The sequence below is a fragment of the Pinus tabuliformis genome, chromosome 9 (genome assembly GCF_031772625.1).
Source record: "Pinus tabuliformis cultivar Carrire ecotype Pingquan chromosome 9, CPIR1, whole genome shotgun sequence".
Taxonomy (NCBI): Eukaryota; Viridiplantae; Streptophyta; class Pinopsida; order Pinales; family Pinaceae; genus Pinus; species Pinus tabuliformis.
The window spans coordinates 34,992,684-35,063,242 of record NC_142307.1 but is presented as its reverse complement, the minus strand read 5'-3'; the positions used below and the strand labels follow the sequence as shown (position 1 = coordinate 35,063,242).

Sequence of the window (70,559 nt, the reverse complement as noted above, 5' to 3'; positions counted from 1 at the left end):
CAGGCCAGGTTAACTCCAAACTTGGCAGAAGGAAACTGATTGATTTATTTCATTAGGTAACTATTGCTTATATACAGGAATGTGACTGAACAGTTCATCTACTTGATGACTGTTCACATTCCAGGTACACCCAACCGCTGAGGATTAGGTGTCAACAATTCCCCCCCTTAATCTGAAGGGATGTTGGTGAGACCAAGCATCGTTCTGAATCTTTCAAGCTTTTCTCTTCCAAGGGCTTTGGTGAAGATGTCTGCAATTTGCTCATTTGTGGAACAATGACGGAGATGGATTGTTTTGGCCTCAACATGATGTCGGATCAGATGATATTTAGTATTGATGTGCTTAGTACGATCATGGAACTTTGGGTTCTTGGCCAACTTTATTGCAGAGGTGTTGTCAATCATGAGTGGAGTTGATTGTACTTGTTTTACCTGCAATTCTTCAAGAATTTTCCTGAGCCACACAATTTCTTTCGTTGCTTCAGCTGCTGCCATGTATTCTGCTTCTGTTGTGGAATCTGCTAGAACTGATTGTTTGCGTGATCTCCAAGAGACAGCTCCTGATCCAAGACTCATAGCATATCTTGAAGTAGATACTCCAGTTTCTTTGTCTCCATCGAAGTCTGAATCAGAGTATCCAATCAAGCTGAAGTTGTCCACCTGTGTATACTTGATTCCAAGGTCTTGAGTTCCCTTCAAGTACCTTAGAACTCTTTTTGCAGCAGACCAATGTCCCTCACAAGGCTTTTGCATAAACCTGGAGAGGATTCCAACAGCGAATGAAATGTCTGGTCTGGTATTAGTGAGGTAGATGAGACTTCCTATAAGCTGTCTATACTTTATTGCATCCTCAAATTCCTTTCCTTCAATAGATGTGAGCTTTAAGTTTTGTTCCATTGGAGTAGAAAGAGGATTGCACTCTATCATGCCAAATCTGTTTAACAAATCTCCAATGTATTTCTTTTGAGAAAGAAATATGGATTTTGGATGTTGGGTTACTTCAATGCCAAGATAATAATGAACATAGCCCAAATCAGTCATTTCAAAACTTTTTCCTAATTCTTTCTTTATGGATGCAATATAGCTTTCATTGTTCCCTGTCATTAAAAGATCATCTACATATACCACAAGATATACAACTGTTTTTCCAACTTTCTTGATAAATAAAGTTGCATCATCAAGATCAAAATGATTGAAGTTGAGTTTCAGAAGATGCTCTGTTATTTTTTCATACCAGGCTCATGGTGCTTGTTTGAGGCCATACAGGGACTTCACAAGTTTGCATACTTTATGTTCATGTCCTTTTACAGAAAATCCTTCAGGCTGGGACATAAAAACATTCTCTTTTAGATCTCCATTCAAGAATGCAGTTTTTACATCCATTTGATGGACTTTCAACTGTTCTGAGCAGCTAGTGCAAAGAGTGTCCGGATGGTGGCCCATTTTGCTGTGGGGCAAAAGTTTCCTCATAATCGACCCCTTCCTTCTGTGCAAAACCTTTGCCACAAGCCTATCTTTGTGCTTGTCAAGTGAGCCATCAGCTTTGTATTTGTTCTTATAGACCCACTTGCAGCCAATTACTTTGGTTCCAAATGGAGGATCAACCAGCTTCCAAGTGCCATTATTTATGAGGGCATCATACTCCTTTTGCATCGCTTCTTTCCATTCATCATGAGAAGCAGCTTCTTTGAAGGAAGTTGGTTCAAAATCTGTAGACAAGTTCAATTCACAATCATAAGTAACATCCATATCAACAGGTGAATTAGAGTCATCTACATCACCTCCATCTTGTCGGTTTGTATTTCTGGTTCCTGTTTTTCCAATTTCATCAGGATGAACACTTTCAAGTGTCTTTGTCAACCACTTTGGGGACATTTCTGAGATGGTCCAGGCTGCTCTGTTGATTGAGATGGGACTGAATCAAGATTGAGTCTCCCAATTCTATCAATTACATCACTTAAAGCATCATCCGTTGTTGGAGTTTCATGCAGAGGAGATTGTTCTTCAGAAGAAGATTCCACATGTTGTTCTAGTATAGGAATCCCCCCTTCAAGATGTGGAATCTGATTATCAAATTCTTGAAATGATTTTTTTTCTGCGAATCTATCCAAGCGATCAAGTTGCTGCTCAACAACATTGTCAGATTTGGATGATTCGAGAAAAATGACATCTCTAGATAAAACAAACTTTTTATTTACTTCATCATAGAGGTGGTATGCTTTAGATGTGTTTGAATACCCAGGAAGATACACTTACGACTTCTAGCACCAAGTTTTTTTCTATGTACCTTTGGTATTAAAGCATAACAGGTGGAACCAAAGATCCTGAGATGTTTTACCGAAGGAACATGTCCATACCACAATTCATAAGGAGTCTTGTTTCTTATAGCACTAGATGGACATCTATTCTTTATATATGTAGCACTTAGAACAACATCAGCCCAAAACATTATCTTTACATTTTTGAAGAAAAGCATGGATCGTACCAGATATTCAGATTGCTCTGTCATTCTTTCAGCTACACCATTCTGTTGAGGATTATAAGGCACAGTTGTTTGATGTTTAATCCCATGTTGGCGAAGATAGTGTTCAAATTCATTTGATGTATATTCTTTTCCATTATCAGTGCGAATAGACCCAATATGAGATTGTGCATCATTTTCAATCCATTTATGAAAATTCTTGAATGTTTGAAAAGCATCAGATTTGTTCTTCAATAAATAAACCCAACACATTCTAGTGTAATCATCAATAAATGTCATGATATATTTATTTCCATTTGCAGAAGGAACAGGCATTGGACCACATAAATCTGAATGAATGAGTTCAAGCTTCCTATGTGCTCTTGAATGTGAATCATGAAAAGACTGTTTGCTATGCTTTCCTAGAATGCAAGCATCACATTGCTTATGTTTTCTAGGAATTGTAGGCAAACCAGCAACACCATTTTTCTTCAACAAGCGGAGACTGACATAGTTTAAATGTCCAAATCTAGCATGCCATAATAAACTTGATGGAAGTGTACCTTCTTCATGATGAGAAATATATGAGAAATGTTGTGCATGAGCAGAGGTTCCTTGCAGTTTGAGAAGCCTTTCTTCTTCTATTCCCCTCATGACAAGTGAGTGGTCAGAAGCTTTTCTTACCTCAAGCTTGCCATCAAACATATGAATGGAGTGACCTTGTTGGCGGATGTGGACCAAGGACAGCAAGTTTCTCTTGAGTTGTGGGAGATATAGAACATGATCCAGAAGAAAGTCTGGAAGACCAGGCAGTTTAAGCCTGATTGTGCCAAGCCCTGATGGCTTGATTTTTTATTGATCTGCAAAGTATACTGCTCCATCCATATTGTCAGTGAAATCTTCAAAAAAATCTTTCCTATGAGTCATGTGATAGGTTGCTCTTGAATCAAGCAACCAATCATTTTTCGAAGAAGCAAGTGAAGCATTAAACAAATCTTCATTTACTCCAATGTTACATTGTGCCTCAATATAGTGAGCGGATTCAAGTGCTTTACCTTTGTCTGTATCATCAGTTTTACCTTTCTGCTGGTTTCTTTTCTGCTCAATTTTGTCCCATGGTAGCTTGCATGTAGAAGCATCATGTGATCCATTTCGTTTGCAGCGAATGCAATGCAGATCTGCCTTTTCTGCTTGAGAGTGTCTGCCCCCCCCCCTGCTGAAGTATTCTTCCTCTTCCTCTTCGTCCACCTCTTCCTCTTGTAGAATCATGAGCAGGATGCTTTTCTTTATGAGCAAGGCAGACAGTCTCTTCAGAAGATTCAGGGACTGTCTTCTTTCCAAAGGCTTTTTCTCTTTCAGCAAACTTTTTTCACAAAACAAAGGTTTATCTTTAAGATTTGATTGTAAAGAAAGAAGAAATAATTGGAGTGTAAGTAGGATAGAGTGCCTTGTGAAAAAGCAAAAGAAGGGATATAAGCTCAATAGTGGATTTGATATCAAAGGGTTATAAAACTTCAAAAAGAGAGAGGGATATTAATTTTTTGATTTCAGTTTGAAGAGTGAAGATCATGTTATTTTATTTCAAGTTCAAGTTTGAAGAGATTAAGTGTGGTTATCATTTTGTGTTAGAGTTATGTTAGTGAAGGTTGTATTGGTTTGTAGAGCTTTAAAGGATTGAATATTGGTGAAATTTGATATTTGGGTTTTACATTTACTTCTTATTTACAGATGCATAATTTTGCTGTTTTTTCTTTTATCCCAATGACGAGCTCTTTGTCTGATGTTTTATACTGGGTCATTGTCTCCTTCTCCAAACACACTCCCTTCCACAACTAATTGAAGATGAGGGTGTTTATCATCCGGGACCATTCAGGATAGTTCTCCTTGATAGTGAGAACTATCCCTACCATAGAGATGATTGAATGCAACTTGTAAAAATTCTTCTGCTGAAAAAAAAAATCCTTATGCCACAGCCTTATGCACTTTATTTTCTTCTAACGTTTGATAGAAGCATGAGCATTTCTTATATCACTGCAATACTACTATGTTTTGAAAAAAACACGCTCAAGGGATCACTTCAATATATCACTTCAATATATATCAATATATCACTTCAATATATATGCAATACTATTTTGAAAGCAGCGCAGTATATGACTATATCATTTCACTGTATTAATATATCACTATTTTGAAAGCAGCGCAATATATAAATACTTTAAACGTTTTGACTTCACTGGTGTAGAGAACCAGCAGGACGGCCTTGAATCCGGCAAGGGGCTCGTGGAGGGAGTGTATGCCCGATACAAGACGGGAGAAATAGATTCCGACAACGAGCGTTTAAGCAGGGTTTCGTCCTGGTCTCAGTTCGGTGATTTTTAAGTGAAGTAATCGTGCTGAGGGCCGATTAGCACTTCTGGGTTTTGCATGTTGAAGGGGCACAATGGCTTTTGTAAGTAGACTTGGAAGCCTGCTTAGGCAATCTATAACAAAACATATTGGATTAAATACCTCGGCATCCCCGCTTTCTCTCTACAATGTTGTTCGCAACATGTCATCTTCTTCCAAACAATGATTCAAAAAAAATGCTTCAACGTGCTCTCTCAATACTCCAACAGTGATTCAAGAAATGCTCCAACGTGCTCTTTCAATACAGCTCCAAAGTTGGTATCAAGTCTCCGCAACAAGTCAGCTCCAACAACGCCAAGAGTGCATGCAAAAAGATGGTTTCAAAGATCTCCAAACTGAAGACTAAGTGCATCCAAAAGTTGCTTCAACATATCGGTTCAGAAACATGACGACCCAGCAAGTGAACCCTGCAGCAATTGTCGCTGTCCCTCCCGACTCAGCGGTTGGAAACACCTTTGTGAATCAATATTACCATGTTCTCCACCAGTCGCCCCAAATGGTATTCAGGTTTTATCAGGATTCGAGCAAGCTTGGCCGCCTAGAACCAAATGGAGAGATGAGTTGTACAACAACCATGGCGGCGATAAATGATAAGATTATCTCACTAGACTATAGTGACTATACAGCAGAGATAAAGACTGTGGAATCTCGGGCGTATTGAATGGAAAAGATGGTCTAAACCGGAATTTCACACAGTCTTTCTTCCTTGCTCCTCAGGACAAGGACTACTTTGTTTTAAACGATGTATTCAAGTACTTGGACGAGCCTCCACAGCTAGAGACAGCTAAGGACCAGTGAGGAAAATACAGTCCGGCCTCGGCCTCAGGGAAAATGACAGAGGCCTTTTTTTTTGGTAGTGGGTTTCTTCGGACAACAAGAAAGACTTGCTTGGAAACGTTTACCCCGCAAATGCGCAGGACAATCAATGAGAGGCAGCGGTGGAGAGGCAGCGAAACAGAAGCTGGGATCTGAGCCTTTGTCAGGGGTGGAGAGGCAGCGAAACCGATGCGCAGAGAATCAATGAGAGGAGTTACGACTATTCTTAGGACTGGCTCTGATACCATGTCATGCCAAGCCTGGAGTTAACCTGGCCTGACAATATTCATTTCACATTACCCAATGTACCCTCACATTTACTAAGGACAATACATGGTCCTCTCCATGTAATTACATCTCACATTCCCCAATGTACCCTCACATTTACTAAGGAGAATACATGGTCCTCTCCGTGTAATTACATCTCATATTCCCCAATGTACCCTCACATTTACTTGGGAGAAGACATAGTCCTCTCCATCTTATTATCAATATATATATATTCATTTCACATTCCCCAATGTACCCTCACATTTACTAAGGAGAAGACATGGTCCTCTCCATGTAATTACACCTCACATTCCCAAATGTACTTTTCAGATTTACTTGGGAGAAGACATGATCCTTTCCCATTAAATTCTCAATTTTATATTCATGTCACATTTCCAAATGTACTCCTAGCTTACTTGGGAGAAGAGAAGTCAACTGTAAGGATGGATGAGAAGTTAATGACATTAATGAGAGGTGGTTGAGATGGAGAAGGGTAGGAGGGTATAAAAAGGGAAGGGGGAAGGAAGAAAGGGGGGTTGGGGGTCTTGCTTATGATTGTGGAGGTTGGTGGTGATTGTTTGGACTTGTTATGATTTTGGGAGACCTTGGAAATCTATGGAGGTTTCTTGGGTTTGAGAGGAGGAAAGTATTGTTATCTGGTTTTGAACATTCTTCTTGAGGACACACTATGTCTGGTTGGACTTGGGCACGGAGGGCTAGGGAACATGTGGAGGTTTCCTGGGATAGGAATTTGTTTCCTAGTTGGCTGGGAGGTAAATCCGGTTGGGTCGGTAAGAAGGAGCGTTCAGCTGGAGCTATAGGACAAGGGTATCATCATCAACCGCCGGAACATGTATTTTTCCATGGACTACTCTTGTTAAGTTGATATCAATGGAATGCTCACCTTAATTTATGTTGCTTATGATAAAATGATAGGATGTTAAATGTTTGAAGCTTTGTGAGAGGTCAGCAAGCTCCTTTTATTACTTTTAAATCAACATGAGAATAGATCTTTTAGTGTATAATAGATTGAGGCTCTAATAATTGGAATCAGGATCTTACACTCTAGCACCTTTGGCCTCCATTTCCCAAGTTTCAGATGATTGGAGTGATATGTTTATTCATTGGAAACATAAATTCCCTTGTTCTCCAAATTCTTTGTTAACGCGATGTTGGATGGCAATCCCTAAATGTATGTGTTGGTCGATATGGTTGTGTCGTAATCATATTATCTTCCAAAATCAACAACATAGCTCTGAAACTACAACAATAAAAGGAATGATGCTTCTATTTGAGGTCATATCCTCCCAGGGATTCGATGCTTCGAATATGAAAGAGATATATAGTTCTGAAAAACGTTGGATCGAGATCTCCTCCCCCATCCACAAATCTCCTTGCTTAAGGTCCTATGAAATACCGAAATTTTGTATTAGATTGAAAGATAATGAATTTACTAAATGGCAAAGGAAAGGCGGGAACAATCAACTGTATTTTGATGGAGCTTTGAAAGGTAACTCGGGGAGGCTGAAGCAGGAGGGGTAATCATCAACCTTGAAGAAAAACCAAAAGTAAAGTATGCATGTGATATGGGCATTATGACCAATAATCAGGCAGAATCCCTTTCACTCTGGCAATGATTGAAAATAATTTTGGATATTGGTATCAAAACTCTGTATATAGTTGGCAATTCCATGATGATCATCCAAAAATGTATTAAGCTTCTCAAGAATGTCACTCTCCTAGAAGATGAAACCTCTTCAATCATGGTAAGGATTACATATATGTTATAAAAAATTTGAAAAAGTTCATCTATTCCACGTGTTGTGTGCCAATAACCATCTGGAAGATGGTTAGGCCAACGCGGGGGTGTTATTAGAACAAGGTCAAATTTGCAAAAACCAACATAATTCTTCATGTCACATCCTTTGAATGGATGCATCAGGACGATGTTGTATTGTGGTGGTACGGGTCGTCAGAGTATTAAGACGGTAGTTAAGAAGGCCATCTCCCCGAGGTGCTTATGCAAGATGGTAGTTAAGAAGGCCAACTCTCTGAGGTACCTTCGCAGTGTCTTGGTTGCAAGGTCAGTAGGTGGTGAGTTAATGCACGGGTGTGGTGTCGTCGAAAGGCAAATCATGTACGTTGACAGGTGGGAGTTGAAGCATCGGTTTCGTCGGAATTTGTAATATAACTACTTCTCCTAGGGATGAAGGAACCATCATATTACGATCATGGGTTCTGGTGGTGGAAAATATGGAAGGAATAGGCATTGACAAGACTTTGTATTGTCACGCATTTATGAAGGAAAAGATCGGGAGGAATGTTGGGATTGATCAGGCTATTATATATTTCAGTTGGCTTCAGTCAGTTAATCAAAATATTTTCATTGTTCAAAGGTGTATAGCTACAAATATGTCCTATGCATGAAATGGCAGTGGGGGAGGTTCAGGGCTTGGCAACTTGGGGTTTGGTCATGGCACGGGGCATGGAAGTGTTGATAATTTGGTGGAGAGCTCCTATAAACAAGTAGTAAAGGATATTGTCAAGGAATTGAATGAAATATGGTTGTTATTTACACCCAATTATCTGGTTTGGGCAAATACTTGGAATTAATGCAGAAGGCATGCGCTTAGATGTATTGAGTGTTCAATAGAAGGTTGACAACATCAAAATTAAGGTGGAAACAACGACGGTGGGGGTCTTAAAGGAATTCTTCGGAGTTGGGGATTCAACGGCCATCACCGTTGCTAATGTCGAGGTTGTTGTTGTTGCACGGGTTCTGGAAGAAGAAGAGAATGATGCGAAGGAACTGACCACTTATGTGGACATTCTTGCGGGTGAAGAAGCTGAGCCTGGTAGCATCTGATTGAATTCGTCTTAATTTACATATATGCAATATTGATGTATAGAATATAGTGGTGTTTTTTTGAAAATATATAGTTATAATTTTGTCATAAGAACATATGTAAATAATAGTGGTAGCAAGAAGGTCCCTATCCAATGTAATTTGATGGAAGTTGCAAAAAGAACAAATCTGAATTTTGTAAGGGACCTGGCCCATTTCTAGTCAATATAATGAAAATACTACAAGTTTATATATATATATATATATATATATATATATATATATATATATATATATATATATATATATATATATATATATATATGATCTGAAAATACAGATAAAAATAATTGAAATGTAACCCCAAAGAAAACATATTCCTATATTGATAAATGGTAACTCAATACAAATAGCTACAACAAACAAACAACAGCAAATAAAAATAATTAAATGTAGCCCAAAATACATATTCAATTTATGGTAACTCAAAACCCGTTCTCCTAACATCATTCTATATTTCAATTACTTTTGTAAAGCTTTCCATAAAGCATTAGTTAACATGTCTATAAATATAGATGATCTGAAAATATAGATAGAAATAATTGAAATGCAACTCCACAAAAACATATTCCTACATTGACAAATGGTAACTCAAAACAACTGATTATAAGAAATAAACAATAGCATATAAAAATAATTAAAATGTAGCCCAAAAAATATATTCAATATATGGTAACTCAAAACTAATTCTCCTAACATAATTCTATATTTCAATTATTTTTGTATAAAATTTCCATAAACCATTACTTAACCACACCATAAATATAGATTATATGAAAATACAACTAAAATAATTAAAATGTAACCCCAGAAAAATAGATTCCTATATTCACAATTGGTAACTCAAAACAAATAACTACAACAAACCAACAACATCGGATAAAAATAATTGAAAGGTAACCCAAAAAACATATTCAATATATGGTAACTCAAAATCATTTCTCCTAAGATAATTCTATATTTTTGTGAAAGCTTTCCATAAACCATTACTTAACCGGTCCATAAATATAGATGATCTGAAAATACATATAAAAATAATTGAAATGTAACTCCTTCAAAAACATATTCCTATATTGACAAATGGCAACTCAAAACAAATAACTACAACAAACAAACAACAAAAGATAAAAATAATTGAAATGTAACCCAAAAAGCATATTCAGTATATGGTAACTCAAAAAGATTTCTCCTAACATGATTCTGTATTTCAATTATTTTTGTGAAAGAATTCCATAAACCATTACTTAACCAGCCCATAAATATAGATGATTTGAAAATACATATAAAAATAATTGAAATGTAACTCCAGAAAACATATTCCTATATTGACAAATGGTAACTCAAAACAAATAACTACAACAACAGATAAAAATAATCGAAATATAACCCAAAAAAACATATTCAATAAATGGTAACTCAAATCGAGTTCTCCTAACATAATTCTATATTTCAATTATTTTTGTGAAAGATTTCCATAAACCATTACTTAACCCGTCCATAAATATAGATGATTTGAAAATACAGATAAAAATGATTGAAATATAACCCCATAAAAAATATTCCTATATTGACAAATGATGACTCAACAAATAACAACAACAGATAAAAATAATTGAAATGCAACGAAAAAAACATATTCGAAAACAAATAACTACAACAAACAAACAGCAACAGATAAAAATAATTGAAATGTAACCCAAAAAACATATTCAATAAATGGTAACTCAAATCCAGTTCTCCTGACATAATTCTATATTTCAATTATTTTTGTGAAAATTTTCCATAAACTATTACTTAACATGTCCATAAATATAGATGATCTGAAAATACAAATAAAGATAATTGTAATATAACCCAAAAAAAACAGATTCTTATGTTAACACATGATAACTCAAAACAAATAATTACATTATCAGATAAAAATAATTGAAATGTAACCCAAAAAGCATATTCAATATATGTAACTCAAAACCAGTTCTCCTAACCAATTACGGCACCAAACAAACCGCAAGCAAAATAATTTTTCCTATTTCAAAAGTACATTGGATAAAAAAATAAAATAAAAGATATCAATGTAAGCTGGCAAGGTATTCCACCATTTTGCATAACTCATCAATAGGAATGGTCATGGCAGTTGCAATTTCGCTCATCCTTTGGCTGTTGAGATCCAGAAAAGACTCAATCAAATCGCCATCCAGCAACTGTTTCACATTTCTTGTGTGACCAGTGTTGAATGACCTCCACTGCTCATGGTTTAAGCCTCCTACTCCTCTTATTACGTTCACAAGATGAATTTGCAGCTTTTGAAGAATTTGATATTGCTCCTCTGGAAGTGATGCGATAAGACCAATCATACCATTAGTTGTTCCAAATATTACTGTAGGAATGGTATTCCCATACAAGGGCAAGGGCTGAGCTAAAGATGCACGCCTGAACTGGTTAACAAGAGCTCCAAGATGGTATTCACCTTCAAGTTTCAATTTTCTTTCCTCTTCCGAATCAATTGCAGCATCGTTCTTTTTCTTCACCACAAAAATGTCGAAATCTTTCTGATCTGTACCAATGTACGTATCATCATCCAGAAATTCTACAACAGTCATGTAGTTTACACTATAATCGTGAGCCTTCTCTTCTAATATGCCTCCCCTCTCATCAATATTCTTGTATACCAACAAATACATAGATTGTACACAATCACCAACTAAGATAAAATCCCCACGAGTTTTTACACAGAGTGCAAGCACATGCCCGGGATGTCCACATTCAAACTCCAACTCCCTGGAAACATCATCACGGATCATCCATTTGTACAAGTCAATCTTTTCGTTGATTCCTGCAACTAATTTTCCATTAAAAGCATTGAGATTGTATACAGCTCCCTTTGTCTCCTTCTCTGTAACCAGACGCAGTTGTATGTTTCCAACCGTAAAGACCAAAATTCGGCCCTTCTTAAATATAGTTTCCTGATCAGGATACCGATAAGCTGTCCCAACACAACAATAGACAGTGTTATGATCATCTATAAATGAGCAACTGAGGATTGAACAACCTTCTTCATACATATCCAGTGGATATGATGAAATATTTTCAAATGTCTTTTCATCTAAGAGACGAATGAAGTGTTTTTGCATTTCATCATAACCATACTTCATGTTGCAGATGGCAAATGTTCCAGACTTGTCTTGATAGCAAATACGATATGGGTGTTCCTCGAGATGAACTGATGAGATGTAAATATTCTGAATATTATTGATTGAACCAAAAGAAAGCATGTCTTCCTTTACAACCACAATGCTGTTAGGGAAAGATTTTGAATGGAAAGAACACATATGATTAACATCTCCCACACTCACATTACTATACGCCAACCTCAGGTTACTACTGCAAATAACTGTGGCCCTGTCACCTAACGCTAACACATGCGTTGCATTCTCATGACGAAAAGTCCTCAGATTTATTCCTTTGGTACCCAAGGAAATCTTTTTCTTTTCCCCGTCAGAAAGCTCCCCACTGTTCACATTCAATGTTAGGTTATATAAGTGCCCATCCCCAAGCCCACACAGCAAGTATGAAATCCTTTCAAATTTACAAAATAAAACAACTGAGTAACAACATTCTCGGCAAATTGGAGACTTTGAATGAGTTTCAGATCAGGAAGAGAATAAATTCTTGTTGGGTATTTTTGATGGAAAATACCAAAAACAAACAATATGTTTACCACAGAGCCAATGCTCTGTTTACTCTGTCCAGGATCTTTTGACAGAGAACCTCTTAGAAACAAAATGACTCAGATGACACCATTAAACTGACACAAAGCATTTCTATTCAAAAATATATTGCCTCATACATATTCATCCTCTGTTACTGAGAGGGATTCACCACAATAAAAACATTCAAGAAAAAAAACATTCACTATGTTTTCACCTGAGAATTCACTGAGCTGGGTTTACTTGCTGTAAATCCCCTTTTACATTCACTGCAGTGAAAAACACTTTACTGCTGTAATAAAATTTACATATGCATACAAATACGCTCCACCATTTTCTTTATGCACTGTTGTGCAAAACCACACATGGTTTTTCGCTACTCCTCAGTTTTTCAAAATGGCCAACACCGCCATTACAACCCACGAGCATACATTTTTTTTGGCTCGTTCATATTAAAAAAAATCACACGCACCTGTGTTCTTCACTTCATTACAAAAATGGTCAACTCCAAAAAAAAGTTACCAAGTACCAATACCCCATACAAAATTTACTTAATGAGCATATGCGCCCATACCCCCGATATATAAAAAAACATTAAAATTTAAACTTACACCAACCTATCACATATCACAATAACTATGAAATAATTACTATCACGGCGGTCAAACATATTTTTACACCACGCAATGCTTTTAATTTGATGCAGGTTCGTATGCAGCTCCAGGTGATCAACGGCGGAGAACAATCAATTAAATCAGACGATGGACAACAATATCGGAAGGCACTTTGTCACCTAACTTTATCGCCCGAGAAAACTACGTTGCATTACGTCAGTGGTGAACCACGTGTCAGCTCCATATTATATCGGAGCTCCTTGCTGGATTATTCCTTCGTCGGCAAATTGCTCCGAGAAAATTCCGGTGAATGGTTTCTGGCTTGGTACATCGGCGTTGAAATTAGATTTCAACACTCCCCTTTAATTTCAACAGCTGGGCATTCGGTCATACCGAGACACTTCCTCAAAAATTCAAAGCTCTTCTGATCCAGTGGCCTTGTCATGATGTCTGCTACCTGTTCTTGAGTCCTGCAATGTTCTAGGACAATTTCTCCATTGTTCACCAATTCTCTGATGTAGTGAAACCTGGTATCAATGTGTTTCGTTCTCTTATGAAACACTGAATTCTTTGACAATGCAATAGCTGAGCTATTGTCACAAAAAATCGTTGTCGCTTTTGCCTGCTCTTGGCCTAAGCTTCTCAACATTCTTCTCATCCACACTGCTTGACATGCTGCTGCTGTAGCTGCCACATATTCAGCCTCTGCTGTAGACAATGCTACAATGGACTGCTTCTTAAAAGCCCATGAGATGGCTCCTGAACCCATATTAAAAACATAACCGGAAGTGCTCTTCCGATCATCTACACTTCCAGCCCAATCGCTATCTGTGTACCCAACCAAATCTGAATGTTCTGAGGCATGATATAGAATTCCAAACATTTTAGTGCCTTTGACATACCTTAAAATTCTCTTTGCTGCTGCCAATGTGCCTCCTTTGGCCTCTCCATAAATCTGGAAATTAAACTAACAGCATACATAATGTCAGGCCTAGTAGTTGTTAAATACATAAGGCTGCCAACAATACTTTTGTACAAACTAGGATCAAAATCCTTGTTGCTGTCCTCTCTGCTGAGCTTTAATCCCATCACTGTGGGAGTGATGGCTGCCTTGCATTCTTGCATGTTAAATCTGCCCAGAACTTGATTTACATATCTTGCTTGAGATATAAAAATTCCTTTTTCATTTTGATCTACTTCTATGCCTAAGAAGTATCTCAACAAACCCATGTCAGTCATTTCAAATTCATCCTTCATGACTGATTTAAAATTCTCAATAAGATAAATATCATTTCCAGTGAAAATAACATCATCTACATACAAGACAAAAATTAAAATTTTACCATCATTTTCCTTGATGTAGACTGTGGGTTCTCCTTCACATTTGTCAAATTCATTATCTAATAGATATGAATCTATCCTGCTGTACCATGCTCTTGGCGCTTGCTTCAGCCCATAAAGAGCTTTCTTCAATTTGCACACTTTGTGCTCTTCACCTTTCTTCTCATATCCGAGAGGCTGTTCCACATAGACCTCTTCCATTAACACTCCATTTAGGAATGCTGACTTCACGTCCATTTGGTAGACTTTCCATTTGTTTTGAGCTGTTATGGACAACACTACTCTCACGGTTTCCATTCTTGCAACCGGTGCGAAAATCTCCTCATAATCTCTCCCATACTGCTGCTTGTACCCTTTGACAACCAGCCTTGCCTTGTGCCTTTCTATCTTGCCTTCAGCATTGCTCTTGGTCTTATAGACCCATTTCACACCAATGACTTCTTTGCCTTTTGGTAACTCAACCAAATCCCATGTTTTGTTTCTCTCTATGGCATTCATCTCCTCATCCATAGCTTCTATCCATTTCTTATCTTTGATTGCATCCTCGAAATGAATAGGATCATCAACATGAAAATACAAGGCAAATAAGGAATTCATTCCTTCATCATAAATGTCACTTAGATTTCTAAATTTCTTACCTCTTTCACTTGGTGTGCAAGTGCTTGAAGATGCACTTGAATTTCCTCCTTGTGGTGTGCTTGGAGAAGCACTCTCATTTATCCTCAATGGTGTCCCTTGCTGTCCATGTGTTGGCGCTGCTGTTTGGGGATGCATTTCAGCCACTTCCTCTTCATCTTCATCATGAGACAAACAGTTCTTGACATTCACTGTTTTCTCTATGCTTCCATCCCAAGCTTCTTCCTCAATGAATTGAACATCCCTGCTTACAAAGAACTTCTTGGTAGATGGGATGTACAGCCTATAGGCTTTGGATTCATCAATGTATCCAATGAAGATGCATTTCTCCCCTTTGCTGTCCAACTTCCTCCTTAGCTGATCTGGTATGTGTGCATAGGCCACACACCCAAAAACTCTCATGTGGGTGACTCCTTGCTTTCTCCCACTCCATGCCTCTTCTGGCACTTTGTTCAAGACTGCTTTTGTAGGACACCTGTTCAATATATAAACTGCACAATGTACAGCTTCAGCCCAATACTCATTTGGCAAATTCTTTGCCTTCAACATGCTCCTTGTCATCTCCATGATGGTTCTGTTTTTCCTTTCAGCAACTCCATTTTGCTGCGGAGTGTACCGAGTTGTGAACTGTTTATGTATTCCATTTTCTCTACAAAACTTTAGGAATTCATTTGAGATATACTCACCTCCTCTATCAGTTCTCAATACTTTTATGTGCAGCCCGCTTTGGTTCTCCACAAGTGCTTTGAAATTTTGGAATTTGTCAAAGACTTCACTTTTGTTCTTGAGGAAATATATCCAAGTCTTTCTTGTAAAATCATCAATGAATGTCAAGAAATATAGGCTGCTAGCTAATGATGGAGCTTGCATTGGTCCACACAAATCTGAGTGGATAATCTCTAAGGGTGTCTTTGCCCTTATGCTCTTCCCTGATGGAAAACTTTCTCTGTGTTGTTTTCCCAAAATGCAGCCTTCACATAGGCTCTCCGGTTTCTCTATCAATGGTAATCCTCTTACCATTCCTTTTCTGCTCAATAAGTTTAGGCCTCCAAAATTTAGATGCCCGAATCTCAAGTGCCATAACCAGTTCTCATCCTTTGGCATGCTTTGGAAGGCCTCTTGGGTGACTGCTGCCAATTCCCTTTTGTTCTTCATGTCTGCCATGATCCGGAGAGGGAACATCCTGTTCCTTGTCATCTTCACTTCAGCAATGCATCTTTTGCTGGGTGGTATATCCATGATGGTGCATACATCATTTTTAAAGAAAACATTGTACCCCTTATGGACAAGCTGTCCAATACTCAAGAGATTACATCTCATTCCGGGGACATAGTATACATCTGCTATGGTTTTCCTTTCTCCTTGCTTTGAAAATATTTTTACTTCTCCTTTTCCCATAACAGACACTTTACTATCAGTTCCTAGTGTGAATTCTGATTTCACATTTTTATCTAGGGCAGAAAAGAAGGCTATGTTTCCGGTCATATGGTTGCTGCAACCTGAGTCTAAAAACCATATGTCCTCGCTATGTGTTTTAGCCATGTTACAAGCTAACAAGACATTTTCTTGACTGTTGTTTTCTCTTGTAACATTTGCATTTTGTCTGCTGTTCTTATCATGTTGTTTCTTTCTACAATCACTAGCATAATGTCCATACTTTTTGCAATAATAGCATTGAACATTAGATTTATCATACCTTTGTCCTTGAGCCTGATACTGATCTCTTTGTTGGCTGCTGCCTTGACCTTGGTTCTGATTTGGATTGCTGCCTCTTCCTTGTGCATTTGATGGGCTGTTCCTTCCACCTCTGTTCTGGCTTCTGCCTCTTCCTCTTCAATTTCCTCTTCCTTGACCTCTTCCTCTTCCAAAGGACATCTGGGTCTTGAAGGCTTGCTCAAGAGATGAGTTTTCATTCCTACTCAACCTTTGCTCATGTGTTATCAGTGATGCATGTAGCTCATCAACTGAATAGTTTGAGAGATCCTTTGTCCCTTCAATGGTGGTGACTATGGCATCGAACCTTGAGGGTAAGACCCTCAATATTTTCTCCACAATCCTTCTGTCTTCAATGGTTTCTCCATGAGTTCTCATTTGTGTGATTACACCAACCACATGAGTGAAGAATGAGTCAATGTTATCTGACTCCTTCATGCACAGATTCTCAAAATCCTTTCTCAGCAATTGTAGTTTTGCTGTCTTCACTCTCTCCATGCCTTGATAGGCTGTCTTAAGGGTTTCCCATGATTCATTTGCTGTCTTAGCTGCTGCTAACCTTGGAAATATACTCTGGTCTACTGCTAGATACAACAACACACGGGCTTTTGAATCCTTCTTCCTATTACTCTTCAGCAGATCCTTCTCTCCCTGAGTTAATGCATTGAACTCAGTTTCATCTGCTGGTTCTTCAAAACCATCTTCAACTATTTCCCATAAGTCTTGGGAAGCAAGCAAGGCTTTCATAGTTATTGACCAGTAGTCATAGTTCTTCCCATTAAACTGTGGGAGCTGGGTATTAAACATACCCATACCAATGCTTGTGCTAGCCATTCCTTGACTGTGTATTTTTAAAAACTGACTGTCTCTTTAGTAACAAACAAGATAGTTATGAAGAATACCTGAATCCTTTGTTGTCTGAGTCTTCTGTTTGCCTGAGAAGTTTTGCTGCAGCAACAACCTTCTCCCTTCAGCTTCTTTGTCACCTTCAAAGAGCCTAAGCCTGCTCTGATATCACTGTTGGGTATTTTTGATGCAAAATACCAAAAACAAACAATATGTTTAGCACAGATCCAATGCTCTGTTTACTCTGTCCAGGATCTTTTGACAGAGAACCTCTTAGAAACAAAATGACTCAGATGACACCATTAAACTGACACAAAGCATTTCTATTCAAAAATATATTGCCTCATACATATTCATCCTCTGTTACTGAGAGGGATTCACCACAACAAAAACATTCAACAAAAAAAACATTCACTGTGTTTTCACCTGAGAATTCACTGAGCTGGGTTTACTGCTGTAAATCCCCTTTTACATTCACTGCAGTGAAAAACACTTTACTGTTGTAATAAAATTTACATATGCATACAAATACGCTCCACCATTTTCTTTATGCACTGTTGTGCAAAACCACACATGGTTTTTCGCTACTCCTCAGTTTTTCAAAATGGCCAACACCGCCATTACAACCCACGAGCATACATTTTTTTTGGCTCGTTCATATTAAAAAAAATCACACGCACTTGTGTTCTTCACTTCATTACAAAAATGGTCAACTCCAAAAAAAAGTTACCAAGTACCAATACCCCATACAAAATTTACTTAATGAGCATATGCGCCCATACCCCCGATATATAAAAAAACATTAAAATTTAAACTTACACCAACCTATCACATATCACAATAACTATGAAATAATTACTATCACGGTGGTCAAACATATTTTTACACCACGCAATGCTTTTAATTTGATGCAGGTTCGTATGCAGCTCAAGGTGATCAACGGCAGAGAACAATCAATTAAATCGGACGATGGACAACAATATCGGAAGGCACTTTGTCACCTAACTTTATCGCCCGAGAAAACTACGTTGCATTACGTCAGTGGTGAACCACGTGTCAGCTCCATATTATATCGGAGCTCCTTGCTGGATTATTCCTTCGTCGGCAAATTGCTCCGAGAAAATTCCGGTGAACGGTTTCTGGCTTGGTACATCGGCGTTGAAATTAGATTTCAACAATTCTGATACTTTGGTCTTTCCATAGTCCAACAACTCCCAATTCACTCCGTTTACTATCTTGACCAATAGGAGTTATGTCCATGCAAGATACATCATACTCAATCTTTTTATGTCCCTTCAGTGTTAGGGATCCCTCTCCAATTTCTAAGTAGACAATATTACACCCTCGAGTGGCCAACAAAACCTGGGTAGCACTACCTGTGGCTACTGTTATAGACAATCCTGTGGGGTGGGGGCTCTCAATTCAGACAATAGCTGTTCAGAAGATGCACTCATTAATCAAACAGAACTTGCTGTTACCTGAACAAGCTGGTCATGAATAGCATCTTGACAGAATAAGGAAGGAGCATGAAGGACAAATCCTTGTATTTCATGTGTTTCTTCTAGCTCATCATTTGAGTTAATGGCAAGTACACGAGTCTCACCAAGAAAGCTCAGCACCAAATAAGTGTCGAAATCGTCACGAGTCGAAGAAGCTCGTAATGGCCACATTCCCTTTACATCTGCAAACTCTGTGGCTGCATGCTCGTTGATTCGTATGCCACTCCTGAGAATGCGAAGGAAGCCATGGTTGAATCCTCCAGAATAAGTCACGACGTGTTCTTGTCCACCATGATCAACAACACAAAATTCCACGATTGGACCAAGGTTAACATATGTTTCCACAACTGAAAATCCCACTGATCCATATATAGAATCTGGGGGAAGATGCAGTTTGACAAGTTGTGAATCTCCTTCATCAGACCCAATGTACACAAATCCATTCTCTAAATAACAGATTGTTGAAGCAACAGATGTGTCACCTAGGAGATCTATATTGAGACCAGTAACCGTTCCCTTTTCATGAATGAGAGAAAGCAAGTGAAGGTGACCCATGTGGTCACCGAGCAGATATTGAAAATCATGGACTTTGGCATAAGCCTGAATGATAGTCATTGAGTTGGGTGTGGGAACAAATTTCAATACTACAGAGGGAGAGGGACTGAAATAAGCAATGGTCTTCTCACCAATAATAATAACACCTCCAAAAGGCATGGGAACAGGTATTAACATATGGGCACCATGGTCTAAATTGGGCACAGACCAGAGCATCTCCTTAAAATCCCTGCCTTTTACATCTACCTCGTATGTTCTTACTTGCAGTTCATCTCCATTCATACAACTGAGTTGTTGTTGGTATAGCACAACAATTGTGGGCTTTGAACAACCATACAAGAACTTGATATCCACAACTTCAACAGTTATGTCCAGCATGATATCGAAAGCGTGTGTAACTCCTGCAACACCATCATATGCTAAAATTGTAAATACGCCATTATAGAGGTGGAGTCCAATGACTCGACAATCCGGATCAACCATACCAATCTCATGTCCACTCTTGACAGGGATCGCGACAAAATCCCAGACATTTGCGACAAAATCCCAGACATTTGCGACAACCCTGGTAATAAGCTCACGGCCCCCGTTATTATTCCACTGAACAACACTCAACTTGTATTCTTCTGTGGAAATAACAAGAGAATCCTGCTACTCCCCAGCAGGTCGGAACAGTTCAAGCACTGCGATTCGGCCATAGATTGGTACTTGTAGAACTTTTTGTAAACCCTGAGAGGAGAGAGAATGGATCTCAATCCAGGTGCTTTTTGCAATGATGAGATTAATGTCGCGAGGACCAGTAAAGTTGCCCACGCAACAATGAGTCACAACAGTGGGCTTATGGACACTTACAACGTAGTTCCACATATTCATCTTCTACCCCTTGAAAAGAGCTAGCCTCGGGTTAACGACAAGAAGTGCTTCTGCTCTCCTAATTCGGCAGCAACAAACGACTGAACCAAAAGAAAATTTTCCTGAGGCAGCAACAAACTAGTGAACTCTGAGAAAGAAAATTCTCCTTCCGCCGCAACAAACCAGTGAACCTCAAGAAAGGAAGTTTTCTTCCACGACAATAAACCAGTGAACTCCAAGAACCACAAACCCTTTAGATATATATATATATATATATATATATATATATATATATATATATATATATATATATATATATATATATATATATATACAATCTTCTCTAAGGAAATGCCCACATTTGAGTAGTCCCACCGACATTCAATTAATTGGGTGTTATGGCCTATAATAGTAAGGATATGTATTTCTTGGAGTCTAGTATCCCCGCCTAAATTATCTGGGAAGGTTGATAGTTTTTATTTAAATTATTTAAAAAAAATCAAATATTAAAAATTATTTTAAATAAATAGATAATTTTTTTTTTAAAATATTAATTAAATATATATATATATATATATATATATATATATATATATATATATATATATTTTATTAATTTTTTAAAAATATATTTTTTATTTTAAATATAAAAATTGACTTGAAATTCGTAACTTGTAAATAGTCTTTGCTACAATACCATGCGCTAATACTATGGGTTGTCAATACCACATGCCCAATATATATATATATGACTAAATTTGAGAGAAATCTTATCTTTTTATTAGTGATTATTACTAAAAATATTCTAACATATTTCATGGATATTAATTTATACCATCCACCTAATAACTACTTGATAATTAAATTAAATTTGTTAAAAATTGATAAGTTTGTTAATCAAAACATTTTCTCCATTAAAAAAAGGCTTTCGTCTTAAAAGTGGAGTAAGTTCATTAATCAAAACATTTCCTCTATTAAAAAAACATTTCACCTTAAAGGTTGACTTTGTCCACTTATTAAATCACTCCAAAAGATAATTATAGATTTAGGTACATATTAGAATGTGAATTGAGGGATAATCTCCTATCCCATAAACATATTTCCAAGTTGAAGTATGTTAACTAAAACTTTGCTCTCATTAAAAAAAATAGTTCACCTTAAAGGTTGAGTTTGTCCACTTATTAAGTCACTCCATAAGATAATTATAAATTTAGGTGCATATTAGAATATGAATTGAGTTATAGTCTCCTCTCCCATTAACCAGTAATATATTTCTAAGTTGAATTTTGTTAATTAAAACTTCACCTCTACTAAAAAAAACATGTATCTTAAAGGTTGATTTTGTCCACCTTTTAAGTCACTCCATAAGATAATTATAAATTTGGGTGCATATTAGAATGTGGATTAAGTGATAATCTCCTCTCTCATCCATGAGTAATATATTTATTAAATTGAAGCTTGTTAATTACTTTTTTTCCTCAACTAAAAAAAATATTCACCTTGAAATTGATTTTGTCCACTTATTAAGTCACTCCATAAGATAACTACAAATTTTGGTGCATATTATAATATGAGTTGGGAAATAATCTCCTCTCCCATAATTGAGTAACTGATGCAGCGAAACCTTTTTCTCTCCTTGTGGCGCCTTAGCACTTACTAGGTGATCCACAATCCTATACAAATTCCACAGGACATGACCCTTTGGGCAACTTTGCCTACGTTAATTGTAGATTTGTTTCCAATGACATGAATGCAAGGCGATCCAATCTAATAGTCCACCGTCATTGCAGGACCCCTCTGGCTTGACAAGAATTAACAAAGGGGTTTGCTTTAAAGTGCGTTCACATTGGACGACAAGGATGCAACACAATCCAAATGGCTCGTCCATCCACGAGCCTAGTTCACCACGGGGGCACTCTATCCTATCACATTTTAATTGAGGGTGGTGTGTCCACAACCAAACTATGCCCTTGCCTAAAACCGCCTACATATTTCATCTTCACTACATGAAACCACCTTTGAGATCCATTCTGAAACTTTCACGGGAGAGGTATTTTAGCATGCGCCCAAAGAAGTTGGGTTTCATTCATAAGGAACTTCCTAATCATTTTCGACACCACCCCCTCTCAATCTGTCAACAGTTCTTCTCGACATTCTTCATTTACATATAATTCAATTAACACAGATTTCAATATTTTTCGTTGTTTATAGGAATTAATGTAACACAGGATAAGACATGCGATATGTTATGCTCTTGACCTACGAGAAGATACCAGAATACCAAATATGCGAAGAAATATACCCAGAACACATAACAATAAGAAATAACAGCATGTATTTTATTATTCAAAAAGGAAAGCAATGTTCACTTGCCTCTTCGAGGGGGCAACCTCCAATAGAGCTGGCCTTAATTACAAAATAAGACACGACACTCCTTGAGGGGAGTTTTTATCCTTTATATAGGATTCATACATGCAATACCATGGGTCAGTACCATGGCTCTTATTAATACCATCTATCTAATACCATGGTCCATTTGCAACTAACTGTGGTCCCTTCTTAAATGCGGGTCAACCACTTACAATTATTAATATGGGCTTTATTGACTCTTTACTTAACTATAACTATGACTCGACCCTATTACATAAATAAGGGGGTTAGGGTCGGACCCTAACATGCCATCCCCCATAAAAATAGCCTTGTCCTCAAGGCTGAAGCTGTGGAAACTGATGAAGGGCAGTGGCTGGTTCCTAGGTCGCATCTTCTGGAGAGGTGTCTTTCCACTTGACGAGGACTTCCTTGATCATGCAATCGCACAGGTGCCATTCTCGCGTGTTAAGAACCTCTTCAGGTTGGAGCCAGATTGAACCTTCTTCATCCAATTCCGGTAGACTGGTTTGAATTCGGCTTTCTTGAGGCATGAGACACGGAAGACTGGATGGATTTTTGCAGTGGGTGGCAAAGCTAGCTTGTAGGCTACTTCTCCGATGCGATGAAGTACTTGATATGGTCCGTAGAATTTTGGATATAATTTCTGACAACCCTTGTCTTTGAGGGTTGTTTGCTTATATGGTTGCAGCCTCAAGAATACCTTATCCCCGTCTTGAAATTTGCGTTCTGAACGATGTTGATCTGCCTGTTGCTTCATGCGGTTTTTTAGCTTGATGGAGATTCTCTCTGAGGTGGGCCAACATGGTTGTGCGATTCTGTAGGATTTGATCCACTGCTTGTACCTTCGAGCATCCCTGGATATAAGAAGTAGGTGAAGGAGGGAGTTGACCATATACTACTTCATATGGAGTCATCTTGGTGATGGCATGATAGTTAGTGTTATACCACCATTCGGCTAGAGGTAACCACTGTACCCATAGATGTTTCTCTTCTGAAGTGAAACACCTAAGGTAGGTCTCTAGACATTTCTTGACTGCTTCAGTTTGACCATCAGTTTGGGGATGATAGGAAGTACTGAGTTGTAGTTGGGTACCTTGTAGCCTGAAGAGTTCCTGCCAAAAGTTACTGGTGAAGATCGGGTCACGATCAGACACAATGGAAGTGGGCATGCCATGAAATTTGAAGATCTGGTCCATGAAAGATTGAGCCACCAAAGCTGGTGTAAAAGGGTGGGGTAGGGCGCAAAAATGAGCATACTTAGAAAGTCTGTCCACAACCACCATGATGACTGACTTGTTGCCTGACTTTGGAAGACCCGTAACGAAGTCCATAGAAACCTCCGTCCAGATTGAGGCCGGGATGGCCAATGGCTGTAATGTGCCTGGGGATTTGACTGTTTCTCCTTTTTGGCACTGACACACGTCACACTCAACTACAAAAGTAAGAATTTCCTTTTTCATGCCTATCCAAAAGAATGAACGTCGAGTGCGAGCATAAATCTTCTGAAAGCCTGAATGGCCTGTAGTGGGAGATGAGTGCAACTCCGCCAAAATGCGACTTTTGAGGGTGGATGTTGGTGATATCACTACTTTGTCCTTGTAGCAAAGAAGCTCATCCTGCCAAGAGTAGCCCGCTGTGGAATTTGGATCCGCCTACAATTTATTAATGAGTTGGGAGAGCAAGGGATGTGAAAACCATTCCTTGCGAGCCTCTTCAATCCATTCTGGAATGGGAAGGGAGATTGCGAGCAGGGTGCTTTCCTCCTCAAATTGGCGTGATAAAGCATCTGCTACGACATTTTCACGCAATTTCTTGTAAATTATCTCATAATCATATCCCAACATTTTGGCGAGCCATTTATTTTGTTGTGGCGAGGTTGCTCCAAAAAATATTTAAGGCTTTGATGGTCTGTGCAGATTTGGAAACGTCGCTCCAATAAGTATGGTCGCCAAGTATCCACTGCATGTAAGATGGCCATCATCTCCTTCTCATAGGTAGATTGTCCCAGATTTGTCCCACTTAGTTGTTGGTTAGTGAAGGCCAAGGGTCGACCTTCCTACATTAAGACCGCCCCAATACCCGTACTTAAAGCATCACATTCAATCACAAAAGATTTGGTGAAGTCAGGTAGTGCTAATACAGGAGTGGAACACATGGCATGTTTGAGAGCTATAAATGCCTGTTACACTTCATCATTCCAGAGAAATGAATTTTTATTGAGAAGGTGAGTGAGGGGTCTAGCAATGCGACCATAATTGTGGACAAATTTGTGATAGTAGCCTGTGAGACCCAAAAATCCTCTCAAGCTCTTCAAGGCCTTTGGTTGAGGCCACTCCTGCATTGCCTGGATATTTTTGGGGTCCACCCTGACACCTTCACGCACCACAATGTGGCCCAAATACTCAACTTTTTCCATGCCAAAATAGCACTTAGACATCTTGACAAATAATTTATGCTTCCAGAGCAGTTGCAAGAGCAGATCTACATGCTGGAGATGTGTTGCTCAGGTGAGGCTGTAGATGAGGATGTCATCAAAGAAAACAAGGACAAATTTTTTGAGATATGGTTTGAGCAGGTGGTTCATGAATCTATGAAAAGTGGATGGGGCATTACAAAGACCAAATGGCATGACGAGGAATTCATAATGGCCTTCATGAGTTCAGAAAGAAGTCTTTGGAATGTCTACTTCTTTCATGCAAATTTGGTGATAGCCCGAGCGAAGGTCGAGCTTAGTAAAGAATTGAGCCCCATTTAGTTCATCCAGCAAATCATCAACAACCGGGATGGGAAATTTATCTTTGACCGTCAGCTTTTTGAGGGCCCTGAAGTCTGGACACATACGCCATTCCCCATCTTTCTTGAGCACCATGACCACAGGCGATGAGTAAGGACTAATGCTAGGACGAATGACGCCTGTTTCGAGGAGTTCCTTGATGATTTTTTCAATTTCATTCTTTTGGGCAAACGGATATCTATATGGGCACACATTTGGTGGTTGTGCCTCTAGGACCAAAGTAATGCTATGATCATGTTCCCCTCTTGAGGGTGGAAGGTCATGAGGCTTGTCAAAGATCGGCAGATGGTTGTTTAAGATTTGTTTCATCTCAAGATGAATATGAATAGAAGTGGGTTCGAAGGCCTGGATGGCATTAAACTGGGCTATAACTCCATGGTGGCCCTTTTTTAACAATTTTTCCATCCTATGCGAGTTGATGATAGAGGGAGCACCCGCCTGGAGTCCGCGAAGGGTATGTGTGTGGTTATTCTGCTTAAAGCTCATATATAACTGCTGGAAATCCATTGTGATTGGGCCGAGTGTGCGGAGCCATTCAGCACCCAAGACAATGTCACACCCACCCATGTGTATGGCAAACATGTGGGTCTTTAGTTGATAATCCACCATTTGAAGTTTGACATTTTTATAGTAGCCTTCACATTTCATTGTCCCCCCATCAGCAATTTGGACCTGGAAATTAGAGACTGCTCTGACAAAAAAATGCACCGCTTCAGTGACTCTTTGATGGATAAAGTTATGTGTGCTGCCACTATCAATCAAGACTACTACAAGGAAATACTTAATGAAACCTTTGATTTTGAGAGTTTGGGGAGAAGAAATCCCTGCCAAAGCATGAAGCGAGATAACTGGTTCTTTAGGTGTAGCTGGGAGCGCATTTTCCGGCCGGTTGTCCTCATCTTCCTCCTCTGGTTCCTCAAATGGTGGGGGCTTCCTCCGATGAACTGTGATCAGTAGCATCAATTTGAAAGAATTTGGGTTCCTTGCATTTATGCCCCGGGGAGTATTTCTCATCACAGTAGTAACACAATCCTTGCTTTCTTCTTTCCGCCATTTCCGCTAGTGACACCTTTTGAACCTTAAGTGTTTGGGTAGTGCTTGGAGCCTGGGTGGGGCGACCCTTGGCTATGAAATTCGGATGAGTCGACTGGGCCGCTAACGCGCGTTCTACTTCACGAGCTATCTTGCAAGCATCCAGCCATGAGATTAGGTGTTGCAGTCGGACGTGGGCTTGTATGGCATATTTGAGACATGATCATGTATGTATAGGGGAGGATTTTATCCCTTTCTCCTATCCTATGAAGGAATGAACAGGAAGCATCTCTACATTGAAGTTCTGAAGGCCTTTTTTAGTCAGTTGTTGCTCTCGTAACTGTGATTTTAGGACGCTCGTCCTCCAGCCTATTGTAAATTACTTCCAAAGATGTTGCGCCTCGAGCAGCATCACAAACTATATCAGCAAAGATAGGAGCCATCTCTGTAAACTCAGCTTCAACAATGGTCTGTTTGCTCTGTTTCTGCATCACCTTTCTTAGGGACATGTCTTTTGTCGCTTTCTTGAGATAGACAAAATATATCAGCACAGAGGATATATAGTAATTAAGATTGAAAGCTTATGTGAAATGGCTTTGGATCATGAGAAAGGTTTTAATGAGATACTCGATTATAACTACCCATAACCAAGAAAATGATTATCCTTCCTCAGGCCACTAAATATTTAATAACCTATCAACTCATTTGTTTTAGCATTTAAAACATAATTATTCCACACACTTTACCGGACTTAATCGCACATCGCCATCTTAAAAGGGATACAGTATAGTGTTACCAGATGTATTAAGCATAATGCGATTGCGGAGATTGCAATATCGCATTTCGCAAATTGTTTGTGGTTGTTCTAATGGCTTGGTCAAGTTTCTCACAAACTATGCGAGTGTGAAATGACAAGGTGATTTTATCGCAGCAGGAGACCTAATCACATATCGCACTTTTGTAAAGGTTTTTTAACATGGTCATGTGGAAAAGTGTGATTTACGATCTGTGATATGGATTTCATCCTTAGTTAGTTTTGCAAGGTTTGGCTAGGAAATTTCTTAGAATTAGGGTTTTATTATCCTAAGCCTAAAAATTTAAAAGGGTCCCCATTTACAATTCTAATCCTAGCTATTGTTTGTTGTAAATGGGGGGGTTGCTTCGTAGTACAACAATTGGTGATTCACTTGGGAGAACCAATTATCACTGAGTAGTTTTCTAAAATTTCTAAAAACTTTCAAAGTAATTAGGGTTATAAGAATAATGATTACATGAGTTATAAAGTAAACAACATGTCTATGGAATCATCATTACTTGCTCAACTTATTTACTTAATTACTTTACTCTTGTAATGATAGAAGTATAAGCACTTGCATCAGCTAATAAAGTTTAAAGAAATATAGTAGGTGTCTTTTGGAGATTAGTTTTTTGTAGTTTACTCATTTACCACAGATAGAGCTTTTGTTGCCAGCAGGCATTCATATCCTCGACATGGTTATCTTTTAACCAACAATGATTCATTGTCCCCCCTATATGAATTTTCAAATCTCAAAATGATATTCACTTCGACCTTGTCCTCTTTTTCCTTTTTTGAATGTAATTTTTCTCTTTTTGGTTTCTTAAAAGACATTGTCTAGGCGTGGTAACCTACTAATGACAATGCCATTCATTGGTTGTAACTAAACTGAACAAGCTGGCTCTTGATGAGACCCCTTGTCTTCTGATCAAGGGGACCATTAGCTAATACCATGTTTGGTATGCAGTATTGGTAATATCAATTTAATCACTTCCCTATGAACGTGGAAAACAAGCTCGTAATGATACTTTTTATCTTTTAATTTTTTTTTTATATTTTAGAATTATATTCTAAAAAAGGAAAATTTTAACAGATTGGATGGATCATTGGCTCTTTTGAGAGTTTTGGGTGATAATGATAGAGTTTTTAAGATGTTGATCTGCAAAAAGCCTTACTAGGTTAAAGATTCTTTTTTGGACTGATAATAAAACCCTCATATTCTATAAGGTTAAGAGTTTGTTCGTAAAATGAATAATAATTATTATTAGAGTCTATAGTGTCATAACATAATATTGTTTTTTTCTAAATGGTCTTATATCCCCCGCACGCGGCTTGCTAGGTTTCCTCTGACTGCGCTTTCTACTTCAGCCCTCGGCCCTTGGCATGGCCCCTCCAGAGGCTCCACCGGAGGAGGCCTCTCTTCAACAGGCTTTCTCTGCCTTGGTCATATCATTACAGCCTCAAAGACCTCGCCCTACAGTCTCCAAATTCATGAAAAAACTTGATGGTTTACAGGAATTAATCTTACCTCCAACCTTGCCTCACATGGCGGCCCTTGCTTTAGCAGAACAAGGTCTCATTGGGCAATTTACTAGGCTTTGGCCATCTCCAAAAATAGTGCAAATATGGGTGGAAAGGAACTGGTCAGATAAAACTCAAGGGAAAATCTCCATTAGATTTTGTGGGAAAGGGTATTTCACTTTTCATTTTAAAACAAAAGAAGATAAAGACTTAATTTTCCGAAATGGGCCTTATTTCATGGATTCAAGAGAATTATATCTCAACAAATGGACTCCGGACTTTGATCTAGAGTTGGACATACCCACTGTTGTTCCTATTTGGGTTCAGTTACCTCAACTTCCCCTTCACTACTGGGGAGATGAATCAGTTCGTGCTATTAACTATATCCACATCGTTGTTGAATACTCTCCAATTTGTTACATTGTCGGGAATTAATGGCCTAAATATTAATTCTATTGAAAATATGTCTCAACTAAAATCTTCTGAGGGTATAAGCCTGGATGCCACATTAGCAAGTAAGTACGCACTTGCGTTTTGTAATCTAGGGACTGAAGATATGTTGAAAGTAGAAAAATGAGAAGTCAATTTCTGAGCTAAAGATTGATAGTGTTTAAGGTGCCTAAAGACACAATGAACTGTATTTCTCACATGTTTCACAATTATCTCTGAATCACTGTAGACTTGCAGGTACTTGACATTAAGACCGATGGCTTTATACATTTTTTGGATTAGTGCTTCATATTCAGCGGCATTGTTAGTGCACTGGAATTCAAGTCTGCAGGCTAGCATGGTTTTCTCCCCTTGTGTACTAATCAAAATGCATCATGCACCTGCACCATCTTCTTATTTAGAGCTGTCAAAATAGAGAGTCCAGAACAGAGAGTTATTATAAACTTTATCTACTAAATTTAGACATTTGGAAGGATCCGTTTGTGAAAAAATTTCTATTTGAGAGACTACGGTGTTATCTAAAAAGGGAGACCTTTGAGCATTAAAGGATCCTAAAGAGGACTCGGATGAGTAATTTCCAATGATATTATTAGTGAAAGCAATAGGTTTGTTGCTTCCCTCGAGGTCGTTGACCGCATATGTCATGAATTTCTCTCGGTCTACCCTGATTTGGTTAGGTTTACCATTGTGTGGCAACCACATGTGAGACCAATCAGTTGTGAAATAACCGTGCATCTTTTCAGACCAGTCCATACTGAGAATTAAACCATAAAATTCAGGGATATCGGCTACCAGAATATCAATTATTTGGGAAACTTTTGGATTAGAGGAAATCCTAATTGAAACTAATGTTATCTCTCCAAGCACCTCAACTTTTGTCCTATCTAGCTGAACTATGTGCACAACATATTTTTGAGGTGTAATGTTCAATTTGGTACACACAGCCCTTGGCATTATATTTGAGGAGGCTCTTGAATCAACAAGACAGTTGTGAACTTTCCTGTTGAAAATTTCTTACGTGAGTAGAAACGGAGGAACATGAGAAATATACCTATCACCAATCAGAACTAGATCTGAGGGATCTACCTTGTTTGAGGATGAGGGAGGTTTTCCCATATTGTAGGTAGCTTGAGTAACTATAGTAGATGGCAGAGGGGATACTGGAACTGCTTTCAATTCCCTTAATAAAATCTTCTGCTACTGTTTGAGTTTAGTGAGCTCATGCAGCGAGATGTTATCTCTAGTCTTCTTCATGTCTTCCACTATACTGTATTCGACCATGTCTAAAATTACCAATGTTTTTGAGGCATTTGGAGAATCTGTAGGGATAGGATTAGTTTGGATAGTCTCAGATTTCTTAGCTATTGTTTTCCCCTTTGCAGGAGTATCAACTTTCTGCTTGTGATTTGTGATAGACATGTCAGGATAGTTTTTACTTATTGTAGTCACTAGCATTGCTTGTGCCTCTTCTTCAGTTGGGAGAATAAAATCCCACATCACGTTTAGTTCAATTTCTTCATCCGTTTCGGCTGCCTCTTCATTTGGCGAATCTTATTCTGCTTCTTGGTCAGATTCAACATTTGAAATGGTGTTTGGGGGTTCTAACGTAGAAGAAGGGTTCCTTTTGAATGATCGAAAAGGTTTCTTAGGAGCAGAGGATTCTGCAACTTGATTTTAATTTCAACCATTTCGTTGGACATTGTCTTTAACACTTTCTAAAGGCCCTCAAGATTGAAAGGGTCTTTTGAAGCCTTCTTCTTAGAGTCATCCTTAAATGTCACTTTTTTGGTCTTCCTTTCATCTGTTTGTGATCTTTTTTCCAAAGCTATGATTCTTCTTCCTACAGACAGGGCTTCTTTCATGTTTTCTACAAGGGTAGCCTTATTGGCTCTATCTAAAAAAATTGCAATATTAGAAGGCAGAGATGATATATATCATTCTATTTGTACATCTACAACAGTTTTAAAGGCAGCTAGGATTTTGTTTAGCAATTTGTTAAATCTGGAGTTGAAATCTTTGATATTTTCATCTGGATTAGCTTTCAAATTAGAAAGATCATTGATCAAGGATGCTATGGTCCTATCATCACAAAATTTTGCAAGAAACACTTCTTGAAAAGTATCCTAGTCTCTAATTGAACCTGTTGGAAGGGAAAAATACAAAGACCCAGCAGATCCTTGGAAAGTATAAGGAAACAGTCTTATTACAACATCTTCATGTGCAACCCCATTGATATTCATTGCTAACATAAAATTATTTAGATGTTCTTCGACCAGGAGAGCATCGTCAGGATTATACTTAGGCAACCATTTTTCTAGGTTTACTAGGAGTGCATTTGGATTTGCAACTAGGACAGCACCAGGATTTGTCCAACGTTGATTGGCCATAGCTTGAGTTGGGGACTAGGAAAATGGAAGGTCGGTCCAGAAGTAGGTATAGATGGCAAAGAACTTATTACTAGATTAGTACTAATAATTGTAGTACTAATTGGAGAAGTGGATGTTTGAGAAGTTGTGGACTGGATAGAAGTGGATGGAGGAGTAAATGGATGGAAAGGTGATGTGATCTCGCTAGTATCTGATTCATATGTTGATGAAGTGAATTTCTTATGTCGTGGAGGAATGGGGAACTCGAAAGGGGTAACCCCAAGTCTCTCACTTTGCAGTCTAGTCAATACACCAGTTTGTTGTAATAAGGAGGTAACACTCTCTTCAGATATTTCGGGTCTCTATGGTTTCTCTGCAGAAATGGATATGTATTATAATTGTTGTATCAAAGAATGAACTTCGGTAGACTCAAGAGTGTAATCTGGGGAAGGTGGTCACCTTACTACTTCAAGGGACGAGGGAGATGTTTCTACTACTTCAGACTTCTGATCGGGAGATTCTAAACGAGTTTGAGAAGGGGTAGAAATGGTGGAGGGGTTTTGACTCTTATGAATGTTTTTCAAATGATTTTTAGCTTCATCTACCATTCATGGTTGAATGCCCTCCTTCTAGCACCAAAATGTTGCGGCCTCAGAATTCTGTTGCCGAAACATGGGGGATAACCACCCAATCCGGACCTTAAGACAGCTCCTTTTCCATTTATGAGTGCTTTTCAATAGAATAATGATAATCTAAGTGACCTATTCTACAATGCAATTTCTCTAACTAACTTATTCTAATATAAACCTGGGTGTTCTTGTGTGATATGTGATCTACAAGGATATCTATTTAGCATGTGATAATAAAGATTGAACACAACTAAATAGAGATGATAACGTAAAAGATAATTCTTTTGACTAAATAGTTAGTCAAAGGAATTTATAAAATATATCGCATATATGATGAGTTATATATGAAAATCACAACCTCGGCTAGGCATCATACAAGAGTGCAATTAATGCTTAACAGAAATAATAAATATCACATATAATCCATGAAAGTAAAGTTTTGACACTAATTAAAGGTAAACAGAATCAATCATACACGATAATAGTACCATATGTGTGAAGCCCTGTTCATTTGACAAATGACATAGACCAACTTCTTTCTTCAAATCAAATTGTCTCCCAAGAATACAAAAGTGCATCAACAAAGGAAAGTAGTTTGATATCTAAAAGAAACGATCATGTTCCATCATGTCACCAAAGAATTCACAAACTTACAATAATGCATTCTTTGCAAATGTTTTTGATAAAATTCTGGACCCTTCTCTAAATGCATGAAAAGGGTATAAATGCTACTCTAACTAAATGTGCAAAAATAGATTATACAAAATTTGAGGAGGTTTCAAACAACCTTCCTCCTAACTAGGTAACTAACTCCAAAAATAAAGAGAGGCTAAATAAACAAAGCTAAGAGGATGACTTGGTGTCTGCCATCTTGTCGTTTAAATCGCAAATATCGGTCATCGATTGAATTTGAGGAGGTGGTCCGAAATCCTAAGTTGTCTGGTGAAGATCGCATTGGTGAGCGGTGGCAACATCTTTTGAGTCGTGTGAAGGGAATAGTTGAGAGTCATAATCTGGCTATGTGGCTTAACCAAATACTGCCAATATGACTCCCAGTTGGTCGTGGCTAGTTTCACAATTGCCTCTCTCTGAATCCTCGCCTTTTCTTGCCAGTCTTTATACAGAGTAGTTAAATCAGCCATTTCTTTCCTATTGCCTTCCTTGATGATATTGGTGTTGAACAGGATGTGGTTCAATACTTTGACAATGTTCTTTGATACTCCAGCTACCCTTGCGACTGCTAGCTTAGCCTGTTTGATTCTAGCATCCCAATCTGTAAACAGAATGTCTTTATGAGTTTCTTCAATCTCGAGTAGATTAGACTTCTTTCCAACTTATGTTTCCTGCCACTCAATGAACTCACAGATTCTAGTGTTTAAATCATTAAACTCCGTTCTCTGGTCAATTGCCTTGTCTGTTAGCTGGTCGCTAGTAGTCATATGGGGAGTAATATGTGACATCTTTTGGCAGAAATACTCTTGTTGTCTCACCAGAAGGGAATTTAATTCGAAGGCCTCTTTGATGAACTCCTCAGTAGTGGGAACGTCCTTGTATCTGTCCATGGATCGTTGCATTTCATGGAGTTGCATGTTTTTGGTCGATATATCGGCCTCATGGCTTATTTTCAGGACCGCCATGTCTTGTTGCAATTGCTTTAGTTGCTACGCCACTTTCCCCTTTGCGCTTTCTTTCTCTGCCTCAAGCTCTTGTTCGAGTTGTGCAATTCTCTCCTCTTTCTCCCTTAGCAGAGTAGAGAAGGAATTTCCTTGAACTGTGATAGTCTAGTCAACTGTGATAGTCTAGTCAAGTTCTTGGTCAGATTGAAAGGAATTTCCTTCCAGACAATGTCCATGGGCTCGTTTCCTGGTGGGAATTCAAGTGCATCTACCCTTCTCCTTTTTCTATGCCTTCTAAATTCAGCCTTGTCGAGAGGGCTATAGAACACATCAAGTGGAGGTATTTCATTTAATTTGAGAACAATCTCCGATGTGGGCAGAGCAGGGATAATTTTAGTATGCTGGGATGTTGTTGCTTGTTTCTCCATAGGTGTAGATTGTCTGTCTACAGACTTGGGCTCTGTATCTTTATGAACATGCGAAGGAGTTTTTAATTCCTCTGTTTCTTGGGTATTTGAGGCTCTGGAAGTGCCTTGCAATTTCTAATTAAACTGATCCCACTCCTGCTCCAAACTACCGCCTTTGGTCTCTGAACCGATTTCTGTAGCTGGGTTTCTCATCACTTGCTTCTCAGCTAACTTCCTACAGGACTCAGCTATGTTGTCAGCATCTTGGGGCTTCCCTGTGTCTGGTGTCTTCTCAGTGTTTACCTGAGAGTATATTTGAGAGCTAGGGCATCCACTATCAACAGTGATGCTTGGAGTAGACTTATCCTCAGGTTTTAATAGATGTATTGGGATCACTTGGAGCCTATCATCTCTGAATTCCTGAAATCTTTGAAAATATTTAGGTTTTAGATTTGCTTTTGCCCATTCGAACGCTTATTCGAAGGATATGGTTGACTGTAACAAATCCTCAAAATGATTATCATCATGATTGTATGGCTTGAGTTTAACTCCAGTAGTGACATTGTATGCCACTTTGTTTGAATCAAATTGCCTCTTAGGCAGTGTATGAAGCCTGAGGGCTTCCATATGTGTTGATTCCTTAGTGGCATAAACAAAATTGGCTAAAGCAAAAGAACCACGTTTGACAAGGAAAATGGGCCATAATGACTTCTTGTCGTCTTTGAGAACTTTAGTCAGGCCCTTTCCCACACTCTGGTAGGCAATCTCTCTTGCTGATAACTTATCGGAAACATATAAAGGAAGGATGTGTGGATCAGTTGTGCTACCACAAACCCTAATATAGGTGAACCACTCTTCAATAAAATACTTGCCAACACAACAACATGGAATATCTTATAGAAGTGAGGTATGTAATGTGACACCCATATTTGTTTATGACTGAGAGGGATTGGGTAAGGATCTTGTAAGGTCCATTTCCAACCCATGGTTGGAAATGTTGTGCAAAAACAGATAGCATCCATAATGTAGGCACTAAAATAGAAGGGAGGGAGGTTATCTGAAAAGGAGGCTTTCTTTTGTCCATATTCAGTAATGGTGGTGGCTAAGTTGTCAGATATGATGGAATTCCAATTCATGATATGGGAATTAACACAAGCATCAATCAGAGGAATCCATTCTATTGAAAACTTAGTATTATTGGGTAGCCCATACAATCTACATAACATGGTTGTTGCATAGTCGTGGGGGTTTTACAAAGAGGCTATAACATACATACCTAATTTTTCATACTTGAATTTGTTTTCTAACACCCTCCAACCCTGAATTAGCTTGAAGGGGTCTGGATTCTTCTTTGCGAAGTTAGCCATAAATGTGTTGTCGTAGATATCTTGGGGATCAGGTATGTGGTACATCTTCTTCAGATCCTCTACTCTGAACAACCTTATAAGACCCATCTTTGAATTCTTGAACTGCCTATCTTCAATGATAATGTTTTCAATCACCCACCTGATCATGCCTATATGGGGTAGGATTTTAGCCCTTGCTCTTATCCTATGAAGGAATGACAGGAAGCATCTCTACATTGAATTTTGAAGGTCGTTTTGAATCAATTGTTGCTCTCGTAACAGTGATTTTAGGACGCTCATCCTCCAACCTATTTCAAATTACTTCCCAATTTGTTGCACCTCCGGCAACATCACAAACTATATCGACAAAGATAGGAGCCATCTCAGTAAACTCAGCTTCAAAAATGGTCTGTTTTCTCTGTTTCTGCATCACCTTTCTTAGGGACATGTCTTTTGTCTCTTTCCTAAGATAGACAAGATATATCAGTGCAAACGATATCTAGTAATTAAGATTGAAAGCTTCTATGAAATGACTTTGGATCGTGAGAAAGGTCTGAATGAGATACTTGATTATAACTACCCATAACCAAGAAAATGATTATCCTTCCTCGGGCCGCTAAATATTTAATAACCTGTCAACTCATTTGTTTTAGCATTTAAAGTATAATTTTTTCACACATTTTACCGGACTTAATCGCACATCACAGTCTTAAAAGGGATATAGTATAGCGTTATTGGATGTATTAAGCGAAATGCGGTTGTGAAGATCACAATATCGCATTTTGCAAATCGTTTGTGGTTTTTCTAACGGCTTGGTCAAGTTTCTCACGAACTATGTGAAGTGTGAAATGCGATTACGAAATGACAAGGTGATGTTATCGCAACGGGAGACCTAATCACATACCGCACTTTTATAAAGGTTTTTTAACATGGTCATGTGGAAAAGTGTGATTTGCGATCTATGATATGGATTTCATCCTTATTTAGTTTTGCAGGTTTCACTAGGAATTTTCTTAAAGTTAGGGTTTTATTATCCTAAGCCTAAAAATTTAAAAGGGTCCCCATTTAAAATTCTAAGCCTAGCTATTGTTTGTTATAAATCGGGGGGTTGTTTCGTAGTACAACAAGCATATTCTTATATCTATATATATATATATATATATATATATATATATATATATATATACATCTATAATTAAGGGATTGGATCCCAATCTTCGACCTTGTCTCTAATCCAGGTGCCTGCAGGAAGGAGGACTACTTTGTTGGCTTCCGCATCCGCTTCCTTATTATTCTATAGAAGAATGTGGAAAAGATTCACTTGAAGAAAGGAACCAACTAGCTTCCTTATTCTGGCAACGACTCTTGCTAGCCGAAAGTCCCTCGGGGATGTGTTATCCACAAGAATTTGAATCAAGGATTGGGAGTCACCAAGAATATTGGCTTTCTCAATACCAAGAACCTGTAAATGCTTAAGGCCTTGCAATAAATCCATGGCCTCAGCTTGCATTTTTGTACTGTGGCCCAGGCCCCAGGCATACCTGTTCTCTATGCAGCGATTCGCATTCCTGATGACACCCCCAGCCCTAGCAATTCCTGGATTGCCTTTGGCAGCCCCATCAAAAAACAAGGAAGAGTTGTCACAATTATTGAGCCAAATGCAGAAATCGCACTCAGCAAGCCTAATCTGCCAATTTTTCGTAGTTTGGAACTGTCTCTCATCCTCATAAAACTGAAGGCCAAGCTTTCCCCCCCATGCCAGTTCTTGAGGATTTAAATTATTTTTTCCCAGCTTCTCAAATTTCTCACCAAGAAATTCCTTTAGCAGGTTGTTGGCTTTTAACAAAACAAGGTTTCCCTTCTATGCTTTTTCTTGAAAAATTCTATGGTTGCGCTCAATCCATATCTGCCAGAAAATGAATTTTGGATAAACCATCCAAGCTGCCTTGAACCAGTTGTTATTGGGGAGTTTTCCGAGATAGAGATCAGCCTAATCATCAAAGTATCCAGCAATCAAGTTTAGCAGATGAATAGAGGATCCCCATGAGGAAAACACATCAGCCCAAATGCTCTTGGTGAACCTGCATTCAATCAATAAATGAGTGGCATTTTCCTCATTTTCCAGACAAAGATTACATCTGGAAGGGCCTAGGAAGCCTTTCTTTTTCAGTCTATCCTCAGTTAAAATGCTGTTGTGGCACAACATCCAACTAAAAAAAATCAATTTTTGGCACACATTTCTGCCTCCAGAGTCCTCGCCAAGTCGTTGGGCAGCAAGGGACGTGGGAAATTTTTTTGAGTTGTGCATAGCCTTGTGCAACAGTGTAAGAACTAGATAGAGAGCCCCAACCTCTCTTGTCTTGTTTCCTGATGCTCATCGGGTTCATTCCCTTCAGCTTAGTCAGCAGGAATGACCACGCCTGATCTAGAGCATCCGACATTTGAGGCTTCTTCTAACCTACCCACGAATTATCCTTCCAGCTAGAAATATCCCACAAAGTTTTGACGCCACTATTTAACATCTAGCTTCGAAGCTCAGAGAGATCTTAGAGTTCACCCAATGGTTCTTCGCTCATGATTTTATCAGTCCAAATATTAATGAGCTTGCCATTACCCATGATCCAATAGGAATGCTTTCGTATCAGAGGTAAGACATGCATGCAAAGCCTGTGGATTTGAGAGCCTTTGCTGGTGTGGGTGAGGTTATCCAAGCTTCGTAGCCTCTGACCCCTGAAATATTTCTTCCATAACACCTTTTGGGCCTAGTCTAGTTTCAGAGCTATTTGTCTCCACAAAATCTTAGCCCCCATAGCAATATTTTGAGTCCTCGGATCATTGAAATTCAGACCTCCTTCTAGCAAAGGTTTGGAAACTTTGTCCCAACTAACAAGGGGGATCTTCCTGTAATTTTTTTTGCCTCCTTTCCAAAAGAACCTTTGAATCCATTCCTCCATCTTCTTGAGGATGTTGGAGGGAGCCAACATGGCCGAGAATTGGAAGATGGGCAGGCTAGATAGGACAGACTTAATAAGCATTGTTTTCCCTGCAAGGTTAAACCATGAGAAGCCCCAAGACTGAATTTTTTTCTTAAATTTCTCGACCATTGGGAGCCAATCTTTACTAGAGTGCCTCCTTTGGATGATAGGAAGGCCCAAATAGATGAAGGAGTTCCAAGAAGCAAAGCCAGCGAAACCCATATATCTGGAAATTGAGGAGAGCTCGTTGTTGCAGATATTCCAGCCATAAAAATGGCATTTTCCTTCATTTAGTTTGCTACCCGAAGTCCCATAGAAATCGTCCAACACTTTTCTGAATCTGGAGGCAGAGTACAAAGGCAACACCCAATAAAAGAACTTATGTCTATATATTACTGAACTTGTCATATGTAAATATTTATAGTTGTCTCCCTTCGATGGGATTGACACATTTTTTTAGACAATCAGATAGTGGCCAGACCACTGATACTTCATATGTTATCAAGCATCTTTAGCATGTAGTTTTCTAATTTAATGAAAATTATGATTTTTCCATGGGAAAAATAAATAAATAAGTAATAAATAAAATTTATCATTAAAATAAATATTTCACTTAACATGAAAAAATTAATAATAAAATCATAATAATTCTATATTCTAATTATTTTTGTGAAAGCTTTCTATAAATAATTATTTTACCGGTTCATAAATATAGATAATCTGAAAATGCAGATAAAAATAATTAAAATGTAACTTTAGAAAAAACATATTTCTATATTGATAAATGGAAACTCAAAATAGATAACTACAACAAACAAAAAAATGGATGAAAATAATTGAAATGTATCCCAAAAAACATATTCAATATATGGTAATTCAAAACTAGTTCTCCTAACATAATTCATATTTCAATTATTTTTGGGACAAATTGCCATAAACCATTACTTAACCAATACACAAATATAGATGATCTGAAAATACATATAAAAATAATTGAAATGCAACCCGAGAAAAACATATTCCTATGTTGACAAATGGTAACTCAAAACAAGTCCACTTGGGGTAGCTCAATTGGTAATGGTTGTGAAAATGAACTCTTGTTGAACCCAAAGTCTTGGGTTCAAATTGTGCTATCCCCCCATCTGATTGGGGTGAGAAGTTGGACATGATGAAGATGTAGTCCTACCAAGCTTACAAAAAAAAACACAAATAACTACAACAAACAAACAACATAAAATAGCTGAAATGTAGCCCAAAAAACATATTCAATATACGGTAACTCAAAATCGGTTCACCTAACATAATTCTATCTTTCAATCATTTTTGTGAAAGCTTTTCATAAACCATTACCTAACCAGTCTATAAATATAGATGATCTAGAAAAAAATATGGTTAAATTGGAGGGATCTAGGAGAGTACGAACTCTAGTGTTTCTGGAGGGAACCTGGTTCGAATCCCTGTAAACTCTCCAAATGGCTACTATGGAGGGGGTCTCCGCCTCCCCCTCTGGATGTCGAATATTATTTCCACTTATTGGTGGCCTCCCTTCCGAAGTGTCTACATCCAGTTGTGGCTGCAACTTCCAAGTTCATCAAGAGAAATATAGAGTTTAAGGACATCTCCCTGCTGGACGGAGCCCGTCGCATCTCCCTGGCGTATTCGAAGATAGCATTAATTAGGAAATTTATAGGAATGTGGCCCTCACCTAGATCTATGGATGCCTGGATTAAGAAAACTTTGACTCCCACGATGAAAGGTGAAATTGCACTTTTTGTTGTTGGTAATGGCTTCTTCATCTTTTTATTTGAAAACAAAGAAGATAAGGAGGTCATTTTTCGTAATGGACCATATTTATTTGGCTCCAGAGGGATGTATTTAAATATTTGGACCCTGGATTTTAATCCTGATGAGGACATCCCTACTCCCATTCGAGTCTGGGTCAAGCTCCTTCATCTCCCTATATTCTATTGGAGCGACGATTGCCTTCGGGTTATTGGTAATGGAGTAGGGAAATACTTGGATAAGTATGAGCCAAAAGGATCCTAATTTTCCTGTGCTAAAATTTGTGGAAGTTGACTTGGAAAGGGACTTCCATCTGAAATCAATCTAAACTTGGGAGAATGGAAGCACAAAAAAGTCTTATACTATGAAGAAATTCCATTCAAATGCAGACATTGTCATGACTATGGCCACTTTGCTAGAGACTGCACCAAAATTGGGAATGATAAAAGTCTGGATGTTCCAATTGCACAGGAGGAGCAGTGGCAAAAACCTAAGAAAGCCCCGAAAGGTAAAGGCTCGATGTTAAAACCTCGTAGCATGTCGGTCACCAATATGGTTTCGTCCTCTTCGAACCCGTTCAAAGTGCTGAGTGATGGAGATATGGAGATGGAGGCACCACCTCAGACAATCATGGAGGAGACACAAGAAAGAGAAGAAGGAGAACTAGTAGCAGAAAATAGTCTGAAGGGGGATGGGGATGAAGTTACCCCACCAAAGTTTGCACCTGTCACTGAAGCACCTCCAAGTAGCCTGCAAAAAGGTATGGATTGTGTTTTCACTTGGAATTTATCCCAAACTCTATCCTGGGTTGAAGAGTGCAGCAGCCAGGAAACTAATTCCAACAAGAAAGCTGGAAGACCAAATAAAAGGACATAGAGAGAAAGGGAAGCAGAACTAAACAAAAAGTTGGGGAATCAAATAGTCATTTCAGAAATTTTGAAAGGAAAAAAATTGAATAAAGAAGGAAAGGACAATGGTCGTTCCCCCTCCACCCACAAATTATGAAACTAATATCTTGGAACATAAGGGGGCTAGGAAACCCTGCTAAAATCCTAGCAGTCAGAGACATAATAAAACAAGAATGCCAATCAATAGTATTTCTTCAAGAAACAAAGTTAGAAGAAGTGGAAATTATGAAAGAAGCTAGGAAATTCTGGAGAGATAGCATTCCTTAAGAGGAGCCTTAGGAGGACTAGGCATAATTTGGTTGAACAAGAATTTTACTCTCGTTTATGAAATTAAGACAAAATCTTGGATAATGGCTCTTTTGGAAGATAAGGAGACAGGGGAAAGATTACCCTTCATAATCAGGCATTACGACCAATAATCAGGCAGAATCCCTTTCACTCTGGAAATGATTCAAAATAATTTTGGATATTGCTATCAAAACTTTGTATATAGTTGGCGATTCCATGATGATCATCCAAAAATGTATTAATCTTCTCAAGAATGTCACTCTCCTAGAAGATGAAACCTCCTCAATCATGGTAAGGATTACATATTTGTTATAATAAAAATTGAAAAAGTTCATCTATTCCACGTGTTGCGTGCCAATAACCATCTAGAAAATGGTTAGGCCAACGTGGGGGTGTTATTAGAACAAGGTTGAATTTGCATAAACCAACATAATTCTTCATGTCACATCCTTTGAATGGATGCATCAAGACAACATTGTATTGTGGTGGTAGGGGTCGTCAGAGTATTAAGACAGTAGTTAAGAAGGCCATCTCCTCGAGGTGCCTATGCAAGATGGTAGTTAAGAAGGCCAACTCTCTGAGGTACCTTCGCAGTGTCTTGGTTGCAAGGTCAGTAGGTGGTGAGTTAATGCACGAGTGCGGTGCCGTCGGAAGGCAAATAATGTACGCTGACAGGTGGGTGTTGAAGCATCGGTTACTCATCGGAATTTTTAATATAACTACTTCTCTTAGGGATGAAGGAACCATCGTATTACGCTCCTGGGTTCTGGTGGTGGAAAATATGGAAGGAAAAGGCATTGGCAAGACTCTGCATTGTCACGCATTTATCAAGGACAAGATCGAGAGGAATGTTGGGATTGATCAGGTTGTTATATATTTCAGTTGGCTTCAGTCAATTAATCAAAATATTTTCATTGTTCAAAGGCGTATAGCTGCAAAGATGTCCTATGCACGAAATGGCAGTGGGGGAGGTTCAGGGCTTGGCAACTCGAGGTTTGGTCATGGCACAGGGCATGGAAGTGTTAATAATTTGGTGGATAGCTCCTATAAACAAGTAGTAAAGGATATTGTTGAATGAAAATATGGTTGTAATTTACGCCCAATTATCTGGTTTGGGCAATGACTTGGAATTAATGCAAAATGCATGTGCATAGATGTATTGAGTGTTCAATAGAAGGTTGACAACATCGACATTAAGGTGGAAACAACAACGGTGGGGGTCTTAAAGAAATTCTTCGAAGTTGGGGATTCAACGACCATCATTGTTGCTAATGTTGAGGTTGTTGTTGTTGCGCGGGTTTTGGAAGAAGAAGAGAATGATGCGAAGGAACTAACCACTTATGTGGACGTTCTTACAAGTGAAGAAGATGAGCCTGGTAACAGCTGATTGAATTCGTCTTAATTTACATATATGCAATATTGATGTATATAATATAGTGGTGTTTTTTTGGAGAATATATAGTTATAATTTTGTCATAAGAACATATGTAAATAATAGTGGTAGCAAGAAGGTCCCTATCCAATATAATTTGATGGAAGTTGCAAAAAGAACAAATCCGAATTTTGTAAGGGACCTGGCCCATTTCTAGTCAATATAATGAAAATACTACAAGTTTCATATATATATATATATATATATGATGTGAAAATATAGATAAAAATAATTGAAATGTAACCCCAAAGAAAACATATTCCTATATTGATAAATGCTAACTCCATACAAATAACTACAACAACAAATAAAAATAATTAAATGTAGCCCAAAATACATATTCAATATATGGTAACTCAAAACCCGTTCTCCTAACATCATTCTATGTTTCAATTATTTTTGTAAAGCTTTCCATAAAGCATTACTTAACCTGTCTATAAATATAGATAATCTGAAAATATAGATAAAAATAATTGAATGCAACTCCACAAAAACATATTCCTATATTGACAAATGGTAACTCAAAACAACTGACTACAACAAATAAACAATAGCATATAAAAATAATTAAAATGTAGCCGAAAAACATATTCAATATATGGTAACTCACAACTAATTCTCCTAACAATTCTATATTTCAATTATTTTTGTATAAAATATCCATAAACCATTACTTAACCAGTCCATAAATATAGATTATCTGAAAATACAGGTAAAATAATTAAAATGTAACCCCAGAAAAATAGATTCCTATATTCACAATTGGTAACTCAAAACAAATAACTACGATAAACAAACAACAACAAATAAAATAATTGAAAGGTAACCCAAAAAACATATTCAATATATGGTAACTCAAAATCATTTCTCCTAAATATTTTTGTGAAAGTTGTCCATAAACCATTACTTAACCTGTCCATAAATATAGATGATCTAAAAATACATATAAAAATAATTGAAATGTAACCCTTCAAAAACATATTCCTATATCGACAAATGGCAACTCAAAACAAAATAACTACAAGAAACAAACAACCGAAGATAAAAATAATTGAAATGTAACCAAAAAAACATATTCAATAAATGGTAAGTCGAAAAGATTTCTCCTAACATAATTCTATATTTCAATTATTTTTGTGAAAGCTTTCCATAAACCATTACTTAACCGGCCCATAAATATAGATGATCTAAAATTACATATAAAAATAATTGAAATGTAACTCCGAAAACATATTCTTATATTGACAAATGGTAACTCAAAACAAACAACTACAACAAACAAACAACTAATCAAAATATTCGAAATATAACCCAAAGAACATATTCAATAAATGGTAACTCAAATCCAGTTCTCCTAACATAATTCTATATTTCAATTATTTTTGTGAAAAATTTCCATAAACCATTACTTAACCCATCCATAAATATAGATGATTTCAAAATACAAATAAAAATAATTGAAATGTAAAGCAAAAAAACATACTCAAAAACAAATAACTGCAACAAATAAAAATAATTGAAATGTAACCCAAAAAACATATTCAATAAATGGTAAGTCAAATCCAGTTCTCCTAACATAATTCTATATTTCAATTATTTTTGTGAAAATTTTCCATAAACTATTACTTAACATGTCCATAAATGATCTAAAAATACAAATAAAGATAATTAAACTGTAACCCGAAAAACATATTCTTATATTAACAAATAATAACTCAAAACAAATAATTACATCATCAGGGTTAGATGTTAGATAAAAAATAATTGAAATGTAACCCAAAAAACATATTCAATATATGTAACTCAAAACCAGTTCTCCTAACCAATTACGGCACCAAACAAACCGCAAGCAAAATAATTTTTCCTATTTCAAAAGTACATTGGATAAAAAAATTAAATAAAAGATATCAATGTAAGCTGGCAAGGTATTCCACCATTTTGCATAACTCATCAATAGGAATAGTCATGGCAGTTGCAATTTCGCTCATCCTTTGGCTGTTGAGATCCAGAAAAGACTCAATCAAATCGCCATCCAGCAACTGTTTCACATTTCTTGTGTCACCAGTGTTGAATGACCTCCGCTGCTCATGGTTTAAGCCTCCTACTCCTCTTATTACGTTCACAAGATGCATTTGCAGCTTTTGAAGAATTTGATATTGCTCCTCTGGAAGTGATGCAATAAGACCAATCATACCATTAGTTGTTCCAAATATTACTGTAGGAATGGTATTCCCATACAAGGGCAAGGGCTAAGCTAAAGATGCACGCATGAACTGGTTAACAAGAGCTCCAAGATGGTATTCACCTTCACGTTTCAATTTTCTTTCCTCTTCCGAATCAATTGCAGCATCGTTCTTTTTCTTCACCACAAAAATGTCGAAATCTTTCTGATCTGTACCAACGTACGTATCATCATCCAGAAATTCTACAACAGTCATGTAGTTTACACTATTATCGTGAGCCTTCTCTTCTAATATGCCTCCCCTCTCATCAATATTCTTGTATACCAACAAATACATAGATTGTACACAATCACCAACTAAGATAAAATCCCCACGAGTTTTTACACAGAGTGCAAGCACATGCCCGGGATGTCCACATTCAAACTCCAGCTCCCTGGAAACATCATCACGGATCATCCATTTGTACAAGTCAATCTTTTCGTTGATTCCTGCAACTAATTTTCCATTAAAAGCATTGAGATTGTATACAGCTTCCTTCTCTGTAACCAGACGCAGTTGTCTGTTTCCAACCGAAAAGACCAAAATTCGGCCCTTCTTAATAAATATAGTTTCCTGATCAGGATACCGATAAGCTGTCCCAACACAACAATAGACAGTGTTATGATCATCTGTAAATGAGCAACTGAGGATTGAACAACCTTCTTCATACATATCCAGTGGATATGATGAAATATTTTCAAATGTCTTTTCATCTAAGAGACGAATGAAGTGTTTTTGCATTTCATCATAACCATACTTCATGCTGCAGATGGCAAATGTTCCAGACTTGTCTTGATAGCAAATACGATATGGGTGTTCCTCGAGATGAACTGATGAGATGTAAATATTCTGAATATTATCGATTGAACCAAAAGAAAGCATGTCTTCCTTTACAACCACAATGCTGTTAGGGAAAGATTTTGAATGGAAAGAACACATATGATTAACTTCTCCCACACTCACATTACTATACGCCAACCTCAGCTTACTACTGCAAATAACTGTGGCCCTGTCACCTAACGCTAACACATGCGTTGCATTCTCATGACGAAAAGTCCTCAGATTTATTCCTTTGGTACCCAAGGAAATCTTTTTCTTTTCCCCGTCAGAAAGCTCCCCACTGCTCACATTCAATGTTAGGTTATATAAGTGCCCATCCCCAAGCCCACACAGCAAGTATGAAATCCCTTCAAATTTACAAAATAAAACAGACCGGGTAACAACATTCTCGGCAAATTGGAGACTTTGAATGAGTTTCAGATCAGGAAGAGAATAAATTCTGATACTTTGGTCTTTCCATAGTCCAACAGCTGCCAATTCACTCCGTTTACTATCCTGACCAATAGGAGTTATGTCCATGCAAGATACATCATACTCAATCTTTTTATGTCCCTTCAGTGTTAGGGATCCCTCTCCAATTTCCAAGTAGACAATATTACACCCTCGAGTGGCCAACAAAACCTGGGTAGCACTACCTGTGGCTACTGTTATAGACAATCCTGTGGCGGTGGGGGCTCTCCATTCAGACAATAGCTGTCCAGAAGACGCACTCATTAATCTCACAGAACTTGCTGTTACCTGAACAAGCTGGTCATGAATAGCATCTTGACAGAATAAGGAAGGAGCATGAAGGACAAATCCTTGTATTTCATGTGTTTCTTCTAGCTCATCATTTGAGTTAATGGCAAGTACACGAGTCTCACCAAGAAAGCTCAGCACCAAATAAGTGTCGAAATCGTCACGAGTCGAAGAAGCTCGTAATGGCCACATTCCCTTTACATCTGCAAACTCTGCAGCTGCATGCTCGTTGATTCGTATGCCACTCCTGAGAATGCGAAGGCAGCCATGGTTGAATCCTTCAGAACAAGTCACGACGTGTTCTTGTCCACCATGATCAACAAGAACAAGTAGTAAAGGATATTGTTGAATGAAAATATGGTTGTAATTTACGCCCAATTATCTGGTTTGGGCAATGACTTGGAATTAATGCAAAATGCATGTGCATAGATGTATTGAGTGTTCAATAGAAGGTTGACAACATCTACATTAAGGTGGAAACAACAACGGTGGGGGTCTTAAAGAAATTCTTCGAAGTTGGGGATTCAACGACCATCATTGTTGCTAATGTTGAGGTTGTTGTTGTTGTGCGGGTTTTGGAAGAAGAAGAGAATGATGCGAAAGAACTCACCACTTATGTGGACGTTCTTACAGGTGAAGAAGCTGAGCCTGGTAGCAGCTGAATGAATTCGTCTTAATTTACATATATGCAATATTGATGTATATAATATAGTGGTGTTTTTTTGGAGAATATATAGTTATAATTTTGTCATAAGAACATATGTAAATAATAGTGGTAGCAAGAAGGTCCCTATCCAATATAATTTGATGGAAGTTGCAAAAAGAACAAATCCGAATTTTGTGAGGGACCTGGCCCATTTCTAGTCAATATAATGAAAATACTACAAGTTTCATATATATATAGATATATATATATATATATATATATATAGATGACGTGAAAATATAGATAAAAATAATTGAAATGTAACCCCAAAGAAAACATATTCCTATATTGATAAATGCTAACTCCATACAAATAACTACAACAACAAATAAAAATAATTAAATGTAGCCCAAAATACATATTCAATATATGGTAACTCAAAACCCGTTCTCCTAACATCATTCTATGTTTCAATTATTTTTGTAAAGCTTTCCATAAAGCATTACCTAACCTGTCTATAAATATAGATGATGTGAAAATATAGATAAAAATAATTGAAATGCAACTCCACAAAAACATATTCCTATATTGACAAATGGTAACTCAAAACAACTGACTACAACAAATAAACAATAGCATATAAAAATAATTAAAATGTAGCCGAAAAACATATTCAATATATGGTAACTCACAACTAATTCTCCTAACAATTCTATATTTCAATTATTTTTGTATAAAATATCCATAAACCATTACTTAACCAGTCCATAAATATAGATTATCTGAAAATACACGTAAAATAATTAAAATGTAACCCCAGAAAAATAGATTCCTATATTCACAATTGGTAACTCAAAACAAATAACTACGATAAACAAACAACAACAAATAAAATAATTGAAAGGTAACCCAAAAAACATATTCAATATATGGTAACTCAAAATCATTTCTCCTAAATATTTTTGTGAAAGTTGTCCATAAACCATTACTTAACCTGTCCATAAATATAGATGATCTAAAAATACATATAAAAATAATTGAAATGTAACCCTTCAAAAACATATTCCTATATCGACAAATGGCAACTCAAAACAAAATAACTACAAGAAACAAACAACCGAAGATAAAAATAATTGAAATGTAACCAAAAAAACATATTCAATAAATGGTAAGTCGAAAAGATTTCTCCTAACATAATTCTATATTTCAATTATTTTTGTGAAAGCTTTCCATAAACCATTACTTAACCAGCTCATAAATATAGATGATCTAAAATTACATATAAAAATAATTGAAATGTAACTCCAGAAAACATATTCTTATATTGACAAATGGTAACTCAAAACAAACAACTACAACAAACAAACAACAAATCAAAATAATCGAAATATAACCCAAAAAACATATTCAATAAATGGTAACTCAAATCCAGTTCTCCTAACATAATTCTATATTTCAATTATTTTTGTGAAAAATTTCCATAAACCATTACTTAACCCATCCATAAATATAGATGATTTCAAAATACAAATAATAATTGAAATGTAAACCTATTTTGACAAATGATGACACAACAAATAATAGCAACACAGATAAAAATAATTGAAATGTAACGCAAAAAAACATATTCAAAAACAAATAACTGCAACAAATAAAAATAATTGAAATGTAACCCAAAAAACATATTCAATAAATGGTTACTCAAATCCAGTTCTCCTAACATAATTCTATATTTCAATTATTTTTGTGAAAATTTTCCATAAAGTATTACTTAACATGTCCATAAATGATCTAAAAATACAAATAAAGATAATTAAACTGTAACCCGAAAAACATATTCTTATATTAACAAATGATAACTCAAAACAAATAATTACATCATCAGGGTTAGATGTTAGATAAAAAATAATTGAAATGTAACCCAAAAAGCATATTCAATATATGTAACTCAAAACCAGTTCTCCTAACCAATTACGGCACCAAACAAACCGCAAGAAAAATAATTTTTCCTATTTCAAAAGTACATTGGATAAAAAAATAAAATAAAAGATATCAATGTAAGCTGGCAAGGTATTCCACCATTTTGCATAACTCATCAATAGGAATGGTCATGGCAGTTGCAATTTCGCTCATCCTTTGGCTGTTGAGATCCAGAAAAGACTCAATCAAATCGCCATCCAGCAACTGTTTCACATTTCTTGTGTCACCAGTGTTGAATGACCTCCACTGCTCATGGTTTAAGCCTCCTACTCCTCTTATTACGTTCACAAGATGCATTTGCAGCTTTTGAAGAATTTGATATTGCTCCTCTGGAAGTGATGCAATAAGACCAATCATACCATTAGTTGTTCCAAATATTACTGTAGGAATGGTATTCCCATACAAGGGCAAGGGCTGAGCTAAAGATGCACGCCTGAACTGGTTAACAAGAGCTCCAAGATGGTATTCACCTTCAAGTTTCAATTTTCTTTCCTCTTCCGAATCAATTGCAGCATCGTTCTTTTTCTTCACCACAAAAATGTCGAAATCTTTCTGATCTGTACCAACGTACGTATCATCATCCAGAAATTCTACAAAAGTCATGTAGTTTGCACTATAATCGTGAGCCTTCTCTTCTAATATGCCTCCCCTCTCATCAATATTCTTGTATACCAACAAATACATAGATTGTACACAATCACCAACTAAGATAAAATCCCCACGAGTTTTTACACAGAGTGCAAGCACATGCCCGGGATGTCCACATTCAAACTCCAGCTCCCTGGAAACATCATCACGGATCATCCATTTGTACAAGTCAATCTTTTCGTTGATTCCTGCAACTAATTTTCCATTAAAAGCATTGAGATTGTATACAGCTCCCTTTGTCTCCTTCTCTGTAACCAGACGCAGTTGTCTGTTTCCAACCGAAAAGACCAAAATTCGGCCCTTCTTAAATATAGTTTCCTGATCAGGATACCGATAAGCTGTCCCAACACAACAATAGACAGTGTTATGATCATCTGTAAATGAGCAACTGAGGATTGAACAACCTTCTTCATACATATCCAGTGGATATGATGAAATATTTTCAAATGCCTTTTCATCTAAGAGACGAATGAAGTGTTTTTGCATTTCATCATAACCATACTTCATGCTGCAGATGGCAAATGTTCCAGACTTGTCTTGATAGCAAATACGATATGGGTGTTCCTCGAGATGAACTGATGAGATGTAAATATTCTGAATATTATCGATTGAACCAAAAGAAAGCATGTCTTCCTTTACAACCACAATGTTGTTAGGGAAAGATTTTGAATGGAAAGAACACATATGCATCCTTGTCGTCCAATGCAAGGCGATCCAATCTAATAGTCCACCGTCATTGCAGGACCCCTCTGGCTTGACAAGAATTAACAAAGGGGTTTGCTTTAAAGTGCGTTCACATTGGACGACAAGGATGCAACACAATCCAAATGGCTCGTCCATCCACGAGCCTAGTTCACCACGGGGGCACTCTATCCTATCACATTTTAATTGAGGGTGGTGTGTCCACAACCAAACTATGCCCTTGCCTAAAACCGCCTACATATTTCATCTTCACTACATGAAACCACCTTTGAGATCCATTCTGAAACTTTCACGGGAGAGGTATTTTAGCATGCGCCCAAAGAAGTTGGGTTTCATTCATAAGGAACTTCCTAATCATTTTCAACACCACCCCCTCTCAATCTGTCAACAGTTCTTCTCGACATTCTTCATTTACATATAATTCAATTAACACAGATTTCAATATTTTTCGTTGTTTATAGGAATTAATGTAACACAGGATAAGACATGCGATATGTTATGCTCTTGACCTACGAGAAGATACCAGAATACCAAATATGCGAAGAAATATACCCAGAACACATAACAATAAGAAATAACAGCATGTATTTTATTATTCAAAAAGGAAAGCAATGTTCACTTGCCTCTTCGAGGGGGCAACCTCCAATAGAGCTGGGCTTAATTACAAAATAAGACACGACACTCCTTGAGGGGAGTTTTTATCCTTTATATAGGATTCATACATGCAATACCATGGGTCAGTACCATGGCTCTTATTAATACCATCTATCTAATACCATGGTCCATTTGCAACTAACTGTGGTCCCTTCTTAAATGCGGGTCAACCACTTACAATTATTAATATGGGCTTTATTGACTCTTTACTTAACTATAACTATGACTCGACCCTATTACATAAATAAGGGGGTTAGGGTCGGACCCTAACATGCCATCCCCCATAAAAATAGCCTTGTCCTCAAGGCTGAAGCTATGGAAACTGATGAAGGGCAGTGGCTGGTTCCTAGGTCGCATCTTCTGGAGAGGTGTCTTTCCACTTGACGAGGACTTCCTTGATCATGCAATCGCACAGGTGCCATTCTCGCGTGTTAAGAACCTCTTTAGGTTGGAGCCAGATTGAACCTTCTTCATCCAATTCCGGTAGACTGGTTTGAATTCAGCTTTCTTGAGGCATGAGACACGGAAGCCTGGATGGATTTTTACAGTGGGTGGCAAAGCTAGCTTGTAGGCTACTTCTCCGATGCGATGAAGTACTTGATATGGTCCGTAGAATTTTGGATATAATTTCTGACAACCCTTGTCTTTGAGGGTTGTTTGCTTATATGGTTGCAGCCTCAAGAATACCTTATCCCCGTCTTGAAATTTGCGTTCTAAACAATGTTGATCTTCCTGTTGCTTCATGCGGTTTTTTAGCTTGATGGAGATTCTCTCTGAGGTGGGCCAACATGGTTGTGCGATTCTGTAGGATTTGATCCACTGCTTGTACCTTCGAGCATCCCTGGATATAAGAAGTAGGTGAAGGAGGGAGTTGACCATATACTACTTCATATGGAGTCATCTTGGTGATGGCATGATAGTTAGTGTTATACCACCATTCGGCTAGAGGTAACCACTGTACCCATAGATGTTTCTCTTCTGAAGTGAAACACCTAAGGTAGGTCTCTAGACATTTCTTGACTGCTTCAGTTTGACCATCAGTTTGGGGATGATAGGAAGTACTGAGTTGTAGTTGGGTACCTTGTAGCCTGAAGAGTTCCTGCCAAAAGTTACTGGTGAAGATCGGGTCACGATCAGACACAATGGAAGTGGGCATGCCATGAAATTTGAAGATCTGGTCCATGAAAGATTGAGCCACCAAAGCTGGTGTAAAAGGGTGGGGTAGGGCGCAAAAATGAGCATACTTAGAAAGTCTGTCCACAACCACCATGATGACTGACTTGTTTCCTGACTTTGGAAGACCCGTAACGAAGTCCATAGAAACCTTCGTCCAGATTGAGGCTGGGATGGCCAATGGCTGTAATGTGCCTGGGGATTTGACTGTTTCTCCTTTTTGGCACTGACACACGTCACACTCAACTACAAAAGTAAGAATTTCCTTTTTCATGCCTATCCAAAAGAAAGAACATCGAGTGCGAGCATAAATCTTCTGAAAGCCTGAATGGCCTGTAGTGGGAGATGAGTGCAACTCCGCCAAAATGCGACTTTTGAGGGTGGATGTTGGTGATATCACTACTTTGTCCTTGTAGCAAAGAAGCTCATCCTGCCAAGAGTAGCCCGCTGTGGAATTTGGATCCGCCTACAATTTATTAATGAGTTGGGAGAGCAAGGGATGTGAAAACCATTCCTTGCGAGCCTCTTCAATCCATTCTGGAATGGGAAGGGAGATTGCGAGCAGGGTGCTTTCCTCCTCAAATTGGCGTGATAAAGCATCTGCTACGACATTTTCACGCAATTTCTTGTAAATTATCTCATAATCATATCCCAACATTTTGGCGAGCCATTTATTTTGTTGTGGCGAGGTTGCTCCAAAAAATATTTAAGGCTTTGATGGTCTGTGCAGATTTGGAAACGTCGCTCCAATAAGTATGGTCGCCAAGTATCCACTGCATGTAAGATGGCCATCATCTCCTTCTCATAGGTAGATTGTCCCAGATTTGTCCCACTTAGTTGTTGGTTAGTGAAGGCCAACGGTTGACCTTCCTACATTAAGACCGCCCCAATACCCATACTTAAAGCATCACATTCAATCACAAAAGATTTGGTGAAGTCAGGTAGTGCTAATACAGGAGTGGAACACATGGCATGTTTGAGAGCTATAAATGCCTGTTACACTTCATCATTCCAGAGAAATGGATTTTTATTGAGAAGGTGAGTGAGGGGTCTAGCAATGCGACCATAATTGTGGACAAATTTGTGATAGTAGCCTGTGAGACCCAAAAATCCTCTCAAGCTCTTCAAGGCCTTTGGTTGAGGCCACTCCTGTATTGCCTGGATATTTTTTGGGTCCACCCATAACCAAGAAAATGATTATCCTTCCTCAGGCCACTAAATATTTAATAACCTATCAACTCATTTGTTTTAGCATTTAAAACATAATTATTCCACACACTTTACCGGACTTAATCGCACATCGCCATCTTAAAAGGGATACAATATAGTGTTACTAGATGTATTAAGCATAATGCGATTGCGGAGATTGCAATATCGCATTTCGCAAATTGTTTGTGGTTGTTCTAATGGCTTGGTCAAGTTTCTCACAAACTATGCGAGTGTGAAATGACAAGGTGATTTTATCGCAGCAGGAGACCTAATCACATATCGCACTTTTGTAAAGGTTTTTTAACATGGTCATGTGGAAAAGTGTGATTTACGATCTGTGATATGGATTTCACCCTTAGTTAGTTTTGCAAGGTTTGGCTAGGAAATTTCTTAGAATTAGGGTTTTATTATCCTAAGCCTAAAAATTTAAAAGGGTCCCCATTTACAATTCTAATCCTAGCTATTGTTTGTTGTAAATGGGGGGGTTGCTTCGTAGTACAACAATTGGTGATTCACTTGGGAGAACCAATTATCACTGAGTAGTTTTCTAAAATTTCTAAAAACTTTCAAAGTAATTAGGGTTATAAGAATAATGATTACATGAGTTATAAAGTAAACAACATGTCTATGGAATCATCATTACTTGCTCAACTTATTTACTTAATTACTTTACTCTTGTAATGATAGAAGTATAAGCACTTCCATCAGCTAATAAAGTTTAAAGAAATATAGTAGGTGTCTTTTGGAGATTAGCTTTTTGTAGTTTACTCATTTACCACAGATAAAGCTTTTGTTGCCAGCAGGCATTCATATCCTCGACATGGTTATCTTTTAACCAACAATGATTCATTGTCCCCCCTATATGAATTTTCAAAACTCAAAATGATATTCACTTCGACCTTGTCCTCTTTTTCCTTTTTTGAATGTAATTTTTCTCTTTTTGGTTTCTTAAAAGACATTGTCTAGGCGTGGTAACCTACTAATGACAATGCCATTCATTGGTTGTAACTAAACTGAACAAGCTGGCTCTTGATGAGACCCCTTGTCTTCTGATCAAGGGGACCATTAGCTAATACCATGTTTGGTATGCAGTATTGGTAATATCAATTTAATCACTTCCCTATGAACGTGGAAAACAAGCTCGTAATGATACTTTTTATCTTTTAAATTTTTTTTTATATTTTAGAATTATATTCTGAAAAAGGAAAATTTTAACAGATTGGATGGATCATTGGCTCTTTTGAGAGTTTTGGGTGATAATGATAGAGTTTTTAAGATGTTGATCTGCAAAAAGCCTTGCTAGGTTAAAGATTCTTTTTTGGACTGATAATAAAACCCTCATATTCTATAAGGTTAAGAGTTTGTTCGTAAAATGAATAATAATTATTATTAGAGTCTATAGTGTCATAACATAATATTGTTTTTTTCTAAATGGTCTCATATCCCCCGCACGCGGCTTGCTAGGTTTCTTCTGACTGCGCTTTCTACTTCAGCCCTCGGCCCTTCGCATGGCCCCTCCAAAGGCTCCACCGGAGGAGGCCTCTCTTCAGCAGGCTTTCTCTGCATTGGTCATATAATTACAGCCTCAAAGACCTCGCCCTACAGTCTCCAAATTCATGAAAAAACTTGATGGTTTACAGGAATTAATCTTACCTCCAACCTTGCCTCACATGGCAGCCCTTGCTTTAGCAGAACAAGGTCTCATTGGGCAATTTACTAGGCTTTGGCCATCTCCAAAAATAGTGCAAATATGGGTGGAAAGGAACTGGTCAGATAAAACTCAAGGGAAAATCTCCATTAGATTTTGTGGGAAAGGGTATTTCACTTTTCATTTTAAAACAAAAGAAGATAAAGACTTAATTTTCCGAAATGGGCCTTATTTCATGGATTCAAGAGAATTATATCTCAACAAATGGACTCCGGACTTTGATCTAGAGTTGGACATACCCACTGTTGTTCCTATTTGGGTTCAGTTACCTCAACTTCCCCTTCACTACTGGGGAGATGAATCAGTTCGTGCTATTAACTATATCCACACCGTTGTTGAATACTCTCCAATTTGTTACATTGTCGGGAATTAATGGCCTAAATATTAATTCTATTGAAAATATGTCTCAACTAAAATCTTCTGAGGGTATAAGCCTGGATGCCACATTAGCAAGTAAGTACGCAATTTCTGAAAGTAGAAAGTAGAAAAATGAGAAGTCAATTTCTGAGCTAAAGATTGATAGTGTTTAAGGTGCCTAAAGAAACAATGAACTGTATTTCTCACATGTTTCACAATTATCTCTGAATCACTGTAGACTTGCAGGTACTTGACATTAAGACCGATGGCTTTATACATTTTTTGGATTAGTGCTTCATATTCAGCGGCATTGTTAGTGCACTGGAATTCAAGTCTGCAGGCTAGCATGGTTTTCTCCCCTTGTGTACTAATCAAAATGCATCATGCACCTGCACCATCTTCTTATTTAGAGCTGTCAAAATAGAGAGTCCAGAACAGAGAGTTATTATAAAATTTATCTACTAAATTTAGACATTTGGAAGGATCCGTTTGTGAAAAAATTTCTATTTGAGAGACTACGGTGTTATCTAAAAAGGGAGACCTTTGAGCATTAAAGGATCCTAAAGAGGACTCGGATGAGTAATTTCCAATGATATTATTAGTGAAAGCAATAGGTTTGTTGCTTCCCTCGAGGTCGTTGACCGCATATGTCATGAATTTCTCTCAGTCTTCCCTGATTTGGTTAGGTTTACCATTGTGTGGCAACCACATGTGAGACCAATTAGTTGTGAAATAATCGTGCATCTTTTCAGACCAGTCCATACTGAGAATTAAACCATAAAATTCAGGGATATCGGCTACCAGAATATCAATTATTTGGGAAACTTTTGGATTAGAGGAAATCCTAATTGAAACTAATGTTATCTCTCCAAGCACCTAAACTTTTGTCCTATCTTGCTGAACTATGTGCACAACATATTTTTGAGGTGTAATGTTCAATTTGGTACACACAGCCCTTGGCATTATATTTGAGGAGGCTCTTGAATCAACAAGACAGTTGTGAACTTTCCTGTTGAAAATTTCTTACGTGAGTAGAAACGGAGGAACATGAGAAATATACCTATCACCAATCAGAACTAGATCTGAGGGATCTACCTTGTTTGAGGATGAGGGAGGTTTTCCCATATTGTAGGTAGCTTGAGTAACTATAGTAGATGGCAGAGGGGATACTGGAACTGCTTTCAATTCCCTTAATAAAATCTTCTGCTACTGTTTGAGTCTAGTGAGCTCATGCAGCGAGATGTTATCTCTAGTCTTCTTCATGTCTTCCACTATACTGTATTCGACCATGTCTAAAATTACCAATGTTTTTGAGGCATTTGGAGAATCTGTAGGGATAGGATTAGTTTGGATAGTCTCAGATTTCTTAGCTATTGTTTTCCCCTTTGCAGGAGTATCAACTTTCTGCTTGTGATTTGTGATAGACATGTCAGGATAGTTTTTACTTATTGTAGTCACTAGCATTGCTTGTGCCTCTTCTTCAGTTGGGAGAATAAAATCCCACATCACGTTTAGTTCAATTTCTTCATCCGTTTCGGCTGCCTCTTCATTTGGCGAATCTTATTCTGCTTCTTGGTCAAATTCAACATTTGAAATGCTGTTTGGGGGTTCTAACGTAGAAGAAGGGTTCCTTTTGAATGATTGAAAAGGTTTCTTAGGAGCAGAGGATTCTGCAACTTGATTTTAATTTCAACCATTTCGTTGGACATTGTCTTTAACACTTTCTAAAGGCCCTCAAGATTGAAAGGGTCTTTTGAAGCCTTCTTCTTAGAGTCATCCTTAAATGTCACTTTTTTGGTCTTCCTTTCATCTGTTTGTGATCTTTCTTCCAAAGCTATGATTCTTCTTCCTACAGACAGGGCTTCTTTCATGTTTTCTACAAGGGTAGCCTTATTGGCTCTATCTAAAAAAATTGCAATATTAGAAGGCAGAGATGATATATATCATTCTATTTGTACATCTACAACAGTTTTAAAGGCAGCTAGGATTTTGTTTAGCAATTTGTTAAATCTGGAGTTGAAATCTTTGATATTTTCATCTGGATTAGCTTTCAAATTAGAAAGATCATTGATCAAGGATGCTATGGTCCTATCATCACAAAATTTTGCAAGAAACACTTCTTGAAAAGTATCCTAGTCTCTAATTGAACCTGTTGGAAGGGAAAAATACAAAGACCCAGCAGATCCTTGGAAAGTATAAGGAAACAGTCTTATTACAACATCTTCATGTGCAACCCCATTGATATTCATTGCTAACATAAAATTATTTAGATGTTCTTCGACCAGGAGAGCATCGTCAGGATTATACTTAGGCAACCATTTTTCTAGGTTTACTAGGAGTGAATTTGGATTTGCAACTAGGACAGCACCAGGATTTGTCCAACGTTGATTGGCCATAGCTTGAGTTGGGGACTAGGAAAATGGAAGGTCGGTCCAGAAGTAGGTATAGATGGCAAAGAACTTATTACTAGATTAGTACTAATAATTGTAGTACTAATTGGAGAAGTGGATGTTTGAGAAGTTGTGGACTGGATAGAAGTGGATGGAGGAGTAAATGGATGGAAAGGTGATGTGATCTCGCTAGTATCTGATTCATATGTTGATGAAGTGAATTTCTTATGTCGTGGAGGAATGGGGAACTCGAAAGGGGTAACCCCAAGTCTCTCACTTTGCAGTCTAGTCAATACACCAGTTTGTTGTAATAAGGAGGTAACACTCTCTTCAGATATTTCGTCTCTCTATGGTTTCTCTGTAGAAATGGATATGTATTATAATTGTTGTATCAAAGAATGAACTTCGGTAGACTCAAGAGTGTAATCTAGGGAAGGTGGTCACCTTACTACTTCAAGGGACGAGGGAGATGTTTCTACTACTTCAGACTTCTGATCGGGAGATTCTAAACGAGTTTGATAAGGGGTAGAAATGGTGGAGGGGTTTTGACTCTTATGAATGTTTTTGAAATGATTTTTAGCTTCATCTACCATTCATGGTTGAATGCCCTCCTTCTAGCACCAAAATGTTGCGGCCTCAGAATTCCGTTGCCGAAACATGGGGGATAACCACCCAATCCGGACCTTAAGACAGCTCCTTTTCCATTTATGAGTGCTTTTCAATAGAATAATGATAATCTAAGTGACCTATTCTACAATGCAATTTCTCTAACTAACTTATTCTAATATAAACCTGGGTGTTCTTGTGTGATATGTGATCTACAAGGATATCTATTTAGCATGTGATAATAAAGATTGAACAAAACTAAATAGAGATGATAACGTAAAAGATAATTCTTTTGACTAAATAGTTAGTCAAAGGAATTTATAAAATATATCGCATATATGATGAGTTATATATGAAAATCACAACCTCGGTTAGGCATCATACAAGAATGCAATTAATGCTTAACAGAAATAATAAATATCACATATAATCCATGAAAGTAAAGTTTTGACACTAATTAAAGGTAAACAGAATCAATCATACACGATAATAGTACCATATGTGTGAAGCCCTGTTCATTTGACAAATGACATAGACCAACTTCTTTCTTCAAATCAAATTGTCTCCCAAGAATACAAAAGTGCATCAACAAAGGAAAGTAGTTTGATATCTAAATGAAACGATCATGTTCCATCATGTCACCAAAGAATTCACAAACTTACAATAATGCATTCTTTGCAAATGTTTTTGATAAAATTCTGGACCCTTCTCTAAATGCATGAAAAGGGTATAAATGCTACTCTAACTAAATGTGCAAAAATAGATTATACAAAATTTGAGGAGGTTTCAAACAACCTTCCTCCTAACTAGGTAACTAACTCCAAAAATAAAGAGAGGCTAAATAAACAAAGCTAAGAGGATGACTTGGTGTCTGCCATCTTGTCGTTTAAATCGCAAATATCGGTCATCGATTGAATTTGAGGAGGTGGTCCGAAATCCTAAGTTGTCAGGTGAAGATCACATTGGTGACCGGTGGCAACATCTTTTGAGTCGTGTGAAGGGAATAGTTGAGAGTCATAATCTGGCTATGTGGCTTAACCAAATACTGCCAATATGACTCCCAGTTGGTCGTGGCTAGTTTCACAATTGCCTCTCTCTGAATCCTCGCCTTTTCTTGCCAGTCTTTATACAGAGTAGTTAAATCAGCCATTTCTTTCCTATTGCCTTCCTTGATGATATTGGTGTTGAACAGGATGTGGTTCAATACTTTGACAATGTTCTTTGATACTTCAGCTACCCTTGCAACTGCTAGCTTAGCCTATTTGATTCTAGCATCCCAATCTGTAAACAGAATGTCTTTATGAGTTTCTTCAATCTCGAGTAGATTAGACTTCTTTCCAACTTATGTTTCCTGCCACTCAATGAACTCACAGATTCTAGTGTTTAAATCATTAAACTCCGTTCTCTGGTCAATTGCCTTGTCTGTTAGCTGGTCGCTAGTAGTCATATGGGGAGTAATATGTGACATATTTTGGTAGAAATACTCTTGTTGTCTCACCAGAAGGGAATTTAATTCGAAGGCCTCTTTGATGAACTCCTCAGTAGTGGGAACGTCCTTTTATCTAAGTATGGGGGATTTACGCAGTGCATTATATTAGATATCATTTTTGGGATTCAACTGCGTTAAGTAAGTCATTCAAACGTATGACCATTTCCATGAGAGGTAGTCGTAACTGACTAATTTCTCATGATTTTTGAATAGTTCACTTAGCACTCATTGCATCGGGTGATGCTCACAGGGGTGAAGAAGTGAGATTGAAACTAGTGAAATGTGGAGAACGAATCACATAGCATCAATCATCACTTCCGGGGCTTGCACCTAACCAGGACTTCCCAGGAGGTCACCCATCCCAGAACTCCTCTGGCTCAAGCGCGCTTACTGTGGAGTTTTCCCCACAATCAAGCCCACTTAGCTTGCTACCCCATTTGGATCATTGCATTTCATGGAGTTGCGTGTTTTTGGTCGATATATCGGCCTCATGGCTTATTTTTAGGACCGCCATGTCTTGTTGCAATTGCTTTAGTTGCTCCGCCACTTTCCCCTTTGCGCTTTCTTTCTCTGCCTCAAGCTCTTGTTTGAGTTGTGCAATTCTCTCCTCTTTCTCCCTTAGCAGAGTAGAGAAGGAATTTCCTTGAACTGTGATAGTCTAGTCAAGTTCTTGGTCAGATTGAAAGGAATTTCCTTCCAGACAATGTCCATGGGCTCGTTTCCTGGTGGGAATTCAAGTGCATCTACCCTTCTCCTTTTTCTCTACCTTCTAAATTCAGCCTTGTCGAGAGGGCTATAGAACACATCAAGTGGAGGTATTTCAATTAATTTGAGAACAATCTCCGATGTGGGCAGAGCAGGGATAATTTTAGTATGTGGGGATGTTGTTGCTTGTTTCTCCATAGGTGTAGATTGTCTGTCTACAAACTTGGGCTCTGTATCTTTATGAACATGCGAAGGAGTTTTTAATTCCTCTGTTTCTTGTGTATTTGAGGCTCTGGAAGTGCCTTGCAATTTCTAATTAAACTGATCCCACTCCTGCTCCAAACTACCACCTTTGGTCTCTGAACCGATTTCTGTAGCTGGGTTTCTCATCACTTGCTTCTCAGTTAACTTCCTACAGGACTCAGCTATGTTGTCAGCATCTTGGGGCTTCCCTGTGTCTGGTGTCTTCTCAGTGTTTACCTGAGAGTATATTTGAGAGCTAGGGCATCCACTATCAACAGTGATGCTTGGAGTAGACTTATCCTCAGGTTTTAATAGATGTATTGGGATCACTTGGAGCTTATCATCTCTGAATTCCTGAAATCTTTGAAAATATTTAGGTTTTAGATTTTCTTTTTCCCATTCGAACGCTTATTCGAAGGATATGGTTGACTTTAACAAATCCTCAAAATGATTATCATCATGATTGTATGGCTTGAGTTTAACTCCAGTAGTGACATTGTATGCCACTTTGTTTGAATCAAATTGCCTCTTAGGCAGTGTATGAAGCCTGAGGGCTTCCATATGTGTTGATTCCTTAGTGGCATAAACAAAATTGGCTAAAGCAAAAGAACCACGTTTGACAAGGAAAATGGGCCATAATGACTTCTTGTCGTCTTTGAGAACTTTAGTCAGGCCCTTTCCCACACTCTGGTAGGCAATCTCTCTTGCTGATAACTTATCGGAAACATATAAAGGAAGGATGTGTGGATCAGTTGTGCTACCACAAACCCTAATATAGGTGAACCACTCTTCAATAAAATACTTGCCAACAGTAAGCAGGTCTGCTGCAGCTTCTTGGGAGAGCCTAGGGGCTTTCTTATTGAAAATAATTTGATGTAGGGGCAACACAACAGCATGGAATATCTTATAGAAGTGAGGTATGTAATGTGACACCCATATTTGTTTATGACTGAGAGGGATTGGGTAAGGATCTTGTAAGGTCCATTTCCAACCCATGGTTGGAAATGTTGTGCAAAAACAGATAGCATCCATAATGTAGGCACTAAAATAGAAGGGAGGGAGGTTATCTGAAAAGGAGGCTTTCTTTTGTCCATATTCAGTAATGGTGGTGGCTAAGTTGTCAGATATGATGGAATTCCAATTCATGATATGGGAATTAACACAAGCATCAATCAGAGGAATCCATTCTATTGAAAACTTAGTATTATTGGGTAGCCCATACAATCTACATAACATGGTTGTTGCATAGTCGTGGGGGTTTTACAAAGAGGCTATAACATACATACCTAATTTTTCATACTTGAATTTGTTTTCTAACACCCTCCAACCCTGAATTAGCTTGAAGGGGTCTGGATTCTTCTTTGCGAAGTTAGCCATAAATGTGCTGTCGTAGATATCTTGGGGATCAGCTATGTGGTACATCTTCTTCAGATCCTCTACTCTGAACAACCTTATAAGACCCATCTTTGAATTCTTGAACTGCCTATCTTCAATGATAATGTTTTCAATCACCCACCTGATCATGCCTATATGGGGTAGGATTTTAGCCCTTGCTCTTATCCTATGAAGGAATGACAGGAAGCATCTCTACATTGAATTTTGAAGGTCGTTTTGAATCAATTGTTGCTCTCGTAACAGCGATTTTAGGACGCTCATCCTCCAACCTATTTCAAATAACTTCCCAATTTGTTGCACCTCCGGCAACATCACAAACTATATCGACAAAGATAGGAGCCATCTCAGTAAACTCAGCTTCAAAAATGGTCTGTTTTCTCTGTTTCTGCATCACCTTTCTTAGGGACATGTCTTTTGTCTCTTTCCTAAGATAGACAAGATATATCAGTGCAAACGATATCTAGTAATTAAGATTGAAAGCTTCTATGAAATGACCTTGGATCGTGGGAAAGGTCTGAATGAGATACTTGATTATAACTACCCATAACGAAGAAAATGATTATCCTTCCTCGGGCCGCTAAATATTTAATAACCTGTCAACTCATTTGTTTTAGCATTTAAAGTATAATTTTTTCACACATTTTACCGGACTTAATCGCACATCACAGTCTTAAAAGGGATATAGTATAGCGTTATTGGATGTATTAAGCGAAATGCGGTTGTGAAGATAACAATATCGCATTTTGCAAATCGTTTGTGGTTTTTCTAATGGCTTGGTCAAGTTTCTCACGAACTATGTGAAGTGTGAAATGCGATTAGGAAATGACAAGGTGATGTTATCGCAACGGGAGACCTAATCACATACCGCACTTTTATAAAGGTTTTTTAACATGGTCATGTGGAAAAGTGTGATTTGCGATCTATGATATGGATTTCATCCTTATATAGTTTTGCAGGTTTCACTAGGAATTTTCTTAAAGTTAGGGTTTTATTATCCTAAGCCTAAAAATTTAAAAGGGTCCCCATTTAAATTCTAAGCCTAGCTATTGTTTGTTATAAATCGGGGGGTTGTTTCGTAGTACAACAAGCATATTCTTATGTCTATATCTATATATATATATATATATATATATATATATAATTAAGGGATTGGATCCCAATCTTCGACCTTGTCTCTAATCCAGGTGCCTGCAGGAAGGAGGACTACTTTGTTGGCTTCCGCATCCGCTTCCTTATTATTCTATAGAAGAATGTGGAAAAGATTCACTTGAAGAAAGGAACCAACTAGCTTCCTTATTCTGGCAACGACTCTTGCTAGCCGAAAGTCCCTCGGGGATGTGTTATCCACAAGAATTTGAATCAAGGATTGGGAGTCACCAAGAATATTGGCTTTCTCAATACCAAGAACCTGTAAATGCTTAAGGCCTTGCAATAAATCCATGGCCTCAGCTTGCATTTTTGTACTGTGGCCCAGGCCCCAGGCATACCTGTTCTCTATGCAGCGATTCGCATTCCTGATGACACCCCCAGCCCTAGCAATTCCTGGATTGCCTTTGGCAGCCCCATCAAAAAACAAGGAAGAGTTGTCACAATTATTGAGCCAAATGCAGAAATCGCACTCAGCAAGCCTAATCTGCCAATTTTTCGTAGTTTGGAACTGTCTCTCATCCTCATAAAACTGAAGGCCAAGCTTTCCCCCCCATGCCAGTTCTTGAGGATTTAAATTATTTTTTCCCAGCTTCTCAAATTTCTCACCAAGAAATTCCTTTAGCAGGTTGTTGGCTTTTAACAAAACAAGGTTTCCCTTCTATGCTTTTTCTTGAAAAATTTTATGGTTGCGCTCAATCCATATCTGCCAGAAAATGAATTTTGGATAAACCATCCAAGCTACCTTGAACCAGTTGTCATTGGGGAGTTTTCCGAGATAGAGATCAGCCTAATCATTAAAGTATCCAGCAATCAAGTTTAGCAGATGAATAGAGGATCCCCATGAGGAAAACACATCAGCCCAAATGCTCTTGGTGAACCTGCATTCAATCAATAAATGAGTGGCATTTTCCTCATTTTCCAGACAAAGATTACATCTGGAAGGGCCTAGGAAGCCTTTATTTTTCAGTCTATCCTCAATTAAAATGCTATTGTGGCACAACATCCAACTGAAAAAAAATCAATTTTTGGCACACATTTCTGCCTCCAGAGTCCTCACCAAGTCGTTGGGCAGCAAGGGACGTGGGAAATTTTTTTGAGTTGTGCATAGCCTTGTGCAACAATGTAAGAACTAGATAGAGAGCCCCAACCTCTCTTGTCTTGTTTCCTGATGCTCATCGGGTTCATTCCCTTCAGCTTAGTCAGCAGGAATGACCACGCCTGATCTAGAGCATCCGACATTTGAGGCTTCTTCTAACCTACCCACGAATTATCCTTCCAGCTAGAAATATCCCACAAAGTTTTGACGCCACTATTTAACATCCAGCTTCGAAGCTCAGAGAGATCTTAGAGTTCACTCAATGGTTCTTCGCTCATGATTTTATCAGTCCAAATATTAATGAGCTTGCCATTACCCATGATCCAATAGGAATGCTTTTGTATCAGACGTAAGACATGCATGCAAAGCCTGTGGATTTGAGAGCCTTTGCTGGTGTGGGTGAGGTTATCCAAGCTTCGTAGCCTCTGACCCCTGAAATATTTCTTCCATAACACCTTTTGGGCCTAGTCTAGTTTCAGAGCTATTTGTCTCCACAAAATCTTAGCCCCCATAGCAATATTTTGAGTCCTCGGATCATTGAAATTCAGACCTCCTTCTAGCAAAGGTTTGGAAACTTTGTCCCAACTAACAAGGGGGATCTTCCTGTAATTTTTTTGCCTCCTTTCCAAAAGAACCTTTGAATCCATTCCTCCATCTTCTTGAGGATGTTGGAGGGAGCCAACATGGCTGAGAATTGGAAGATGGGCAGGCTAGATAGGACAGACTTAATAAGCATTGTTTTCCCTGCAAGGTTAAACCATGAGAAGCCCCAAGACTGAATTTTTTTCTTAAATTTCTCGACCATTGGGAGCCAATCTTTACTAGAGTGCCTCCTTTGGATGATAGGAAGGCCCAAATAGATGAAGGAGTTCCAAGAAGCAAAGCCAGCGAAACCCATATATCTGGAAATTGAGGAGATCTCGTTGTTGCAGATATTCCAGCCATAAAAATGGCATTTTCCTTCATTTAGTTTGCTACCCGAAGTCCCATAGAAATCGTCCAACACTTTTCTGAATCTGGAGGCAGAGTACAAAGGCAACACCCAATAAAAGAACTTATGTCTATATATTACTGAACTTGTCATATGTAAATATTTATAGTTGTCTCCCTTCGATGGGATTGACACATTTTTTTAGACAATCAGATAGTGGCCAGACCACTGATACTTCATATGTTATCAAGCATCTTTAGCATGTAGTTTTCTAATTTAATGAAAATTATGATTTTTCCATGGGAAAAATAAATAAATAAGTAATAAATAAAATTTATCATTAAAATAAATATTTCACTTAACATGAAAAAATTAATAATAAAATCATAATAATTCTATATTCTAATTATTTTTGTGAAAGCTTTCTATAAATAATTATTTTACCGGTTCATAAATATAGATAATCTGAAAATGCAGATAAAAATAATTAAAATGTAACTTTAGAAAAAACATATTTCTATATTGATAAATGGAAACTCAAAATAGATAACTACAACAAACAAAAAAATGGATGAAAATAATTGAAATGTATCCCAAAAAACATATTCAATATATGGTAATTCAAAACTAGTTCTCCTAACATAATTCATATTTCAATTATTTTTGGGACAAATTGCCATAAACCATTACTTAACCAATACACAAATATAGATGATCTGAAAATACATATAAAAATAATTGAAATGCAACCCGAGAAAAACATATTCCTATGTTGACAAATGGTAACTCAAAACAAGTCCACTTGGGGTAGCTCAATTGGTAATGGTTGTGAAAATGAACTCTTGTTGAACCCAAAGTCTTGGGTTCAAATTGTGCTATCCCCCCATCTGATTGGGGTGAGAAGTTGGACATGATGAAGATGTAGTCCTACCAAGCTTACAAAAAAAAACACAAATAACTACAACAAACAAACAACATAAAATAGCTGAAATGTAGCCCAAAAAACATATTCAATATACGGTAACTCAAAATCGGTTCACCTAACATAATTCTATCTTTCAATCATTTTTGTGAAAGCTTTTCATAAACCATTACCTAACCAGTCTATAAATATAGATGATCTAGAAAAAAATATGGTTAAATTGGAGGGATCTAGGAGAGTACGAACTCTAGTGTTTCTGGAGGGAACCTGGTTCGAATCCCTGTAAACTCTCCAAATGGCTACTATGGAGGGGGTCTCCGCCTCCCCCTCTGGATGTCGAATATTATTTCCACTTATTGGTGGCCTCCCTTCCGAAGTGTCTACATCCAGTTGTGGCTGCAACTTCCAAGTTCATCAAGAGAAATATAGAGTTTAAGGACATCTCCCTGCTGGACGGAGCCCGTCGCATCTCCCTGGCGTATTCGAAGATAGCATTAATTAGGAAATTTATAGGAATGTGGCCCTCACCTAGATCTATGGATGCCTGGATTAAGAAAACTTTGACTCCCACGATGAAAGGTGAAATTGCACTTTTTGTTGTTGGTAATGGCTTCTTCATCTTTTTATTTGAAAACAAAGAAGATAAGGAGGTCATTTTTCGTAATGGACCATATTTATTTGGCTCCAGAGGGATGTATTTAAATATTTGGACCCTGGATTTTAATCCTGATGAGGACATCCCTACTCCCATTCGAGTCTGGGTCAAGCTCCTTCATCTCCCTATATTCTATTGGAGCGACGATTGCCTTCGGGTTATTGGTAATGGAGTAGGGAAATACTTGGATAAGTATGAGCCAAAAGGATCCTAATTTTCCTGTGCTAAAATTTGTGGAAGTTGACTTGGAAAGGGACTTCCATCTGAAATCAATCTAAACTTGGGAGAATGGAAGCACAAAAAAGTTTTATACTATGAAGAAATTCCATTCAAATGTAGACATTGTCATGACAATGGCCACTTTGCTAGAGACTGCACCAAAATTGGGAATGATAAAAGTCTGGATGTTCCAATTGCACAGGAGGAGCAGTGGCAAAAACCTAAGAAAGCCCCGAAAGGTAAAGGCTCGATGTTAAAACCTCGTAGCAAGTCGGTCACCAATATGGTTTCGTCCTCTTCGAACCCGTTCAAAGTGCTGAGTGATGGAGATATGGAGATGGAGGCACCACCTCAGACAATCATGGAGGAGACACAAGAAAGAGTAGAAGGAGAACTAGTAGCAGAAAATAGTCTGAAGGGGGATGGGGATGAAGTTACCCCACCAAAGTTTGCACCTGTCACTGAAGCACCTCCAAGTAGCCTGAAAAAAGGTATGGATTGTGTTTTCACTTGGAATTTATCCCAAACTCTATCCTGGGTTGAAGAGTGCAGCAGCCAGGAAACTAATTCCAACAAGAAAGCTGGAAGACCAAATAAAAGGACATAGAGAGAAAGGGAAGCAGAACTAAACAAAAAGTTGGGGAATCAAATAGTCATTTCAGAAATTTTGAAAGGAAAAAAATTGAATAAAGAAGGAAAGGACAATGGTCGTTCCCCCTCCACCCACAAATTATGAAACTAATATCTTGGAACATAAGGGGGCTAGGAAACCCTGCTAAAATCCTAGCAGTCAGAGACATAATAAAACAAGAATGCCAATCAATAGTATTTCTTCAAGAAACAAAGTTAGAAGAAGTGGAAATTATGAAAGAAGCTAGGAAATTCTGGAGAGATAGCATTCCTTAAGAGGAGCCTTAGGAGGACTAGGCATAATTTGGTTGAACAAGAATTTTACTCTCGTTTATGAAATTAAGACAAAATCTTGGATAATGGCTCTTTTGGAAGATAAGGAGACAGGGGAAAGATTACCCTTCATAATCAGGCATTACGACCAATAATCAGGCAGAATCCCTTTCACTCTGGAAATGATTCAAAATAATTTTGGATATTGCTATCAAAACTTTGTATATAGTTGGCGATTCCATGATGATCATCCAAAAATGTATTAATCTTCTCAAGAATGTCACTCTCCTAGAAGATGAAACCTCCTCAATCATGGTAAGGATTACATATTTGTTATAATAAAAATTGAAAAAGTTCATCTATTCCACGTGTTGCGTGCCAATAACCATCTAGAAAATGGTTAGGCCAACGTGGGGGTGTTATTAGAACAAGGTTGAATTTGCATAAACCAACATAATTCTTCATGTCACATCCTTTGAATGGATGCATCAAGACAACATTGTATTGTGGTGGTAGGGGTCGTCAGAGTATTAAGACAGTAGTTAAGAAGGCCATCTCCTCGAGGTGCCTATGCAAGATGGTAGTTAAGAAGGCCAACTCTCTGAGGTACCTTCGCAGTGTCTTGGTTGCAAGGTCAGTAGGTGGTGAGTTAATGCACGAGTGCGGTGCCGTCGGAAGGCAAATAATGTACGCTGACAGGTGGGTGTTGAAGCATCGGTTACTCATCGGAATTTTTAATATAACTACTTCTCTTAGGGATGAAGGAACCATCGTATTACGCTCCTGGGTTCTGGTGGTGGAAAATATGGAAGCAAAAGGCATTGGCAAGACTCTGCATTGTCACGCATTTATCAAGGACAAGATCGAGAGGAATGTTGGGATTGATCAGGTTGTTATATATTTCAGTTGGCTTTAGTCAATTAATCAAAATATTTTCATTGTTCAAAGGCGTATAGCTGCAAAGATGTCCTATGCACGAAATGGCAATGGGGGAGGTTCAGGGCTTGGCAACTCGAGGTTTGGTCATGGCACAGGGCATGGAAGTGTTAATAATTTGGTGGATAGCTCCTATAAACAAGTAGTAAAGGATATTGTTGAATGAAAATATGGTTGTAATTTACGCCCAATTATGTGGTTTGGGCAATGACTTGGAATTAATGCAAAATGCATGTGCATAGATGTATTGAGTGTTCAATAGAAGGTTGACAACATCGACATTAAGGTGGAAACAACAACGGTGGGGGTCTTAAAGAAATTCTTCGAAGTTGGGGATTCAACGACCATCATTGTTGCTAATGTTGAGGTTGTTGTTGTTGCGCGGGTTTTGGAAGAAGAAGAAAATGATGCGAAAGAACTAACCACTTATGTGGACGTTCTTACAGGTGAAGAAGCTGAGCCTGGTAGCAGCTGATTGAATTCGTCTTAATTTACATATATGCAATATTGATGTATATAATATAGTGGTGTTTTTTTGGAGAATATATAGTTATAATTTTGTCATAAGAACATATGTAAATAATAGTGGTAGCAAGAAGGTCCCTATCCAATGGAAGTTGCAAAAAGAACAAATCCGAATTTTGTAAGGGACCTGGCCCATTTCTAGTCAATATAATGAAAATACTA

At 37.8% G+C, this 70,559-nt stretch overlaps 1 protein-coding gene and 2 pseudogenes across 1 annotated transcript; all 3 read right to left on the bottom strand.

The window, feature by feature from the left end:
• Positions 1-10,929: 10,929 nt before the first annotated feature.
• LOC149147014 (DNA damage-binding protein 1-like) lies at positions 10,930-27,283 on the bottom strand. The gene is made up of 3 exons (XM_089441686.1): positions 27,224-27,283; positions 19,196-20,371; positions 10,930-12,492 (listed from the first exon to the last, which is right to left on the bottom strand). The coding sequence occupies exons 1-3, from the start codon at positions 27,281-27,283 to the stop codon at positions 10,930-10,932; spliced, it is 2,799 nt and encodes a 932-aa protein (XP_089297812.1).
• An 18,322-nt stretch (positions 27,284-45,605) lies between these two features.
• Positions 45,606-47,348, bottom strand: LOC149147013 (DNA damage-binding protein 1 pseudogene; annotated as a pseudogene).
• Positions 47,349-49,854: 2,506 nt separating this feature from the next.
• Positions 49,855-51,057, bottom strand: LOC149147012 (DNA damage-binding protein 1b pseudogene; annotated as a pseudogene).
• Between the last annotated feature and the right edge of the window lie 19,502 nt (positions 51,058-70,559).

What these genes read in the sequence shown, in the direction of transcription:
- LOC149147014 (XM_089441686.1), bottom strand. Translation starts at nt 27,283, where the DNA reads ATGGCTCCTATCTTTGCTGATATAGTTTGTGATGCTGCTCGAGGCGCA. An exon ending in GAGGCGCAACATCTTTGGAA is followed by an intron (nt 20,372 to 27,223) that starts GTAATTTACAAT and finishes AGTGTTGTTCAG; the next exon opens with TGGAATAATAACGGGGGCCG. An exon ending in TTCATGACCAGCTTGTTCAG is followed by an intron (nt 12,493 to 19,195) that starts GTAACAGCAAGT and finishes ACTCATTCAAAG; the next exon opens with TCTCCAATTTGCCGAGAATG.